Genomic DNA, 57091 nt, shown 5'->3' on the forward strand with positions numbered 1-57091 from the left:
AGTTCTCAAGATTGTTTTTCTATATCATATAAAAATGGATATTATGATTATACACGTCATGTTTCTGTCTGATCTGAGGATGAGAAGCCTATTGTTTTGCGTGTCTGTCTTTGCTGCTGGGAAAAGCACAGTCATACATGACACAGCGGTACTGTGTTCAAACAAAGGACGCTATAAGAACATCTCTGGTTCATACACACACTATATAGGTGATCAAAGACATACTGAGTGGAAGAGGACTCTTTTTACTTCATATTGTACTTTCAAGTATTGCCTATCTATGACACATTACCTGGGTCATGCAGACAGTTGGACATCTTCAATGCAGTGTACAGTATATAGTGTTTCTTGTACAATTAGCCTTTTCTACTAATTTTGTTTTCTATTTTATTTTTTTCCTGTACATAAAAGAACAATAAATTATTTTTAAAAACAAAAAAATGACTTATTTTTTTCCCAATTGCAATTGATATTTTCAAGACGACTACCAAAAATAACGTTTAAATCATGTATTAAGCACTATTGCGCTACATGGTGGTATCTTCATTTGAACACACGTTAATTTCAAGCTTCTTTTTTTGCATGGGGAAAAAAACAGTGGATATCAACCATGTTAATCCTGTTGTCATGCTATAATAACTGATTTAACGGTATGGTTAGGGGGTAACTCCAGTTAATGAATATCTAAAAATGTCATATAAAACTGCACTTTATTCAGTGGCTCTGAAATACTCTGCAACTAAGTCAAATGTGTAGCTAAATTTGAACAAAACATGGCAAGATAAAACTGTTTACTTCAACATAGGTCCCCAGAAAACTCATTCAGCAAAGACAATCATTGAACAAACATGGATTTAAGATGTTGCCATGTCAATTTCAGATCCCATTTTTCTAACTCAAGTTTAAGTTAAATGATATCAGCAATATGAATTACTCAATTTTTCATGAAAAAAAATTCGGACATTTAAGTGAAATTCGAGGCCCATATCAATGGATTCAATGAATATTTCCACCAAATATTGACCCAGATTAAATTAGCGCGTTGGAATTCACCATGTTTAATGGGATATGACTATTTGTAGCCCTTTGCTAGCTCCTTTTGAATAATGTTTATCATAGTTTGTTTGAACTTGACATGTGCTTTGGTGAACATGGAAACGAGTGCACTATCAAGACACTAGTGATTGTGTTTTGTTAGCAATGCACCATATAAAGAATTAACAATTGAGATGGGATTGAATCCCCCCGTCTTAGTGCTGGAATCAATCCCTATCGAGGAAGATCTGTTCTAACTCACGTTTGTGGTGACTACATTCACGGTAAGGGCTGCAAATGTCGGCTCAATGAGACATTTTCTTTAAATAGTGTTTTTTTTTTTAACACTTTTTTTCCCCATCATATTTCACATTAACATTTTAGTCATTTAGCAGACACTCTTATCCAGAGCGACTTACAGTGCATTCATCTTAAATTAGCTAGGTGGAACAACCACATCACAGGCATAGTAAATACACATTTCCTTAGAGTAGCTATCAGCAAAGTCTGAGCTGGGGAGGGGGGGTCAAGTGCAAGTGTTGGTTCAGGATTATTATTGGGGGGGTTTGAGTTGAAGGGGATTATTTGAGGTACTTTTTGAAGAGGTAGGGTTTCCGGTGCTTTCGGAAGATGGGCAGCGACTCTGCTGTCCTAGCTTCGGGGGAAGCTGGTTCCACCATTGGGGTGCCAGGACAGAGAAGAGCTGGGACTGGGCTGAGTGGGAGCCAAGAGACCAGGGGTGGCAGAGCATAGGGTTTGAGCATCGCCAGCCTGAAGGCAGTGAGGGGCAGTTCCTCTTGCTGCTCCGTAGACCAGCACCATAATCTTGTAGTGGATGTGAGCGTCGACTGGAAGGCCGTGGATTGTGCGGAGGAGCTGGGTGACTTTTTTTGTTTTATTTAACCTTTAACTAGGCAAGTCAGTTAAGAACAAATTCTTATTTACAATGATGGCTCGAGAGAACTTGCAAACACAGATCCAACCTAACAAAACTGAGTCACATGTTTCTTGAAAGTTTACCATAGTCTGAACTGCCCACACTATCTCAGCTACTTTCACCCTGATCTAGGTATGTGTAAAGTTCAATTTAACTTCCCTATATTGTGCACAGTTAGCTGTCCTCCCTCTCCTACGAGCTATCCCCTGTAACAATATACCTAGTCTCTGGGAATGATACCCATCTATCACCACGACCTTAATCTATAAGCCCCCACAGATCTCCACTGCAGTCATGTTCCATCCCACTTAACAGCCCTATGTAAACATTCCTTCTCAAACACAGGTTATGTGTACCTCGCCTCCTGCTACAGATACATTTGCACATATCATTCCATCTAACACATAACACACTTGTCACTACTCCCAATGCACTTCTACAGTTATAAACATGCTGAAACATTCTCAAATCAATTAGTCAATATACATCAGTCCCTCTGGGACAATGATCACTTATGTTCCACAATAAAAATAAAAATATATTGACTTGAAAAGGAAAGAGAAAAAAAGTAGATGTTTAATAACTTCACACCACCCAGATGCGACTAAAACTGGGGAAAGAACCGTCCATCTGTTACGTTCTATACCTATGTAATGCTGATCTCCATTTCATCCTTGGGTGTTAACGCAAAACACAGACTGAGCCTTGTATGCAATTAATTGTACCGTATCATCCAGCAATCTCGATGTATCGATGCGATTTAACAAAAATTCTGACACTGTAAAACAAAAGAGAACAATAAAAAACCTTCATGGTTGACCCAAGCGATCATCCAGTGAGTTCTCCAACAACCTCCCTGTCGGAGCATACGTAAAGATAAGGTTTCTAGAGCCACCCTAGGCCTAATACATTTGAGCAGTGCCCCCACCCCTAGCCCTTAGAAAACCATTGGAACTATTGTATCTCTCTTGCAAGTCTGTAAAACTGTGTATGCATGGGCTTGGTCTGATGAGTAGTAGGTAATGACATATGCAGTGACATCACTTGGGCTGGACTTCGTGCTTAATAAAATAACTTGGGACTTTTTCTATTTTGCAGAACTTACTTGGAAACATGCGTGCTATGTTCCTGTTGTCAACTTCAGTCTGCAATTGCATTTAATAAAGGTTTTTGAGTTATTTAAAACCTGTTAAAGATAGGGCTGACTACTGCCCCCTTTGGAGGAATTGCGTGCCCATAGTAAACAGAAATAAAATCTGTCAAAAATTGCTAATATATGCATATAATAATTATTATTGAATAGAAAACACTCTAAAGCTTCTAAAACCGTTCAAATTATGTCTATGTAAAGCAGAACTCTCAGGGCAGCCATTCTCCCAAACTCTCTCTTGGCAACAGAAAAGTTGGGACAACAGATCTGGGAACAGTTTCTATCTCTTCAGCGCGATGTTCCCTTTCAGTGGGGCCTGTCATTGTGAGAATCTCGCGCTCCCTCGAGTTTTGGCGGGCTGAAACCTCCGGATCACGCGAAAATACATGTACTTTCATGTGCGCGTCGGGTCCGGAGCTCTCTTTCTTCCAGGATTGACCAAACGATGTAGGTTTGTCTGTTCACGCTAAGGATTGTTTTGCATGTTTAGAACATGCTAAAGCTCGATTCTGCACTTAGTTTGACCAGTTTAGTCGACATATAATATGTAATTTTGAAGTTTTGATGCGCATCCACTAGAATTTTGGCTGCATTTCGACCGGAATTTGTCGTGTTTGATAACCTAAAGACACAGACTTGAAAACCAAACGCAGTTTTTGGTAAGTATAACTCCTTCCACGTCTTCTGATCGAAGAACATCAAAGGTAAGGGAATATTTATGTGTTAATTATGGGTTTCTGTGGACTCCGAGATAGAGGAGACATAATGCTAATTTCTGAGCGCCGTCTCATATTATAGCCTAGTGAACGAATTCTGTAACGTTAAAAATAAATGTAACACAGCGGTTGCATTAAGAAGTGTATCTTTCTAACTATATGTAGAACATGTATATTTAGTCAAAGTTTATGATGTGTATTGCTTGTTATCTGACGTTAGCTCCGGCAGATATCATTTCTCCGGACATTTGAGTAGCATTTTTTGAACATGGCGTCATTGTAAACAGAGATTTATGGATATAAATGGCATATTATTGAAAAAAACATAAATGTACTGTGTAACATGTCGTATTACTGTCATCTGATGAAGATTTTCAAAAGGTTAGTGAATTATTTTTCTTTTAATCCTGCGGTTGTTGATTGCATATTTTGTTCAACGTGGCTATTTAAATTAGCTGTGTCTTTGGTGGTGGTTTGACATAAATATGTGCTATGTTTTCGCCGTAAAACATTTTAGAAATCTGACTTGCTGGCTAGATGAACAAGGTGTTTATCTTTCATTTGAGCTATTGGACTTGTTAATGTGTGGAGGTTAAATATTTCTAAGAATATTTTTGCGTTCCATGCGCCACGTCCCAGTTAACGTCAGAAGGGATCGTTCCCAAATGGGAACCCTAACCCGTTAAAGATATTTTCAGAATGCTAATTTCGCCAATGATTAACAAGGAACGAACCCCAACACCTGGAACTCAAGCCTAACCTAGTCCTGACAGGCAGCGCAGGCATAATAATACAATGATGGTATGGTTATACAGGACTAGTGGAACCATTGTGGGCAGTCACAACCAATCTGAAATGTATGATGAATTTTTAAAATATATTTAAAACAAATACATTTTCTTGAGTTAATTAAATAATTTTATCAGACAAAACGATGATATTACTACCTCTAGAAATATTACTGCTTATACAAATTCGTACTCCTAAAAATGTGCCTTTTAGAAGTGAACAAGCAATTACCCAGTTAGTGTCTTCCTCATTATTGTCCACCTCCCCACAGAAGTGGCAGTTGGCTCAGGTCATCTAGCAAAACATAAATGGCAAGTAGTCTATACATCTTTACATGTATTTTTCTGAGCAAACAGGGAACAAGAGAATAGTATAGGTTTCTTGTAACAGAATTATTTAAATACATATGTTTTAGTGGCAATCTAGTCAGAAGTTGGATCAAGGAGAATTTTGGCATGCAAGAAAATAGCCTTGCTGAAATCCTCACCCCCTTTCTAATTTCCTTCATTTTGTGGTTAGAGTCAATAACTTTCTGTGGCACACAGAGTCAAACACTTTCTATAGAACAAACTTCACGTCAGGTTGAGATTTTCAGCACAGCACCGGCTCCTGTTTTCACTGATTCTAGTTCGACTGCAAATCGTGGTGAAACCTGTTAGGTTATAATTCTCCGAATAAAAAACTCAACGGACACCATAAAAGCTTAACCAAGTTTATTCTTCCCAGAGGGTCCAGACAGCTGCATTCAGACAAACATTTTCACACAAGCACTGATATTTAACCCTTCCTCCTAGGCGGAGTCTCCTCCTACACATCTGTACAAACATTGCATCTTTACTGCTAGGCAGGACACTTAAGTGATACGGGCCATAAACGTATTTTTCTCCCTTAACTTCTTGCGTCGAGCCATCCCGGATCTGGGATCGTGAATACAGCCTCAAGCTCATTACCATAACGCAACGTTAACTATTCATGAAAATCACAAATGAAATGAAATTAATATGCTAGCTCTCAAGCTTAGCCTTTTGTTAACAACACTGTCATCTCAGATTTTCAAAATATGCTTATCAACCATAGCAAAACAAGCATTTGTGTAACAGCTAGCGCAGCATTTAGCATTAGCAGGCAACATTTTCACAAAAACCAGAAAATCATTCAAATAAAATCATTACCTTTGAAGAACTTCAGATGTTTTCAATGAGTTAGATAGACTCAGTTTTTCAGTTAGATAGCAAATGCTCAGTTTTTCCTGAAAGATTATTTGTTTAGCCTTTTGGAGAAATTGCTCCGTTTGGTGCGTCACGTTTGGCATTTTCACAAACAGAAAATCCAAAAAAAAACAAATTCAGTCTTCAAAACGCCAAACTTTTTCCAAATTAACTAACCCTAATATCGACTGAAACATGGTAAACGTTGTTTAGAATCAATCCTCAAGGTGTTTTTCACATATCTCTTCATGATATATCGTTCGTTGAAAGCCTCCTCTCTCCTCTCAATCACTGGATGACTGCGTGCAGCTTGTAGATTACGCACCAAGTTAGAAACGCGGACAGAAAGGGCAGGCTCATTCCAATGATATGCGCATTCACAGCCATATAAGGAGACAATGGGAAACAGAGCTTCAAAAATTCTGCCCATTTCCTGGTTGAAGTTTCATCTTGGTTTCACCTGTAGCATGAGTTCTGTGGCACTCACAGATAATATCTTTGCAGTTTTGGAAACCTTAGTGTTTTCTTTCCAAAGCTGCCAATTATATGCATAGTCAAGCATCTTTTCGTGACAAAATATTGCGCTTAAAACGGGCACGTTTTTTTATCCATAAATTAAAAGAGCGCCCCCTATATCCAAGAAGTTAACATGACCTGACCTGATCTCGACCCCCCCCCCTTCATCACTAATCCATGGCTTTCTCCCCTTATCAATGCCTGCCACGTGCTTCCCTGCACACACTCTATATCAGGCATCCTATTGAAATATTATGTAAACGTTACACATTCCCCTCTCTCCCTCAGTGACATGAATAAGTATATTTCATATTCTCAGAACCCAACAGTAGTAACCCGTGTCTTCAGTTTAGCATCATCTCTGAGAAATAACAGTGTGTCTGATACACACAAGCTTGGTAGCAAGTTCTCAAAGTAGGAACAAATTCATGCAAAAACACACCAAACTTGAATTAACATTTCATTGCACTTTGCTAGTGAAAACAAGACAGACAGATTTTGATCTAATCAACTATATTTAAATGATAGGAGTGCACCCTTGTGCCCTCTGAACTATCCACTGTTTCCCTGTAAAAAATAAATTCATAGCACTTGCAGTACAATAAAATATAAACAATCCAAACATGACAATTTAATTCACACAGAAACAGTCATTCAACCCATTTAAAACATTATATATATATAAACTGTTTGAAGGTAACAAAATACACCCTAGGGAAATGTAAAATAAGTGACTTGTCCCTTTAAGCTTGGCCCTGGAAAGGTCAGAACCAGACATGTTAGAGATATAACCATCCATCTCAGGCACTGTAGCCTTTCCTGAAAATATAGATAGTGACGCTATAGACTGATGCTTTTGACAGAGCTGGCAGGAGGTAGAATAGAGACAAAACAGTTAGGTAGAGAGAGTAAAAAACAACACCCTAATTACCTCTATCCCCACAAAAGAAGGAAGAACTCCCGTGGACCATGCCCTTGTCAGTAAGTTAGTCCTACCTGTTACAATATACTGTATAAAAAAAGGTTGCTTGGCTTAAGTGGCTCTCCTGTTAGCAACTAGCCTATTGACAACGTGATGGTGGGGTTCTCTTGAATATGCCAGTGAACTGGGGACATGCATGTCCGTGTGTCTGTCTGCATGTATGTCTGCTATCTGTGTCTGTCTGTTTCAGTGTATTGGAGTGGAGGGGAAGCAGGCCCAACAACGGGCCCATTATCTCAGTATCTGTACATGTGATAGGTGGAGACCCAGGAAGAGGGGAACGCCCACTTGGGGAACCTCTGTAGCATGTCATCTAGCTGAACAGTCCTCTGGTCCTCTCCAAAGTAGTAGTGAGATGAGATGGCTACTGAGATCATCCCCTCTGGGCCCTCCTCGTTGGGAGGCTGGAGAGGGGAAATACAGAAACATCAAACACACAATCATAAATGGACAATATAAATAAACACACAAATATAAATGTACACTGTGCACACATTTGTGAAGTTTTTGAAAATACAGTACTAGTCAAAAGTTTGGACACCTACTCATTCCAGGGTTTTTCTTTATTTGTACTATTTTCTACATTGTAGAATAATAGTGAATACATCAATACTATGAATAGCACATATGGAAGGAATCATGCAGTAACCAAAAAAAGTGTTAAATCAAAATATATTTTAGATTTTTCTTCAAAGTAGCCACCCTTTCTTTGCCTTTGACAGCTTCGCACACTCTTGGCATTCTCCCATCCAGCTTCATGACGTAGTCACCTGGAATGAATTTCAATTTACGGGTGTCCCTTGTTAATTTGTGGAATTTCTTAACTTAATGCGTTTGAGCCAATCAGTGATCAGGCCTACCACTGTTTCGTCAGCAAACTTAATGACGGTGTTGCAGTCGTGGGTGAACAGGGAGTATAGAAGGGGACTAAGTACACACCCCTGAGGGGCCCCAGTGTTGAGGATCAGCGTGGCAGACATGCTGTTGCCTACCCTTACCACCTGGGGGCAGTCCGTCAGGAAGTCAAGGAGCAATGGACATTAGACCGGTGGAAATCTGTCCTTTGGTCTGAGGAGTCCAAATTTGAGATTTTTGGCTCCAACTGCTGTGTCTTTGTGAGACGCAGAGTAGGTGAACGGATGATCTCCGCATGTGTGTTTCCCACTGTGAAGCATGGAGGAGAAGGTGGTGTGGGCTGCTTTGCTGGTGACACTTGTGAATTATTTAGAATTCAAGGCACACTTAACCAGCATGGCTACCACAGGATTCTGCAGCGATACGCCATCCCATCTGGTTTGCACTTAGTGGGACTATCATCATCTGTGTAAGGGCTATTTGACCAAGAAGGAGAGTGATGGAGTGCTGCATCAGATGATCTGGCATCCACAATCACCTGACCTCTACCCAATTGAGATGGTTTGGGATGAGTTGGATCTCAGAGTGAACGAGTGAAGGAAAAGCAGCCAACAAGTGTTCAGCATATGTGGGAACGCCATCAAGACTGTTGGAAAAGCATTCCAGTTGAGAGAATGCGCAAAGCTGTCATCAAGGCAAAGGGTGGCTACTTTGAAGAATCTCAAATATAAAATATATTTAGATTTGTTTAACACTTTTTTTGGTTACTACATAATTCCATATTTGTTATTTCATAGTTTTGATGTCTTCACTATTATTCTACAATGTAGAATTTTTTATTTTTTTTTAACTTGAATAAGTAGGTTTATCAAAACTTTTGACTGGTACTGTACATTGTGCGTGGAAAAAAAGTATGAAATTGTATGAAATTAAGCGCTAACCCAGCAGGCAAAACTGGTCCAAATTATGTCATTTACAATCAGATAACACCCAGTTTTGATTGTCACCAGCTTTGCCTGCTTGGAACCATAAATCCCTAATATTCAATACCTGTATTTGGAACCAGAAGTTCCAGGCGGGGGCATCCAGGCCATGGGTGTAGAATATGAAATACTCTCTAGCCAGGTATAACTGGGGGGTGCCGTCCCCAAACCACCAGCTAGACAGAGAGGCTCCTCGGTGGGGCATGAGGTAGAGGGACATGTGGCTGGGACCTGGAGGACACACATACACACACACAGTTACACACACAACGCATAGGATCAGGAGTTAATCCTGAACACATGATGTAACTAACTATGGGTTCTAGTCACACGATGGTCGTGCCATTTTTACAAAATATTTGAAAAGAGCTGGGAGGGTCTTACAGAAGGTAGGAGGAGAGGATGTAGACACACGGTGCAGAGGATGAAAGGGACATCTCACCTTTGACTTCAAAAGTCAACCTAACTGTTCCCCATTTTGTCTCCTCTTTAGAAAGGAGCTGAAACTCTACAGGAGACTTGGGAAAGACCTCAGGGGCTGGGAGGTACCAGTTATTCCTGAAAACAAGAAGTGTATTTGATTTTTTTCAGATTTCTTTTTTTTTTTTTGCTGAACCAGTCAAAACTTGCCAGGAAGTGTTCAAAAATAAATATGGTATATGCATGATATAGTAACATTTTAAAAACAGTTTCTTTCTTTTTATGTATACAGTGCCAGTCAAAAGTTTGGACACACCGACTAGAATAATAGTGAAGACACCTAAACTATGAAATAACACATATGGAGTCATGCAGTAACCAAAAAAGTGTTTGAAGAACCTCAATCTATATTTAGATTTGTTAAAGTAGCCACCCTTTGCCTTGATGACAGCTTTGTACACTCTTGGCATTCTCTTAACTAGCTTCATGAGGTAGTCACATGGAATGCAATTTAATTAACTGGTGTGCCTTGTTAAAAATTAATTTGTGGAATTTCTTTCCTTCTTAATTTGTTTGAGCCAATCAGTTATGTTGTGACAAGGTAGGGGTGGTATACAGAAGATATCCCTATTTGGTAAAAGACCAAGTCCATATTATGGCAATAACAGCTCAAATAAGCAAAGAGAAATGACAGTCCATCAATACTTTCATTCAATCTGGAAAAGTTCAAGGACTTTGAAAGTTTCTTCAAATGCAGTTGCAAAAACCATGAAGCGCTATGATGAAAATGGCTCTCATGAGGACCGCCACAGGAAAGGAAGACCCAGAGTTACCTCTGCTGCCGAGGATTGCACCTCAGATTGTGAAGCATTTATTTGGGCTGCAGAGATCAAGTTCTAGACACATCTCAACATCAACTGTTCAGAGGAGACTGCATGAATCAGGCCTTCATGGTCTAATAGCTACAAAGAAACCACTACTCAAGGACACCAATAAGGAGAAGAGACTTGCTTGGGCCAAGAAACACGAGCAATGTACATTAGACCGGTGGAAATCTGTCCTTTGGTCTGATGAGTACAAATGTGTCTTTGTGAGATGCAGAGTAGGTGAATGGATGATCTCTGCATGTGTGGTTCCCACAGTGAAGCAAGGAGGTGTGATGTTGTGATAGTTTTGCTGGTGACACTGTCTGTGAATTATTTAGAATTCAAGGCACACTTAACCAGCATGGCTATACAGCATTCTGCAGCGATACACCATCCCATCAGCTTTGCTCTTAGTGAGACTATTGACTACTTTTGTTTTTCAACAAGGCTGTGTAAGGGCTATTTGACCAAGAGGGAGAGTGATGGAGTGCTGCATCAGATGACCTGGCCTCCACAATCACCTGACCTCAACCCAATTGAAATGGTTTGGGATGAGTAGGACTGCAGAGTGAAGGAAAAGCAGCCAACAAGTGCTCAGCATATGTGGGAACTCGTTCAAGACTGTTGGAAATGCATTCCTCACGAAGGTGGTTGAGAGAACGCCAAGAGTGTACAAAGTTGTCATTAACACAAAGGGTTTGGGTTTGAAGAATCTACAATTGATTTCGATATGTTTAACAATTGTTTGGTTTGGTTCCATGTGTGTTATTTCATAGTAAAAAATAAAGACAAACCCTTGAATTTGTAGGCCGTCATTGAAAATAAGAATTTGTTCTAAACTGACTTGCCTAGTTAAATATAGGTTAAATTTAAAAAATGATTAGGTGTGTCCAAACTGTTGACTGATACTGTGCGTTCTACGAGGTTTAGGTTTATTTGAACATCTTGGTACATATGCAGAAACATACATACAATGTCATAAAACAAGTCAAAGAAAGATATGATCCGCCTAACTACATGGACAGAGCACCATCAAGTCATAAGACATAAACAAAATCCATCACGAGCAACAGAACGTTAAACAACAGAGTCACGGAGATACAACACTGTGTGACTTACTTATCAGATCCGAACCAGGGGAAGCCACAGAAAGGCCTGTCCTCCTGACAATTGGTCTTGATGGTATCATTGATCTCTGGTATGATAGGCGTGATGTGCTGCATGCCAGTGTAGTCACAGCTGTTGATCCACAGACCTGAGTCTCTACTCTCCACCTGGCCGTCCAGACCGTGGACGATACGAGTGGTGTGCTTTTGGGGGGGTCCCCGCATCAGATAATAAAAGTTTATTCAATGTGTCAATGTGTTTATCTGTTTCTAACTAAATAAACCATTAATGAATTTCATTAAAATAATAGATTTGTTATTAACTGACTTGCCTGGATAAATAAAAGGTTAAATAAAAAGCTGTCAGAGGTGTGTGTGTGAGAGCAGAAAGAGCCTCAGATGGTCTCACCTGGATGGAGACCCGTTTGGGCCGTGGGCCGGAGGGGTCTGCTGTGTAGGGAAAGAACATACCGCAGGATACAAGCAACAGAAGCACAGTAAACACTGTTCCAAGACCTGCCAACAGCCACTTAGTAGACCTGGCCAGGTAGATAAAGTGGAGCTGGAAGAGAGAAGAAAACAGACAGAAAAGGAGAACGAGAGAGGCTTAAAAACACAGTGGTTTTACCTGTCATCACATTTTTGCTCCTAAGAGACACTTGAAACAAGACAGTTGAGTTTCTAATCTTTCGCTAAAGAGGTACAGTAACTGTACTGACAAAGAAGGAGGAGAAGAAGAGTGTGGTGAAGGTGACGATGGTGGCCAGGACCACATCAGGAGGGTATGTGTTGATCCTCCCCAGGGTGGGCGTGAAGATCTCAAACACCAACCAGATCAGGGACATGAAGTGGACATAGGGCAAAGCCAGACCCAGCTGGTAGAGCACAGAGTACTTCACCGAAGCACCTGGAGATATAGACAGGAGAGATACATTTACATGAACTAACCCAGCTGGTAGAGCACAGAGTTATCCACAGCTACACCTGGACCAAAGCAGGACTGGAGGGACATATTAACAGCCAGAATAATAACAATTCCTGCCTTTCCATTTAAAGAAACAATAATGGTTAGACACATCAATGCATCAGTGTTGTTGCTGAGCTGAAATGAACTGAAAAAGACTTTCTTATTAAACATCACACGTAATAATAACAACAATGGGACCATTGAACAGTATCCAGTAGGGTTGGGTTGATATATGATTAAAATAGAATATCGTGATATTTGACATTGACGATATATCTTGAAGTGGAAGAAAGACTATGCTCCATTTGAACTTTACAAATGAAAACTGCCTTTTTTTTATCAGTTAGGCTATATTGATATGTTGAAAATGAAGTCCAAATGAATTAACTCAGGCCTCGTTTTTTTGCCACACAAAGGGGAAAGAGAGGATGAGGATGTGACTATAATATTGGTAATCAGTACAACATCAAACAAAAAAAGGATTTGGTCAAACGATTATATTGGACATCGAGATATTTGGAGTAGCATACCGTAGAAGAGGTCAACGCAAAATATCACCCAACCCTAGTACCCAACCCTAGTACCCAACCCTAGTATCCAACCCTAGTATCCAACCCTAGTACCCAACCCTAGTATCCAACCCTAGTACCCAACCCTAGTACCCAACCCTAGTACCCAACCCTAGTACCCAACCCTAGTATCCAACCCTAGTACCCAACCCTAGTATCCAACCCTAGTACCCAACCCTAGTACCCAACCCTAGTATCCAACCCTAGTACCCAACCCTAGTATCCAACCCTAGTACCCAACCCTAGTATCCAACCCTAGTACCCAACCCTAGTATCCAACCCTAGTACCCAACCCTAGTATCCAACCCTAGTATCCAACCCTAGTACCCAACCCTAGTATCCAACCCTAGTACCCAACCCTAGTACCCAACCCTAGTATCCAACCCTAGTATCCAACCCTAGTATCCAACCCTAGTACCCAACCCTAGTATCCAACCCTAGTATCCAACCCTAGTACCCAACCCTAGTATCCAACCCTAGTACCCAACCCTAGTACCCAACCCTAGTACCCAACCCTAGTCCAACCCAACCCTAACCCTATCCAACCCTAGTATCCAACCCTAGTACCCAACCCTAGTACCCAACCCTAGTACCCAACCCTAGTACCCAACCCCCAACCCTAGTACCCAACCCTAGTACCCAACCCTAGTACCCAACCCTAGTATCCAACCCTAGTACCCAACCCTAGTACCCAACCCTAGTACCCAACCCTAGTATCCAACCCTAGTACCCAACCCTAGTACCCAACCCTAGTATCCAACCCTAGTATCCAACCCTAGTACCCAACCCTAGTATCCAACCCTAGTACCCAACCCTAGTATCCAACCCTAGTATCCAACACCTGTATCCATTTATTCTCCATGAAAAGGAACTTCCTCATGGGAGAGAAATTCAAAGAAAAGTTAGAAATCTGTAACACAGACCCAGGTGCAGTGTGGCACAATGTTTTGACCACTCTAGTCTCTTTACCTCGGAGTTTGAACTCCCTGGCCAGGAGCAGCTTGGTGGCCAGGGGGAAGGCCACCATGAGCATGGGGACGTAGGCAGAGCAAAGGCTGTGAGCTGTGAAGTAAACCAGCGCGCCACACCACAGCAGCAGGCTCACATCAAAGTAGAGCTCCCCCACCTCCAGGTGACGCACACCCTGCAGGAGGAACAGACAGACACACAGAGTGAGAGGGGTCAACAAGGGCATGGAAGAACCCTGGGTGACATTTACAGCAGGAGAAAACCCATAGAGAGGCAGGTCACTAAAGGGCAAACACATTATCACCACTTAACAGCTGCAATCAGATTATTACTCTCCCCCAAAAAAGGCCCGTCAATTTCAGTTCATATCAATACAATGTTCCTTGATTCTCAGGGGTAGCTGCACCTCTTAGCTACATAAAATCAACATAGCATTTGGTTTGATGCATGTTTTGAGCTGTGTTCTCCATGGAGCCCAACCGTGGCCTGGCAAAGTGACCATGTGAGAGATGGAGTGTGTCTGAACTTCAGTATAGATAGAGTGAGAGGGATGGGAGGGACTCTCTCTCTCACTCTTTCCACCTGTTCTCTCCACCTGTTCTCTCTCTCTCTTTCCACCTGTTCTCTCCACCTGTTCTCTCTCTCTCTTTCCACCTGTTCTCTCTTGCTCTTTCCCCATGCTTTCCCAATTCAATTTAAGGGCTTTATTGGAATGGGAAACATGCCAACATTGCCAAAGCAAGTGAAGTAGATAATAAACAAAAGTGAAATAAACAAAAATGAAAACTTTACACTCACAGAAGTTCCAAAAGAATAAAGACATTTCAAATGTCATTATGTCTATATACAAAGTATTGTACAAAAACATAAATATGGGTTGTATTTACAATCGTGTTTGTTCTTCACTGGTTGCCCTTTTCTTGTGGCAACAGGTCACAAATGTTGCTGCTGTGATGGCAAACTGTGGTAATACACCCAGTAGATATGGGAATTGGGTTTATTTTCAAATTCTTTGTGGATCTGTATCTCTAATAAGGTCCTCTTTCTCTCTCTAACTCATCAAAATATATTTTAGATTCTTCAAAGTAGCCACCATTTGCTTTGATGACAGCTTTGCACACTTGGCATTATCTCAACCAGCTTCACCTGGAATACTTTGCCAACAGTCTTGAAGGAGTTCCCACATATGCTTTTCCTTCACTCTGTGGTCCAACTCATCCCAAACCATCTCAATTGGGTTGAGGTCGGGTGATTGTGGAGGCCAGGTCATCAGATGCAGCACTCCATCACTCTCATTCTTGGTCAAATAGCCCTTACACAGCCTGGAGGGAACCACACAGGCAGAGATCATCCATTCACCTCTGCATCTTACAAAGACACAGCGGTTGAAACCAAAAATCACAAATTTGGACTCATCAGACCAAAGGACAGATTTCCACCGGTCTAATGTCCATTGCTCGTGTTTCTTGGCACAAGCAAGTCTCTTCTTATTGGTGTCCTTTATTAGTGGTTTCTTTGCAGCAATTCGACCATGAAGGCCTGATTCACACAGTCTCCTCTGAACAATTGATGTTCAGAGGACTTATCCTCTGCAGCAGAGGTAACACTGGGTCTTCCTTTCCTGTGGCCTTTCCCCCTGCTCGCGCTCTCTTTCCCCCTGCTCGCGCTCTCTTTCCCCCTGCTCGCGCTCTCTTTCCCCCTGCTCGCGCTCTCTTTCCCCCTGCTCGCGCTCTCTTTCCCCCTGCTCGCGCTCTCTTTCCCCCTGTTCGCGCTCTCTTTCCCCCTGTTCGCGCTCTCTTTCCCCCTGTTCGCGCTCTCTTTCCCCCTGTTCGCTCTCTTTCCCCCTGTTCGCGCTCTCTTTCCCCCTGTTCGCGCTCTCTTTCCCCCTGTTCGCGCTCTCTTTCCCTGCTCGCGCTCTCTTTCCCCCTGCTCGCGCTCTCTTTCCCCCTGTTCGCGCTCTCTTTCCCCCTGTTCGCGCTCTCTTTCCCCCTGTTCGCGCTCTCTTTCCCCCTGCTCGCGCTCTCTTTCCCCCTGTTCGCGCTCTCTTTCCCTCTGTTCGCGCTCTCTTTCCCTCTGTTCGCGCTCTCTTTCCCCCTGTTCGCGCTCTCTTTCCCCCTGTTCGCGCTCTCTTTCCCCCTGTTCGCGCTCTCTTTTCCCCCTGTTCGCGCTCTTTCCCCTGTTCGCGCTCTCTTTCCCCCTGTTCGCGCTCTCTTTCCCCCTGTTCGCGCTCTCTTTCCCCCTGCTCGCGCTCTCTTTCCCCCTGCTCGCGCTCTCTTTCCCCCTGTTCGCGCTCTTTCCCCCTGTTCGCGCTCTCTTTCCCCCTGTTCGCGCTCTCTTTCCCCCTGCTCGCGCTCTCTTTCCCCCTGTTCGCGCTCTCTTTCCCCCTGTTCGCGCTCTCTTTCCCCCTGTTCGCGCTCTCTTTCCCCCTGCTCGTGCTCTCTTTCCCCCTGTTCGCGCTCTCTTTCCCCCTGTTCGCGCTCTCTTTCCCTCTGTTCGCGCTCTCTTTCCCCCTGTTCGCGCTCTCTTTCCCCCTGTTCGCGCTCTCTTTCCCCCTGTTCGCTCTCTTTCCCCCTGTTCGCGCTCTCTTTCCTCCTGTTCGCGCTCTTTCCCCCTGTTCGCGCTCTCTTTCCCCCTGTTCGCGCTCTCTTTCCTCCAGCTCGCGCTCTCTTTCCCCCTGTTCGCGCTCTCTTTCCCCCTGTTCGCGCTCTCTTTCCCCCTGTTCGCGCTCTTTCCCCCTGTTCGCTCTCTTTCCCCCTGTTCGCGCTCTCTTTCCCCCTGTTCGCGCTCTCTTTCCCCCTGTTCGCGCTCTCTTTCCTCCTGTTCGCGCTCTCTTTCCCCCTGTTCGCGCTCTCTTTCCCCCTGCTCGCGCTCTCTTTCCCCCTGCTCGCGCTCCCTTTCCCCCTGCTCGCGCTCTCTTTCCCCCTGTTCGCGCTCTCTTTCCCCCTGTTCGCGCTCTCTTTCCCCCTGTTCGCTCTCTTTCCCCCTGTTCGCGCTCTCTTTCCCCCTGCTCGCGCTCTCTTTCCCCCTGCTCGCGCTCTCTTTCCCCCTGCTCGCGCTCTCTTTCCCCCTGTTCGCGCTCTCTTTCCCCCTGTTGCTCTCTTTCCCCCTGTTCGCGCTCTCTTTCCCCCTGTTCGCCTCTTTCCCCCTGCTCGCGCTCTCTTTCCCCCTGCTCGCGCTCTCTTTCCCCCTGTTCGCGCTCTCTTTCCCCCTGTTCGCGCTCTCTTTCCCCCTGTTCGCGCTCTCTTTCCCCCTGTTCGCGCTCTCTTTCCCCCTGTTCGCGCTCTCTTTCCCCCTGTTCGCGCTCTCTTTCCCCCTGTTCGCGCTCTCTTTCCTCCTGCTTACACTCTCTCCCAGCTCCACTTATAGATGTTTGAGCTGAGCACCAACAGAGGCCTAATTCACAGGCTGTTCAGAGTTCAAAACCACTTCATTATTACTAGCCACTGTGCATGTCTGCACACTCTAAATATCCTCCTGAGAATACCTTTCTCACACACACACACCAATACCCTCCTGAGAATACCTTTCACACACACACACACACACACCAATATCCTCCTGAGAATACCTTTCACACACACACACACACACACACACACACACACACACACACACACACACACCTCACCCCATAGAGGTTCTTGTAAAGTGTGTGGAAGAGGACCATCATCCCAGTGGCAGCAGAACCGTACATAAACATGCAGGTGTAGAAGTGGTTGTACCTAAAGAGAGGACAATGGAAAATACAATATTTATGCTAAATTGACTTGACGTCTTGTCTTGATATGTAATGTCAATATTCAACATTATTTAAAATAAATTAAAGAATTGTCCTCCAAAGTGGGTGGTAGGGACAAGCCAATATATACATACAGAACAAACATTGATTTGATAAGTTTACTTCCATATATATTTTCTTGTTATACTCAATATTATATCTCAATGTTTTGAAACAAAAACAGAATAAACTAGAAAAGGTACATTTCCTGAAGAGAATGTGTGTTTCAAGTGGTACTACCAGAACATGGATCGTCCCATCAGTGACACCACAAAGGCTACAAAGATCACGGTCAGCAGAGTGACCAACCAGCTGAGGATGACCGCCACCGTGGCACACGCCAACTCCTTCACGTAACAACATCCTGGTAGAGAGACAGGGGATATACAGACGTCATCAGCTTTAACCTACCTCAGAAGAAAATATCTAGCCTGTAAATGGAGTCTAGCATCCATAGGAGTTGGCTATTCCGCATTAGAAAAGAACCTGTGCTCAGGTTACATAACCAGACCAACCTAACCAATCTTAGAGCACATTAACATCCTTTACAAACATACAACACCCATTAGAGGGCAGAGTGTCATGTGCTTCGTGCCGCTGAACCTGGAACACGTCGGCGTGGGTTCGAATCAGAACCATTGACCTTCTGACTCGCACTCCTCCTACCTCTCCTTTCCACGGGTCCTATCCATTTAATAAAAGCACAAACAAATGAACAAATAAAATATCAAAATATGCTCTTGAGAACCCTTACCCATGTTGCTGGGATGGAAGCACTTCTTAAACAGGTAGAGGAAGGTTGCTATGGCAGTTATGTAGTTGATGATGGTGCCAACATGGGCCGGGTACGCCACCACCACCATGCCAAGCAGGTCAAAGAACACCGTGTTGCCATGACGATACTCGGACGAGTCTGCCAGCTCCTCAGACATGACCAGGTGCTTCAGTACTGCCAGGATGTTGTCACCTGGGGATACGATGAGGTCATACATCTAATACATTTGATTTATTTGTGTGAGGGCAAGCAGTTTAACAAATGAACAATGGATCAGAGGGTTTTGTCTGTTCAAATCCCATCTATATTATACTGCGCATGTGCCCTTTAGAAGGCAACAGCCCGAATGGCTGTAGGGATTCACTGGTATAATTAGTCGGGCAATTGCTTTCAATAAAAGCATTTGCTAAGCAAACACAATGCAATATATCAATCATTAAGCAAACAGCAACACAACGCAATATATCAATCATTAAGCAAACAGCAACACAGCGCAATATATCAATCATTAAGCAAACAGCAACACAGCGCAATATATCAATCATTAAGCAAACAGCAACACAGCGCAATATATCAATCATTAAGCAAACAGCAACACAGCGCAATATATCAATCATTAAGCAAACAGCAACACAGCGCAATATATCAATCATTAAGCAAACAGCAACACAGCGCAATATATCAATCATTAAGCAAACAGCAACACAGCGCAATATATCAATCATTAAGCAAACAGCAACACAACGCAATATATCAATCATTAAGCAAACAGCAACACAGCGCAATATATCAATCATTAAATGGACAGAGGGATCAGTGGGAGGATGAGATACATGAATGTGTTGCATTCTATGCAAAGACAACATCATCCTTAAACAAATAGGCCAACAATACAAAGGCAGAGATACACTATATATACAAAAGAATGTGGACACCCCTTCAAATTAGTGGATTTGGCTATTTCAGCCATACCCGTTGCTGACAGGTGTCTAAAATCAAGCACACAGCATTGCAATGTCCATAGACAAATAATGGCAGTAGCACCGTCATTGGATGCTACCTTTCCAACAAGTCAGTTCGTCAAATTGCTTTCCTGCTAGAGCTGCCCAAGTCAACTGTAAGTGCTGTTATTGTGAAGTGGAAACGTCTAGGAGCAACAGTGGCCCAGCCGTGAAGTAGTAGGCCACACAAGCTCACAGAACGGGACCTCCGATTGCTGGAGTGTGTAAAAATCATCTGTCCTTGGTTGCAACACTCACTACCGAGTTCCAAACTGCCTCGGAAGCAACGTCAGCACAAGAATTGTTGAGAGGAGCTTCATGAAATGGGTTTCCATGGCTGAGCAGCCACACACACAAGCCTAAGATCACCAAGCGCAATGCAAAACTTCAGCTGGAGTGGTGAAAAGCTTGGACTCTGGAGCAGTGGAAACACATTCTCTGGAGTGATGAATCATACTTCACCATCTGGAAGTCCGACGGACGAATCTAGGTTTGGCAGATGCCAGGAGAACGCAACTTGCCCAAATGCATAGTGTCAAGACTGTCCTGTGAGGACAATAATTCCAACATAAAAATATGGGGAACGGTCAGTAAAGAGCTATGGAAACAAATGTAATATTGCTTTTCATTTTGTGATGACATTAAAAACTGTATGGACGAAATACTGTAACTTGGAAAGTAGTTTCCATCCAATACGTTGCGCATATAATATGAAAAATTAAAGTATTTTGTTAAGATATGCATGTGATTTTAGGAGGTATAAGAGTATCTCACAGATTACTGCACCTGTTACATAGCCCATCTATAATTTAGCCCAAACAACTACCTCTTCCCCTACTGTATTTATTTAGTTATTTTGCTCCTTTGCACCCCATTATTTCTATTTCTACTTCGCACATTCTTCCACTGCAAATCTACCATTCCAGTGTTTTACTTGCTATATTGTATTTACTTCGCCACCATGGCCTTTTTTTTGCCTTTACCTTCCTTATCTCACCTCATTTGCTCACATCGTATATAGACTTATTTTTCTACTGTATTATTGACTGTATGTTTGTTTTACTCCATGTGTAACTCTGTGTTGTTGTATGTGTCGAACTGCTTTGCTTTATCTTGGCCAGGTCGCAATTGTAAATGAGAATTTGCTCTCAACTTGCGTACCTGGTTAAATAAAGGTGAAATAAAAATAAAATCTATCTCCTATAAACTGTGCATAAGTAAGTAGCCACGCCCCGAGTGAGGTTGGAGAGCATGTCAGACTGATGGAACCGTCCTTTTCAGCCAGAGTGAATAAAATGGCTTGGTCATGAAATTAACATTAGACCAGGAAACATGAGGCGGAGCTACACGTTTGAAATGGTTGGAATGCTGAACCTCAACACGAGGTGAAGAAATAAACTCACCTTCTTTTAGACGAGAGAGATGGTGAGCTGCAGCTCATGTCCATAGTGGTCTGAATCCCGAACCCTGAATAATCAACAAGAGGAGGAAGAGGCGACAAACTCCCCCCTCAGACAATCACTGGTACAGCTGATTAGCTGTCCTGAGTCAAATATCTCAAACTCTTCAAAGCATCCTACTACCCTTGTCAAATCACCGTAGTACGCTACTCTCATCACCCCACTGGAACCACTGGCTGACGTAATATGCAGCTTCAGGAGCGAATGGAACAGAGTGAACTCTGTAGTTCTGTTCAGGACTACACGACGGACAAAGACACCCACACGTAAATACATGAATGATTTCTTATTCCAAACGGGCAGCGATTCGTGTGAAAACTATATGATTAACGTTACTGTGAAAATAGTTCTGAAATGTCTCAAAGATAAGTGTGCCTTTTTCTCCCTCTCTCTCCCCCCCATCTATGTTGTAACAAGCCGTCATATTTTGTCAGTCCACTAGGGACCTTTGTCTTGTGTAAAGGGGGTACTCTGTGTTATTGAGTTAGCTAGTAAATAAATAATTAAACCAATTTGTGTAGTACTGAATCATGAGCAAGGTAATAGATATCATCGAGTTTAATTCAGGAGATGGTAACTCTTTAAACAACCTCTTCTGTGGTGCCCCAAATCCTAATGCGTTAATTGTTACATGATTCATTTAAATTGGGTAACAATTAAACATAGTTAGCGAGGCAATACAGAAATGGTTTGTCGAGAACGGTGTAGAAGAACTTGACTGGCCTGCAGAGCCCTGACCTCCACTCCATAGAACACCTTGGGATGAATAGGAATGTGAGCCAGGCTTAATTGCCCACCATAATTGCCCGACCTCACTAATGCTCTCATGGCTGAATGGAAGCAAGTCCCTGCAGCAATGCTCTAACATCTAGTGGAAAGCCTTCCCAGAAGAGTGGAGGCTGTTATAGCGGCAAAGGGGGGACCAACCTCATATTAATGCCCATGATTCTGGAATGAGATGTTCAATGAGCATGTGTCCACATGCTTTTGGGCATGTAGTGTATATCCCCTAATAAGCACAGCTGTGGGGACTCTGGGATAGGGTTTTTACGAACCTCCTTTCCAGCATAACATATTTTGCAATAAACCCATTTTATGTCATTTAACTGGGGTCCAATGGTAACTATGAACAATCTTATAATGTGTACATTTCCTAACTGTATCCATGGTACAATATTTTTTCCATACATCCTCCTCAATGTCACAATGAACTTTTCCACTTGCCAAATCAACCTTAAACTCTCCGTTTCCATATCGTGCATACGAGAACATTACAAAAAACACTGAAGCGGAGTGTGATATTCCTGGTAACACGAAATATTATTCTAACAAGTTTTACATTCTCTGGAGTTTAATACTCATAAGATACCCTATGCAGCTCCTTAACTGTAAATATTTCCAGAAATCTTATCTGGCAAATACAATTTCTCCAGGTCCTCATAGTACTGTAAGCCTTTCTCACATACAGTTGAAGTCAGAAGTTTACATACACTTAGGTTGGAGTCATTAAAACGTGTTCTTCAACCACTCCACAAATTTCTTGTTAACAAACTATAGCTTTGGCAAGTGAGTTTGGACATCTACTTTATGCATGACACAAGTCATTTTTCCAACAATTGTTCACAGACAGATTATTTCACTTATAATTCACTGTATCACAATTCCACTGGGTCAGAAGTTTACATACACTAAGTTGACTGTGCCTTTAAACAGCTTGGAAAATTCCGGAAAATTATGTTATGGCTTTAGAAGCTTCTGATAGGCTAATTGACATCAATTGAGTAATTTGAGGTGTACCTGTGGATGTATTCCAAGGCGTACCTTCAAACTCAGTGCCTCTTTGCTTGACATCATAGGAAAATCAAAAGAAATCTGCCAAGACCTCAGAAAAAACATTGTAAACCTCCACAAGTCTGGTTCATCCTTGGGAGCAATTTCCAAAGGCCTGAAGGTACCATGTTCATCTGCACAAACAATTGTACACAAGTATAAACACCATGAGACCACACAGCCGTCATACCGCTCAGGAAGGAGACGCGTTCTGTCTCCTAGAGATGAACGTACTTTGGTACGAAAAGTGCAATTCAATCCCAGAACAACAGCAAAGGACCTTGTGAAGATGCTGGAGGAAACAGGTACCAAAGTACCTATATCCACAGTAAAACGAGTCCTATATCGACATAAGCTGAAAGGCCGCTCAGCAAGGAAGAAGACACTGCTGCAAAACTGCCATAAAAAAGCCAGACTACGGTTTGCAACTGCACATGGGGACAAAGATCGTACTTTTTGGAGAAATGTCCTCTGGTCTGATGAAACAAAAATAGAACTGTTTGGCCATAATGACCATCGTTATGTTTGGAGGAAAACGGGGGAGGCTTGCAAGCCGAAGAACACCATAACAACCGTGAAGCACGGGATGGCAGCATCATGTTGTGGGGGTGCTTTGCTGCAGGAGGGACTGGTGCACTTCACAAAATAGATGCCATCATGAGGGTGGAAGATTATGTGGATATATTGAAGCAACATCTCAAGACATCATTCAGCAAGTTAAAGCTTGGTCACAAATTGGTCTTCCAAATGGATAATGACCCCAAGCATACTTACAAAGTTGTGGCAAAATGGCTTAAGGACAACAAAGTCAAGGTATTGGAGTGGCCATCACAAAGCCCTGACCTCAATCCCATAGAAAATGTGTGGGCAGAAGTGAAAAAGCGTGTGCGAGCAAGGAGGTCTACAAACCTGATTCAGTTACACCAGCTCTGTCAGGAGGAATGGGCCATAATTCACCCAACTTATTGTGGGAAGCTTGTGGAAGGCTACCCAAAACATTTGACCTAAGTTAAACAATTTAAAGGCAATGCTACCAAATACTAATTGAGTTTATGTAAACTTCTGACCCACTGGGAACATGATGAAAGAAATAAAAGCTGAAATAAATCAGGCGGTGTCAGAGGAAGGCCCTGAAAATTGTCGACGACTCCAGCCACCCTAGTCATAGACTGTTCTCTCTGCTACCACATGTCAAGCGGTACCAGCGCTCCAAGTCTAGGTCCAAGAGGCTTCTAAACAGCTTCTACCCCCAAGCCATAAGACTCCTGAACATTTAATCAAATGGCTACCCAGACTAATCACATTGCGCCACCACCCCTCCCTTCTCCACACCACTGCCACTCTGCTGTCATCTATGCATAGCCACTTTAATTAACTCAACCTACTATCTCAACGAACCGGTTCCCCCACACCGACTAATAAAATGTGATATGTTCCGGGTAGCCTCGTAGAATAACATCGATACGGTGACTGAGTTTATCAGGAAATGCATAGGAGATGTTTTACCCACTGTGACTATTAAAACCAAGATTGCATCATTCGTGCAAAACTGAAAGCACAAACTACCGCATTTAACCATGGCAATGTGCCTGGGAATATGGCCGAATACAAACAGTGTAGTTGGCGGCCTCTGAATATTTTTTCGTGATAAGGTCTCAATAGGTTTAAACCTCTCAATCTGAGTCCATTCCAAATGGGAATCAGAATTGCCCCAGTGTGACGTAGCCAATTTGGCTAAATCACATCATATGTTCCATAGTTCTACATTGGATAATGCTCGTCTCCCTCTATCCCTTGGAGCATATAACTTGTTCACATTTATTCTGGGGTTTTTCCCATCCCAAAGGTAATCCTTAATCATTTGATTGTATTGCTTAAATAGTAAGGAAGGCAGCATCATGGACACATCATTGAACTAAGGCGCCACACCTATTTTAACACCATTTCTTTTGCCCTATAAAGTAAGATTAGGCAACCTCCATTTATCAAGATTATCATTTATTTTTTGTAGTAGTGGCATCATTCATTTGCATGATATTCTGTAGTTCGTTGCTCAGTCTGCCCAGTTCATCCCTGTTGACAGAAATTAAATAATTGCAACAGGAGGATATATATCTTTTTAAAATTTAACTAGGCAAGTCAATTAAGAACAAATTCTTATTTTCAATGACGGCCTATATGGGTTAACTGCCTTGTTCAGGGGCAGAATGACAGATTTTGCCCCTTGTCAGCTCAGGGATTCGATCTTGCAACCTTTCTAGTCCAACGCTCTCACCACTAGGCTATGCTGCCGCCCCATATAACTTGGACACAGGCATAGCCTTTGACCTCTGCCAATTAATCCTATAACCAGATATCTGTGAGAATGTGTCAATTGTGTTAAAAACATAAGGGATTGCTTGTGCTCTCTGGCACCTCCCATCACTCCTTTGATTCCTGAATCAGTTCTGTTTGCTGCTGCCAAGTGCTAAAAAGGAGAGGTGAGAGAGGACTGCCCTGCTGGGTTCCCCTTGACAAATTCAAAAAGGAAGAGACCATACCATTTGTAAGGACTGCTGCTCTTGGATATAATACCTTAACCCACCTGATAAACCCAGGGCCAAAGCCAAACTTTAACGGTATATGCCAAAAAGCCCCACTCCACCCTATTGAATGCCTTCTCCCCATCAAGGGAAAGGGCTGCCACCTGAGGATCCTCTTTTTGACTCAACCACGAGGTGAAGCAAACGTCTTAGATTGTCTGTGGAAGTTCTACTTTTTTACAAATCCCACCTGATATGTGTGAATAATATGAGGTAGAACCTTCTCCAGCCTCATTGGCTAGTACTTTGGAGAGCACCTTACAAATCAACTCAGATTAAAATGATAGGCCGAAAACTCCCTAGGTCAGTGGGGTCTCTATCCTTCTTGAGAATTAATGAAATGAGTGTCTCAGTAAAAGTGTCAGGTAGCTGCTCAAGTTCCAGAGTTGCTGCGCACACCCGTGTTAATATATGGGCTAATACGTCAATAATATTCCTTTTATAATACTTGACCGGGAAGCCGTCTAATCCTGGTGACTTTCCAGACTTCGTTGAGATGATGGCTGTTATCTCAGATTCTAGTATAGGAGCATCCAAATCTTCTATTTGATTTGGGGACAGAAGCTCCATTTTTTATTTTTTTAAAGGCATTCAAATTAACAAAGTTACATTCAGACTTATAAAGCGTTGAATAACACACTGTCAATATATTTCGTACCAGTCAGTACCTTCCCACTTTCATTTTCGATATCTGGTATTACAAAACTGGAATCTTTAAAAAACAAAACATTTTCAGCCAATAATTTAACCTGCTTTTTCATATAAGTTGGTCCTCTGCCGAAACATTGCATACTCAGCCTTTTTGTTATAGATCTCATGTACTTCAGATCACAGACTTTTCTTGGATAACTTTTTCCAACTCTTACATTTTCCCTTTCTTTCTACTGGTTTGTGCTATTATTTTCCCCCTAACATAAACTTTATAGGCCTCCCACACTCATTTATCAGTGGAACCAATGTTTGTCTGAAAAAACCCACTTAAGATGAAATGTTTCATCTTGGAATAAGGATGTATTCATCCTCGATCTAACGCTTTTCTTAGACATATCAGCCTCCACTGCTATACATAATTCCACTGTTGGTGGTCAGTCAAAGTAATAACCCCTATTTTACAATCTATCACCTCTTTAGTCATACTCTTGGAAATTAGGAAGTAATCTATCCTGGAATGATATTTATGGTTATGTGAATAAAATGAATATTCCTTCTCTCTAGGATTGAGAGAAGGAAGTCTCCATATGTCTACCAGATCCCTCATTGACCTCAAATGGGATCAGTGTCCCCACCGCGGGACAGTTGAGCTAACATGCACTAATATGATTAGCATGACGTTGTAAGTAAAAAAAAAAAAACATTTCCCAGGACATAGACATGTCTTATATGGGCAGAAAGCTTACATTCTTGTTAATCTAACTGCAGTGTCCATTTTACACTAGCTATTACAGTGAAAAAATACCATGCTATTGTTTGAGAGTGCACAAAAAAATAATATATATATCACAGCCACTGGTTTGACATTCACCTCTGAAGGTAAATAATGTACTTACATTCAGTAATCTTGCTCTGATTGGTCATCCTGAGGGTCCCAGAGATAAACATGTAGCATAGGTAAAAAAATCTATTTTTATATTCAAATGTAGGAAATGGCTTCTACAGTTTGAACCCCTGCTCTCTTTTTTTTTAAAGATTTGGGTATGTCATCTTAGGCGAAAATTGGGGAAAAAAGGGTCAGATCCTTAAGAGGTTGGTGCTGCTCTGTCCCTTGGTACAGCTTTAGAATAAGTAGCTTTTTCAAAGATACCATCTTGAACCTGGTTAAAGTCTCCCGCCACCACTATTTCCACCAATGATTTCGCCCATAACCTTAACCTCATGGAAAAACCCAGGATCCTCCTTGTTTGGTGCAGAAATATTACACTTAACCTTATTACCATTTACCAGAGCCTCAACACAAATCATTCTTTCTTCCGCATCCTTATGTTGCTTTAACATGACAAAATTCAACTTATGTACCAAAATTGCCACACCATGTTTTTGCTTGAAAATAAGATATGAAATACCTGCCCAACCCAATCGCTTTTCAATTTAGCAGCCTCTGAATCAACCAATTGAGTTTATTGAATAAAAGCTATATCCACTTGTTGGAATTTGAGATAACATACACATTTCTTCCTCTTAATAGGATTCTGTGAACCGTTGATATTCCATAAAATGATATTTGTATATGTTTTAGACATTTATCAAACCTTATTGGGTGATAGAATTATATTGAAAATCAATCATTTTTGGTGCTGTCATATATTACAACCTCAACATTGGTTGCGCTAAAAATACTTGATTGAGCCATGAGCCATGAAAAAACAGTAACAGCCACCCCACACAACACAAAACACAGTAACAACCACCCCACACAACACAAAACACAGTAACAACCACCCCACACAACACAAAACACAGTAACAACCATCCAGTGCCTTTGGAAAGTATTCAGACCCCTTGACTTTTTCCACATTTTGTTACGTTACAGCCTTATTCTAAAACATATTAAATAAAACTATCCTCAGCAATCTACACACAATACCCCATAATGACAAACCAATAACAGGATTTTAGACATTTTTGCAAATGTATCCAATTAAAAAACTAATTTACATAAGTATTCAACCCCTTTGCCATGACACTCAGAATTAAGCTCAGGTGCATCCTGTTTCCATGAATCATTCTTGAGATGTTTCTAAAACTTGGGAGTCCAGTGTGGTAAATTCAATTGCTTGGACATGATTTGGTAAGGGACACACCTGTCTATATAAGGTCCCACAGTTGACAGTGCATGTCAGAGAAAAAACCAAGCCATGAGGTCGAAGGAATTGTCCGTAGAGCTCCAAGACAGGATTGTGTTGAGAATCTGGGGAACGGTACTAAAACATTTATGCAGAATTGAAAGTCCCCAAGAACATAGTGGCCTCAATCATCTTAAATGGAAGAAGTTTGGAGCTACCAAGACTTTTCCAAGAGCTGGCTGCCCGGCCAATCTTAGCAATTGGGGCTAAAGGGCCTTGGTCAGGGAGGTGTTCAAGAACCTGATGGTCACTGACAGAGCTCTAGAGTACCTCTGTGGAGATGGGAGAACCTTCCAGAAGGACAACCATCTCTGCAGAACTCCACCAATTAGGCCTTTATGGTAGAATACATGAAGGTCAGTCAATCCAGAAAGGAAACTACACTGCTAAAAAAAATAAAGGGAACACTTAAACAACACAATGTAACTCCAAGTCAATCACACTTGAAATCAAACTGTCCACTTAGGAAGCAACACTGATTGACAATACATTTCACATGCTGTTGTGCAAATAGAATAGACAACAGGTGGAAATTATAGGCAATTAGCAAGACACCCCCAATAAAGGAGTGGTTCTGCAGGGGGTGACCACAAACCACTTCTCAGTTCCTATGCTTCCTGGCTGATGTTTTGGTCACTTTTGAATGCTGGCGGTGCTTTCACTCTAGTGGTAGCATGAGACGGAGTCTACAACCCACACAAGTGGCTCAGGTAGTGCAGCTCATCCAGGATGGCACATCAATGCGAGCTGTGGCAAGAAGGTTTGCTGTGTCTGTCAGCATATTGTCCAGAGCATGGAGGCGCTACCAGGAGACAGGCCAGTACATCAGGAGATGTTAGGAGGGCAACAACCCAGCAGCAGGACCGCTACCTCCGCCTTTGTGCAAGGAGGAGCAGGAGGAGCACTGCCAGAGCCCTGCAAAATGACCTCCAGCAGGCCACAAATGTGCATGTGTCTGCTCAAACAGTCAGAAACAGACTCCATGAGGGTGGTATGAGGGCCCGACGTCCACAGGTGGGGGTTGGGCTTACAGCCCAACACCGTGCAGGACGTTTGGCATTTTCCAGAGAACACTAAGATTGGCAAATTCGCCACTAGCGCCCTGTGCTCTTCACAGATGAAAGCAGGCTCACACTGAGCACATGTGACAGACGTGACAGAGTCTGGAGACGCCGTGGAGAACGTTCTGCTGCCTGCAACATCCTCCAGCATGACCGGTTTGGCGGTGGGTAAGTCATGGTGTGGGGTGGCATTTCTTTGGGGGGCCGCACAGCCCTCCATGTGCTTTCCAGGGGTAGCCTGACTGCCATTAGGTACCGAGATGAGATCCTCAGACCCCTTGTGAGACCATATGCTGGTGCGGTTGGCCCTGGGTTCCTCCTAATGCAAGACAATGCTAGACCTCATGTGGCTGGAGTGTGTCAGCAGTTCCTGCAAGAGGAAGGCATTGATGCTATGGACTGGCCCGCCCGTTCCCCAGACCTGAATCCAATTGAGCACATCTGGGACATCATGTCTCGCTCCATCCACCAACGCCACGTTGCACCACAGACTGTCCAGGAGTTGGCGGATGCTTTAGTCCAGGTCTGGGAGGAGATCCCTCAGGAGACCATCCGCCACCTCATCAGGAGCATGCCCAGGCGTTGTAGGGAGGTCAATACAGGCACGTGGAGGCCACACACACTACTGAGCCTCATTTTGACTTGTTTTAAGGACATTACATCAAAGTTGGATCAGCCTGTGTGGTTTTCCACTTTAATTTTGAGTGTGACTCCAAATCCAGACCTCCATGGGTTGATACATTTGATTTCCATTGATCATTTGTGTGTGATTTTGTTGTCAGCACATTCAACTATGTAAAGAAAAAACTTGTGGCAGTGACGTTGAGTCTCCTTCTAAAGCTGTTCTGAAAACTGGCTGTAGTGTCTATTTTTTCATTTTCAATGTAAACTATAACCTGGGTGTCCTCTTCAGCCTTATCTACAATGCTTGCTGCCACCAAACACACCTTGATTCGGGCATGTTCAAAAACTTTTTCTGTGGGCTCTTTGTTTTTTTTTTATGTCAGAGGCAGAGGATGTTACTGTACATTTGTCATCAAACTCAATTATCTTTTCTTATCTCTTCCTTATTTGACTTTCCCACGTTTCAAATTCAGTAGGGAGACAACTAGCCTAGGCTATGTGACGTGATTACATAGGGACCTCTTCACTAGTTGACCACCACATCCAATACCTGTGTTAAGATCAGTTACTTACACCACTGGCCCTCCCCATAACCTCTATGTATAAATAAGAGAGCAGGACTGGAATCAGTGTGTTTCAGGAGAGAATGATTACACAGAAGGATGATCGCGCTTTTAAACGGTCTTTCTGGGGGGGGCGAGAGAAATAACGAGGCAACATTATTTAACACTCATCGCTTTTATTAGAATGTTTACAGTGCGAACAGTGAAACAATAAATCATCTAAATAGGTGCCGAAACAAACAGTCAAATCTGAGAGGTGCATGAGCCTGTTCCGGCAGGACCCGTCTCAAATTAAGCACTTGCAAACAGGTGTAGCCCACTATCCCTTGCTTAAACCCCACCAAAGCGGAGCTAAGCTGAGCCGTTCAAACACCACGGTACCGGTCTTCTTCGACTCCCTGCAGCTTCCGATTGATGACGGAGAAACTGCCCTCCACCCACACAATCTTTGTTCTTATTTGAGAAGCACCGCTATGTGGCCCAAAGTACTCACCCGCCCTCTGGATGGAGTCTGTCAGTATCCTGTCGGGTGTGTCGTACTTGGTGTGGTAGATGAAGCCGTTCTCAATGAAGGCTAAATCAATGCCTACAGACAGAGGGACATGAGTCACATTGGAGGAAAGACTCCAGGGAGAGTATAGGTGATGGAATTTACTAATTAGAGGCTGACCAATATATTTTGTTGGGGTCTGAAAACAATTTTGGGGAGGACAACTTACCGATCGATATACAGTTGAAGTCGGAAGTTTACATACACTTAGATTGGAGTCATTAAAACTCGTTTTTCAACCACTCCACAAATTTCTTGTTAACAAACTATAGCTTTGGCAAGTTGGTTAGGACATCTACTTTGTGCATGACACAAGTCATTTTTCCAACAATTGTTTACAGACAGATTATTTCACTGTATCACAATTCCAGCGGGTCAGAAGTTAACATATACTAATTTGACTGTGCCTTTAAACGGCTTGGAAAATTCCAGAAAATGATGTCATGGGTTTAGAAGCTTCTGATAGGCTAATTGACATCATTTGAGTCAATTGGAGGTGTACCTGTGGATGTATTTCAAGGCCTACCTTCAAACTCAGTGCCTCTTTGCTTGACATCATGGGAAAATCTAAAGAAATCAGCCAAGACCTCAGAAAAAGGATTGTAGACCTCCACAAGTCTGGTTCATCCTTGGGAGCAATTTCCAAACCCCTGAAGGTACCATGTTCATATGTACAAACAATAGTATGCAAGTATGATCACAGTGGGACTACGCAGCCGTCATACCGCTCAGGAAGGAGACGCATTCGGTCTCCTAGAGATGAACGCACTTTGGTGCGAAAAGTGCAAATCAATCCCAGAACAACAGCAAAGGACCTTGTGAAGATGCTGGAGGAAACAAAGGTATCTATATTGACAGTAAAACGAGTCCTATATCCACATAAAATCGACATTTGGGGTGGCAGGTAGTTTAGCAGTTAGAGCGTTGGACTTGTAACCAAAAGGTTGCAAGGTCGAATCCCCGAGCTAAAATCCCCAAGGTAAAAATCTGCCGTTCTGTCCCTGAACAAGGCAAGTAACCCACTATTTCTAGGCCGTCATTGAAAGTAAGAATTTGTTCTTAACTGACTTGCCTGGTAAAATAAAAAATACAAATAAAATAACCTGAAAGGCCACTCAGCAAGGAAGAAGCCACTGCTCTAAAACTGCCATAAAAAGCCAGACTACGGTTTGCATCTGCACATGGGGACAAAGTACTTTTTGGAGAAATGTCCTCTGGTCTGATGAAACAACAATAAAACTGTTTGGCCATTCCTCCAAACATCGTTATGTTTGGAGGAAAATGGAGGAGGTTTGCAAGCCGAAGAACACCATCCCAACCGTGAAGCACGGGGGTGGCAGCATCATGTTGTGGGGGTGCTTTGCTGCAGGAGGGACTGGTGCCCTTCACAAAATAGATGGCATCATGAGGGTGGAAGATTATGTGAATAAATTGAAGCAACATCTCAAGACATTAGTCAGGAAGTTAAAGCTTGGTCGCAAATGGGTCTTCCAAATGGGCAATGACCCCAAGCATACTTCCAAAGTTGTGGCAAAATGGCTTTTGGACAACAAATGTATTGGAGTGGCCATCACAAAGCCCTAACCTCAATCCCATAGAAAATTTGTGGGCAGATCTGAAAAAGCATGTGCGAGCAAGGAGGTCTACAAACCTGACTCAGTTACACCAGCTCTGTCAGGAGGAATGGGCCAAAACTCAACCAACTTATTTTGGGAAGCTTGTGGAAGGCTACTCAAAACGTTTGACCCAAGTTAAACAATTTAAAGGCAATGCTACCAAATACGAATTGAGTGTATGTAATCTTCTGACCCACTGGGAATGTGATGAAAGAAATAAAAGCTTAAATAAATCCCTCTACTATTATTCTGACAATTCCCATTCTTAAAATAAAGTGGCCCTTAACTAAAACAGGACATTTTTACTAGGATTAAATGTCAGGAATTGTGAAAAACCAAGTTAAATGTATTTGGCTAAGGCGTATGTAAACTTCAGACTTCAACTGTTTCTGCCAATATACTGTTTTACAGTGGGGAAATTAAAGTGTAATTTTCCCACACTGCTAATTCTCATAAATTGCCATTCAAAATATCAATTGTTCAAGAAATATGATTCAAATGTGGACTTCTTACATTACAACAATAATAACATCATGAGAATGGGTGCAAATGATCAGATGAGCATGAAATTCCCTTTTTTCATCCTATTTATGGATATCTGTTATAGGTGGAATATCATCCGATATTGATATAACGGTAAGGCAAATATCGGACGATAATAAAATCGGGAGAAAATATAAGAAATATTTACAGTGGGTATCGTAAGTATTCAACCCTGGGATTTTTTCAGATTTTGTTGCGTTACAAAGTGGGATTGAAAGATTTAATTGTCATCTATCTACATAAAATACTCCATAAGGTCAAAGGGAAAAGAAAATTCAAGAATAGTTTACAAATTTTTAAAAAAATTATAACTAAAGTATAGTTGTATTTACCCCCTTTGATTAGGCAAGCCTAAATTAGTTCAGAAAGTCAAACACTTTGCTTAACAAATCACATAACAGACTCCAGCCACCCTGGTCATAGCCTGTTCTCTCTGCTATCGCACGGAAAGCGGTACTGGAGTGCCAAGTCTCGGTCCAAAAGGCTTCTTAACAGCTTCTACCCCCAAGCCATAAGACTCCTGAACAGCTAATCAAATAGCTACCCCTCCTCCCATTTTTACGTTGCTGCTACTCTGTTTATCATCTATGCAGTCACTTTATCTCTACCTACATGTACATATCTCAAATACCTCGACTAAACTGTGCCCCCGCACATTGACTCTGTATCGGTACCCCCTGTATATCGCGTCGTTAGTGTTATTTTATTGTTGCTCTTTAATTATTTGTTCTTTTTCTTTTTTTACTTCAGTTTATTTTATGTAAAAACGTTTAACACTTATTTTTCTTCAAACTGCATTGTTGGTTAAGGGCCTGTAAGTAAACATTTCACTGTAAGGTCTACTACACATGTTGTATTCGGAGCATGTGACAAAGAACATTTGATTTGATAATAAGTTACATGGGCTCAGTGTGTGAAATAATAGGGGTTGACATGAGTTTTTTCAATGACTACTCCTTCTGCTGTCCCCCATTTATACAACATCTGTAAGGTCCCTCAGTTAAGTATTGCATTTCCAAAACAGATTCAACTACAAAGACCAGGGAGCTTTTCAAAAGCCTCATAGAAGAGCAGTGATTGGTAGATGAGAAACAATAACAAATCAGACACTGAATATATCTTTAAGCATGGCCGAGTTAATAATTATGCTGTGGATGATGAATTAAACCACCCAGACACAAAGATAGTCATCCTTCTGAACTGAGGAAACTGCTCAGGGATTTCACCATGAGGCCATTGGTGATTTTAAAACAGCTAGAGTTTAATGGCTGTGACTCCACAATAATGACCTAAATGGAAGAGTGAAAAGAATACAAATATACAGAATAAAAATATTCAAAAAACATGCATCCTGTAAATCAACAAGGCACTAATGTAATACTGCAAAAAAAACACACAAAAGGAATAGACCTTTTGGCCTAAATGAACATCCTTATGTCTGGGGCAAATCCAACAACACATCACTGAGTAACTGCCTCTTTATTTTCCAACATGGTGGTGCCTGCAACATGGTATGGGTATGCTTGACATCAGCAAAGACTGGGGAGTTTTTCAGGATAAAAAGAAACGTGATGAGCTAAGCACAGGCAAAATGCTAGAGAAGAATCTGCTTCAGTCTGCTTTACACCAGACACTGTAAGAGTATTAACCCTTCAGCAGAACAATAACCTATAACACAAGGCAAAATAAATCTACATTGGAGTTGCTTACCAAGAAGACAGTGAATGTCCCAGAGTGACCAAGCTACAGTTGGGAGTAAATCTGCTTGAAAATCTATGGCAAGACTTAAATGTCTGTCTAGCCATGATCCCCAACACCTTGAAACAACTTGAAGAATTTAAAATTGAAAAAATATATTTATAAAAAAGGCTAATAATGCACAATGCAGGTGTGCAAAGCTGTTAGATTTACCCAGGAGGACTCACAGCTGTAACCACTGCAAAAAAAAGTAGATTCATTCCACTTTGTACCAAAAAATCCTAGGCGGGTGGTTCAACACTAACTCATACAGTAATGTTGAACTACAATACAGCAAAGCTTCAAATAAAGTGAAGGCAGACTGCAGTCGACTGAAAACAAGACGGCAGAGTGGAAATCTAATGTCAGGAGAGTTGATAACTTTACTTGAAGATACTGAAGCTTTACCCTACCTGGAATGTTTCCAAAGTCCCTGTAGATGCGGAAATCTGTGTCGGATGGGATCAACCTGCGCTGGAAGATTTCCTGTCCCACCACAGAAGCAAAGGGATGTTTGGCAGCATGCTTATAGGCCTGGATCAACCAGGGGTTCTCGGGACCTGTGTGAATCAATGAAGGTGAGACGAGAGAAGACAGACTTGTAAAAGATGTGAAGATTTAACTTTTAAAATTGTATACAGAATTGACCCTTTAAAGCAGGGGAAGGCAACTAGACTCAGCCGCGGGCCGATTTTTGTCGGATCAAATGGTTGGGTGTCCAGAACACAATTATAATCACTTCTACACTGCAAAATGATCACAAATAAGTCCAAAAATAGATGATTGTATTTGTAAATAATAATGACATATCTTGATTACGTTGAGACGCGATCATATAAGTCTATTTATTGTACTTGTGGGAACACTTGGGAACAGATTTCTGAAATGAAACAAATGTTTAGCTTAATTCCTGGTGATTTTACCAAAAACTAAAATCCCTGCAGGCCACCTGTTGCGGACCCCTGCTTTAAAGGATACAAAAACAATAGCAAGGTAAGGTAAGTTATTCAAATGTACAACAGCAGGCCAGTTTTTTCTAAAACACCTTTCCTCAAATTGACATATGGGGATATTTGCCAGCTCTACTCCGTCCCGAGGGGCAAGAAGGCTTGTTCAGTTGCTGATTCAGAGACACGGACACCTATATAAATGTATAAATGTGTTCCAATTGGCCCAGTTCCTGAGTCGTGTTCATTAGGCACCAAACTGAAGAAAACTGACTGAATCACCTGAACTGGGTTAACTGAATTTGTCCCGACGTTCTTGATTTAGTTTTTTTATGTACTTATAATGATTTTTTATTTTTTTACTTTACCCCCTTTTTATACCCAATTTCGTGGTATCCAATTGGTAGTTACGATCTTGCCTCATCACTGCAACTCCTTTACGGACTTGGAAGAGGTGAAGGTCAAGAGCCATGCGTCCTCCGAAACATGACCCTGCCAAGCCGCACTGCTTCTTGACACACTGCTCAATGTGTCAGTGGAAGCATCGTCCAACTGACAACTGAGGTCAGCTTGCAGGCGCCCAGCTCGCCACAAGGAGTTGCTAGAGAACGACGAGACAAGGAAATCCTGGCGACCAAACCCTCCCGTGTGCCGTCACATGGGGCTCCCGGTCACGGCCGGCTTTGACACAGCCTGGGATTGAACCCGAGGTTGTAGTGACGCCTCAGCACTGCGATGGAGTGCTTTGGACCGCTGCGCCACTCGGGAGCCCCCTATTTGTGTACTTGTTTGACATTTTACTGCATTATTAGGAGCTACTAACATAAGCATTTCACTGTGCCCATTATAACATCTGCTAAACTGTGTATGCGACCAATAAACATTGATTTTAACTGAACCACCTGAATCCCTTTTTTGTTTGCAGTTGCAAAACATTTTGCTGCAGTGTGCCCTAATAAAGATGTGTCCACAAACCTGTCTGGAACACCAACTCTTTGCCTCCCACCCCCACAGCCTCCAGGTTGATGAAGGCTCGGACCTGCTTGGCCCAGGGATGCTGAGTGATGAAGCCATGACTCGCCTAACATAGATAGAGTATAAAATATTTCACATTCCATGTTACGTCATTGAATAGAATTATACAAGAACAAAAGGTGTCCTTGCACAAAAGAGGAATAGTATTTATGATTCTGGCTGAAACAAATCAAAATGTGATTGTGAAATTCCTCTTAGTTGACCTGACCAGTGTTCACTACTGTCCCCAGTTTCTCTCTCACCTGCTGCATGGTCTCCTCTGCCCCGTTGAAGAGGAACACTACCCCGTGTCGTAAGGGAGTGGAGAGATTGGCCAAGGAGTGGAGCACCTCCAACATCACCGCACAGCTCACCGCATCATCACTCGCACCTGTCACACGCACAGGTGACATGGGGTCATAAAAAAAAAATGCTGTCAGAATAGCTTTGCGTGTGCGTGCGTATATAGTCTCGTAGAATCACACAGGTGTGTTTGTGAATATTGGCGAGCGAGATTAGTGTGTGTTTGTGTGTGCGCGCCTGTGCCAGTGCTGCTGAAATTCCTACCTGGGGAGGGATGAATGCCTAATCACACAGTGGGAGCAACAGTGATCTCTTAATGCCGAACTGTTACTGCCTAAACATCAGACAAGCTACACAGTGGGAGCAACAGTAGCCTGAGTCTATTTAGAACCGTTCATCAGAAAAGCTATTCAGCACTGCACGCCCAATGCATAGCCTGCCCTGTAGGTAAAATGCACATCTCGTGCCAGATTCTGGTTCAGCGGTTGGTGCTGAATACAAATCACCCCCGGAAATGCAAGGTCTAGTCCCGGTCCGGCCGCTCACCCGTGTTGCCTTCTACTCTAAAGCTATTCCCATCTAATAAAAACTTTAAAAATACAAAATACACTACAAGTAAAACAGAAGGAGGGTGGAATTCCACACTTTGGCCCTTTGTCCCGCAACCAAAAAAATCATGTCCCGCATTTTAAATCAACAAATTCAAACACAGCTAATTTACAAAAAAGGCAAATTTGTCCTGGATTTCAGTCAGACATTCCAACCGGTCTCTTTTGCAGTCAAGTTTTGCTATTGACGAGATATACACACAGTTTGGCCAGTTTATTATGCACTGGGTTGGACTGCTCTTTGCCTCCAGGACGGCCCAGATTCCTCGGGGCATGGAAACATTACTCACTTGGAATCAAGGGACCTAACGTGTGCCAGGAAAACATACTCCACGCCATTACACCACCATCCGGTACTGTTGACACCATGCAGGATGGGGCCATGGCTGTTTACGCCAAATCCTGACTCTGCAACAGGAACTGGGATTCATCAGAACAGGCAATGTTTTTCCACTCCTCAAATTGTCCAGTATTGGTGATCGTGGGCCCACTGGAGCCGCTTATTCTTGTTTTTAGCTGATAAGAGTGGAACCTGGTGTGTTATTCTGCTGCAATAGCCCATCCGTGAAAAGGACCAACAACTTGTGCATTCTGAGATGCCTTAACAGTGGTACTCAACCGTTATTTTCCTGTTTGTGGACCGCCTGTTAGCTTCCACAATTCTTGCCATTCTACTTCGACCTCTCAATGAGCAGTTTTCGCCCACAGGACTGCCTCTGACAATGTTTTTTTGTTGGTCGCACCATTTTCGGTAAATCCTAGACATGGTTGTGAAAAGCTCAGGAGGCCGGCCCTTTCTCAGTTTTTGGAACTGGCGTGCCTGACACCAACGTTCATACCACGTTCAAAGTCGCTTAGGTCACTCATTTTGCCCATTCTAACGTTCAATCTAACAGTAACTGAATGCCTTGATGCCTGTCTGCCTGCTTTATATAGCAAGCCACGCCCACGTGACTCACTGTCTGTAGGAGCGAACCATTTCTGTGAACGGGGGGGTGTACCTAATGAACTGGCCACTGAGTGTATAGTACCAGTCAAAAGTTGACACCTACTGATTCAAGAGTTTCTCTTTATTTGTACTATTTTCTACATTGTAGAATAATAATGAAGACATCAAAACTATAAAATAAACACATCATTCAAATATATTTTATATTTGAGATTCTTCAAAGTAGCAACCCTTTGCCTTAATGACAGCATTGCATTTGCACGCCTTGATGTTTTCTACATTATGTTACGTTACAGCCTCATTCTAAATTGATTAAATGTATATTTTTCTCCCTCAATCTACACACAATAACGCATAATGACAAAGCAAAAACATTTTTTTCTAAATTTTTGCAAAAGTATTAAAAATAAAATATCACATTTACACAAGTATTCAGATCCTTTACTCAGTACTTTGTTGATGCACCTTTGGCAGCGATTACAGCCTCGAGTCTTCTTGGGTATGACGCTACAAGCTTGGCACACCTGTATTTGAGGAGTTTCTCCCATTCTTCAAAGCAGATCCTCTCAAACTATGTCAGGTTGGATGGGGAGCGTCGCTGCACAGCTATTTTCAGTTCTCTCCAGAGATGTTCAATCGGGTTCAAGTCCGGGCTCTGGCTGGGTCACTGAAGGACATTCAGAGACGTGTCCCGAAGCCACTCCTGTGTTGTCTTGGCTGTCTGCTTAGAGTCGTTGTCCTATTGGAAGGTGAACCGTCACTCCAGTCGGAGGTCCTGAGAGCTCTAGAGCAGGTTTTCATCAAGGATCTCTCTGTACTTTGCTCCATTCATCCTTCCCTTGATCATGACTAGTCTCCCAGTCCCTGCAGCTGAAAAACATCCCTACAGCATGATGGTGCCTGGTTTCCTCCAGACGTGACGCTTGGCATTCAGGTCAAAGAGTTCCAAGCGGTCTGTCATGTGCCTTTTACTGAGGAGTGGCTCCGCCTGGCTGCTCTACCATAAATGCCTGATTGATGGAATACAAGATACAGTGTAAATTTGGTCCGATTGCACTTCCTAAGGCTTCCACTAGATGTCAAGTCTTTAGAATGTTGTTTCAGGCTTCTACTGTGAAGGGGGAGCGAATAAAAGCTGTTTGAATCAGGGGTCTGAAGTCACAGAATTGTCCGGTTGGAATATTACTGAAGATTTATGATAAAAACATCCTAAAGATCGATTCTAAACATCGTTTGACATGTTTCTACGAACTGTAATAGAACATTTTTTGACTTTTCGTCTGGACTTAGTGCTCGCGCCTTGTGCATTTGGATTACTGGACTAAACATGAACAAAAAGGAGGTATTTGGACATAAATTATGGACTTTATCGAACAAAACAAACACTTATTGTGGAACTGGGATTCCTGAGAGTGCATTCCAATGAAGGTCAAAGGTAAGTGAAAATGTATAATGCTATTTCTGACTTTTGTTGACTCCACAACATGGCGGGTATCTGTTTGGTGGCTGAGCACTGTACTCAGATTATTGCATGGTGTGCTTTTGCCATAAAGCAGGAGAAGTATATCTTTAATTCTATGCATAACACTTGTATCTTTCATCAACGTTTATGATAAGTATTCCTGTAATTTGATGTGGCTCTCTGCAAAATCACAGGATGTTTTGGAGGCAAAACATTACTGAACATAACGCGCCAATGTAAACTGAGATTTTTGGATATAAATATGAACTTTATCAAACAAAACATATATGTATTGTGTAACATGAAGTCCTATGAGTGCCATCTGATGAAGATCATCAAAGGTTAGTGATGAATTTTATCTCTATTTCTGCTTTTTGTGACTCCTCTCTTTGGCTGGAAAATGGCTGTGATTTTTGTGACTCGGCACTGACCTAACATAATCACATGGTATGCTTCCGTCATAAAGCCTTTTTGAAATTGGACACTGTGGTGGGATTAACAACAAGTTTATCTTTAAAATGGTGTATAATACTTGTATGTTTGAGGAATTTTAATTATGGGATTTGTTGTTTGAATTTGGCCCACTGCATTTTCACTGGCTGTTGTCAAATCGATCCCGTTAACGGGATTTCAGCCATAAGAAGATAAAGGCCTGATTGGTGAAGTGCTGCAGAGATGGCTTTCCTTCTGGAAGGTTCTCCCATCTCCGCAGAGGAACTCTGGAGCTCTGTCAGAGTGACCATCAGGTTCTGGGTCACCTCCTTGAACAAGGCCCTTCTCCCCCGATTGCTCAGTTTGAGCCAAACGGCCAGCTCTGGGAAGAGTCTTGGTGTTCCAAACTTCTATGTTCTTGGGGACCTTCAATGCTGCAGAAATGTTTTAGTACTTTTTCCCAGATCGGTGTCTCGACACAATCTTGTTGTTTCAGAGCTCTACTGAAAATTACTTTTAACCTCATGGCTTGTTTTTTGCTCTGGCATGCACGGTCAACTGTGGGACCTTATATAGACAGGTATGTGCCTTTCCAAATCATGTCTAATCAATTTAATTTAACACAGGTGGACTCCAATCAAGTTGTGTAAACATTAAGGATGATCAATGACAAACAGGATGCACCTGAGCTCAATTGACACTTATAGAAAAGGGCCTGGATGTAAATAAGGTATGTTTTTTATTTTTAATACATTTGCTAATAATTCTAAAAACCTGTTTCACTTTGTCATGGGGTATTGTGTGTAGCTTGATGAGGAAAGCTTAGCCTAGTGGTTAGAGCATTGGACTAGTAACCGAAAGGTTGCAAGAACGGATCCCAGAGCTGACAAGGTACAAATCTGTCGTTCTGCCCCTGAACAAGGCAGTTAACCCACTGTTCCTAGACATTCATTGAAAATAACAATTTGTTCTTAACTGACTTGCCTGGTTAAATAAAAGGTAAAAATAAAATACACTTTTTTAAAATCAATTTTAGAATAAGGCTGTGGCGTAACAAAATGTGGAAAATGTCAAGGGGTCTGAATACTTTCCGAATGCACTGCATAGGTCGCAACAGTAGATCTTCACCTGACTGAAGCAAGGCAACAGGTGTAAAGGCATGGGGAGGTCAACTCAAGAGTGTTGGTGGTTACTATGTGTCAGTGTCTGGAGCAGTGACAAAAAACATGCAGATTTGTATGCTGACGAGAAGTACAAGTAGGGCCTACATCAAGATCATCTGATCTAAGCTGTCAAGTCAGCAGATAGAGCACATCAAGGCCATAGAACTGTTTGGCCATAATGACCATCATTATGTGTGGAGGAAAAGGGGGGAGGCTTGCAAGCCGAACAACACCATCCCAACCGTGAAGAACGGGGGTGGCAGCATCATGTTGCGGGGGTGCTTTGCTGCAGGAGGGTCTGGTGCACGTCACAAAATAGATGGCATCATGGGGTAAGAAAATTATGTGGATATTTTGAAGCAACATCTCAAGACATCAGTCAGGAAGATAAATCTTGGTCACAAATGGGTCTTCCAAATGGACAATGAAACCCAAGCATACTTACAAAGTTGTGTCAAAATGGCTTAAGGACAACAAAGTCAAGGTATTGGAGCGGCCATCACAAAACCCCGACCTCAATCCTATAGAAAATCTGTGGGCAAAACTGAAAAAGCGTGTGCGGGCAAGGAGGCCTACAAACCTGACTCAGTTACACCAGCTCTGTCCGGAGGAATGGGCCAAAATTCACCCACCTTATTGTGGGAAGCTTGTGGAATGCTACATGAAACATTTGGCCCAAGTTAAACAATTTAAAGGCAATGCTACCAAATACTAATTGTGTGTATGTAAACTTCTGACCCACTGGGAATATGATGAAAGAAATAAAAGCTGAAATAAATTATTCTCTCTCTATTATTCTTACATTTCACATTCTTAAAATAAAGTGGTGTTCCTAACTGACCTAAGACACAGACTTTTTACAAGGATTAAATGTCAGGAATTGTGAAAAACTGAGTTTAAATGTATTTGGCTAAGGTGTATGTAAACTTACAACTTCAACTATAGATGGATAGATGGATAGGTACAGTGGGGCAAAAAAGTATTTAGTCAGTCACCAATTGTGCAAGTTCTCCCACTTAAAAAGATGAGAGGCCTGTAATTTTCATCATAGGTACACTTCAACTATGACAGACAAAATGAGAAAAAAAATCCAGAAAATCACATTGTAGGATTTTTAATGAATTTATTTGCAAATGATGGTGGAAAATAAGTATTTGGTCACCTACAAACAAGCAAGATTTCTGGCTCTCACAGACCTGTGAAACTTCTTCTTTAAGAGGCTCCTCTGTCCTCCACTCCTTGCCTGTATTAATGGCACCTGTTTGAACTTGTTATCAGTATTAAAGACACCTGTCCACAACCTCAAACAGTCACACTCCAAACTCCACTATGGCCAAGACCAAAGAGCTGTCAAAGGACACCAGAAACAAAATTGTAGACCTGCACCAGGCTGGAAAGACTGAATCTGCAATAGGTAAGCAGCTTGGTTTGAATAAATCAACTGTGGGAGCAATTATTAGGAAATGGAAGACATACAAGACCACTGATAATCTCCCTCGATCTGGGGCTCCACGCAAGATCTCACCCCGTGGGGTCAAAATGATCACAAGAACGGTGAGCAAAAATCCCAGAACCACATGGGGGACCTAGTGAATGACCTGCAGAGAGCTGGGACCAAAGTAACAAAGCCTACCATCAGTAACACACTACGCCGCCAGGGACTCAAATCCTGCAGTGCCAGACGTGTCCCCCTGCTTAAGCCAGTACATGTCCAGGCCCGTCTGAATTTTGCTAGAGAGCATTTGCATGATCCAGAAGAAGATTGGGAGAATGTCATATGGTCAGATGAAACTAAAATAGAACTTTTTGGTCAAAACTCAACTCGTCGTGTTTGGAGGACAAAGAATGCTGAGTTGCATCCAAAGAACACCATACCTACTGTGAAGCATGGGGGTGGTAACATCATGCTTTGGGGCTGTTTTTCTGGGACCAGGACGACTGATCCGTGTAAAGGAAAGAATGAATGGGTTCATGTATCGTGAGATTTTGAGTGAAAACCTCCTTCCATCAGCAAGGTCATTGAAGATGAAACGTGGCTGGGTCTTTCAGCATGACAATGATCCCAAACACACCGCCCGGGCAACGAAGGAGTGGCTTCGTAAGAAGCATTTCAAGGCCCTGGAGTGGCCTAGCCAGTCTCCAGATCTCAACCCCATAGAAACTCTTTGGAGGGAGTTGAAAGTCCATGTTGCCCAGCAACAGCCCCAAAACATCACTGCTCTAGAGGAGATCTGCATGGAGGAATGGGCCAAAATACCAGCAACAGTGTGTGAAAACCTTGTGAAGACTTACAGAAAAATGTTGGACCTCTGTCATTGCCAACAAAGGGTATATAACAAAGTATTGAGATAAACCTTTGTTATTGACCAAATACTTATTTTCCACCATAATTTGCAAATAAATTCATTAAAAATCCTACAATGTGATTTTCTGGATTTTTTTTTCTCATTTTGTCTGTCATAGTTAAAGTGTACCTATGATGAAAATTACAGGCCTCTCATCTTTTTAAGTGGGAGAACTTGCACAATTGGTGGCTGACTAAATACTTTTTTGCCCCACTGTAGGTAGGTAGGTAGGTAGGTAGTAGAGTTGTGAGTAACATAACGAAAAAGGACATATGTTGTATTGTACTGTACCTGGACTGTTGGCCACAGTATCAAAGTGGCAATTGGCCAGCATGAGGTGCTGAGCCCCAGCCTTGGGCTCCAGACGGACAGCAATGTTGCTGACCTTACAGTAGGATGTGATCCCTCCCAGGAACTTGTAGGAGCCTGTGGGTCTCTGTACGTCCACAGTGACAGAGTTGGGTCCTGAGGCGCTAATGGTCTTGATGTGCTCTATCTGCTCCAGCAGGAAGTTTACCGTTAGGACCTCGTTCTCTCGGCTGCCCACGGGACGGGGACCGACGCTGGTGATGCGCTCCAGGTGCTTCCTGGTACCAGACAAGGCATACAGGGAGTCAGCAAATATGCTGAGGTATGGCCATATCCATGTACAAGGACCCATGAGCACCAACATGTGAAGTACATAGGAGCATGTCAAATTGGGTGTAAAATGAAAGCTAGGCAAAGGCTTTGATTTCTTTTCAAACAAATGGAAAGGGGGTCAATAAAATCATTATCATAAACGTGTTAAAAAGGTATTAGAAAAATATCAAAACACAATAATGTTTAAGTCCCCTGCCAACTCATAAACGCAACGTGTTGGTCCTATGTTTCATGAGCTGAAATAAAATATCAGAGAAATTATCCATATCACAAAAAGCTTATTTCTTTCAAATTTGGTGCACAAATTAGTTTGCATCCCTGTTAGTGAGCATTTTTCCTTTGCCAAGATAACGTCTTGATATGCCACACCTGTCAGGTGGATGGACTGATTAAACAGGTGCACCTTGCGCTGGGGACAATAAAAGGCCACTCTAAAATTTGCAGTTTTGTCACAACACACAACAGATGTCACAAGTTGATGAACCGTGGAATTGGCATGCTGACTGCAGGAATGTCCACCAGAGCAGTTGCCAGATCATTTAATGTTAATTTCTCTACCATAAGCCACCTCCAATATCGTTTTAGAGAATTTGGTAGTACGTCCAAACGACCTCATAACCGCAGAAAACCTTTAACCACGCCAGGCCAGGGCCTCCACATCCGGATTTTTCGGCATCGAACCCGACTTGATGGCCAATGGTACCATGGAGAAGTGTGCTCTTCACAAATTAATCCCAGTTTCAACTGTACCGGGCAGACGGCATGGCATTGTGTGGGCAAATGGTTTGCTGATGTCAACGTTGTTAACAGAGTGCCCCATGGTGGCAGTGGGGTTATGGTGTGGGCAGGCATAAGCTGCAGGCTTATAATTTCATTTTATCGATGGCAATTTGAATGCACAGAGACTGTGACGAGATCCTGAGGCCCATTGTTGTGCCATTCATCTGCCACCATCACCTCATGTTTCAGCATGCAGCATGATAATGCACAGCCCCATGTCACAAGGGTCTGTACACAATTCCTGGAAGCTGAATATTCCCAGTTCTTCCATGGCCTGACATGTCACCAATTGAGCATGTACCTCTGCAAGACCCAGAGTTACCTCTGCTGCAGAGGATAAGTTAATTTGAGTTACAAGCCTTAGAAAATGCTGCCCAAATAAATGTTTCACAGAGTTCAAGTAAGAGACACATCTCAACATCAACTGTTCAGACGAGGCTGCGTGAATCAGGCCTTCATTGTTGGATTGCTGCAAAGAAACCTCTACTAAAGGACACCAATAAGAAGAAGAGACTTGCTTGGGCCAAGAAACACGAGCAATGGACATTAGACCGATTAGACATTAAACTCGAAAGCCCAGGAAAATAAACAGGCACAGTAGGCAACAATACTGTAAAGTAGGCCTAATAATGCTCAAAAATAATGCTTAAATAAATCGACTGCTGGTCTTTACTGTATGCTGCACATTTTTACATTGTATTCCATTTCCAATGAGATTATTCAAGCCGTCGACTCACTGATGAATGAAGATTATGAGCGATCGGCAAAGGCCATCTGTAATCGGCTGGCATCATTGCACAAAATCAACATCGCTCTAATCACAGTTAGAAGACAGTTGAAGAAACTTGCGTGGATTTATGGAAAGGCTCAGTAAGAAATGTTATGTTTTTTTATTCTCTGAACATTAACCGTGTGTTTGCTTGTTTTGTACTGTTCTGTAGTTTTGACCCAATGATTCGTCTGACAAACAAAGAACTTTGCGTCCTGCAGGCCCAGGCATGGATCAAAGCTGGCGAGACATTCAATGACGGCATCTTCACAGACGAATCAACCGTGGCCCTTGAGCAATTTGCTCAAAATTGCTACAGATAAAAAGGAAGACGGTCTAGTAAGCCGAGTCCCAAGCATCTTGAAATGGTTACAAAAGTATCTCTAAAAGCTTTGATGTTCATCAGTCCACGGTAAGACAAATTGTGGACTGTTGCTACTCTCCCCAGGAGTGGCCGTCCTCCAAAGATGACTGCAAGAGCATAGTGCAGAATGCTCAATGAGGTTAAGAAGAATCTTAGAATGTCAGCTAAAGACTTACATACATTTCTGGGGACGATTCTACAAAACGTAAAACACCAAACAAGAATGGTGTTGTAACGAGATTCGTCTTCCTCTGAAGAGGGAAGGATCGGACCAATATGCAGCGTGGTACGTGTAAATGTTGATATTTATTAACACTGAACACAAAATAACAAGGAGAACGAATGAAAACTAAACAGATCTGTCTGGTGAAGAGACAGAAAACAATCACCCACAGCTAAAATGGGGAAAACAGGCTACCTAAGTATGATTCTCAATCAGAGACAACGAACGACACCTGTCTCTGATTGAGAACCATACCAGGCCAAACACATAAATACTACATAGAAAAACGAACATAGATGACCCACCCCAACTCACGCCCTGACCAAACTAACACAAAGACATAATAAAGGAACTAAGGTCAGAACGTGACAGGTGTTCATGGGAGGACACAACGGAAGAAGCCATTGCTGTCCAAAAAAAACATTGCTGCATGTCTGAGGTTCGTAAAAGAGGACCTGGATGTTCAACAGCGCTACTGGCAAAATATGGACAGTTGAGTTGTTTGGAAGGAACACACACCACTATGTGTGGAGAAAAAAAAGGCACAGAACACCAACATCAAAACCTCATCCCCACTGTAAAGTATGGTGGAGAGAGCATCATGGTTTGGGTATGATTTGCTCAGGGCCTGGAAAGGTTGCTATTGTCGACAGAAAAATGTATTCCCAAGTTTACCAAGACATTTTGCAGGAGAATGTAAGGCTATCTGTCCGCCAATTGAAGCCCAACAGAAGTTGAGTACAACAGGACAACGACAAAAAACAAGTAAATCAACAATGGCTTCAACAGAAGAAAATATGCCTTCTGGAGTGGCCCAGTCAGAGTCCTGACCTCAACCCGATTGAGATGCTGTGGCATGACCTCAAAAGAGCAGTTCACACCAGACATCCCATGAATATTGCTGAACTGATAAAGTTTTGTAACGAGGAATTGTCCAAAATTCCTCCTGACCGTTGTGTAGGTCTGATCCGCAACTACAGAAAACGTTTGGTTGAGGTTATTGCTGCCAAAGGAGGGTCAACCAGCTTTTAAATCCAAGGGTTCACATACTTTTTACACCCTGCACTGTGAATGTTTACAGTCTGTTCAATAAAAACCTAAACATAATGCAGAATTCACAGCCTGCTGAAAAACAAAATGCCTCCAGTTGTCAAAACACAGAATATCTATGGGGCTTTTATATAATAATAATAATGCCGGGTTAATAATAAATCAATTTAACCCCTTTCCACTTGTTAAAGATTCCAATTATATAAAGTGTTTTTAGCCACAATCGGCCCCAACCCCAATGAATATATTCGGGCACAGTCGATAGCGCCCTGGACTTCGGGATAGAAAGTTGAGGACTAGAAACTTGCTCCCTGCTTGTATCATTACATTGGTGTCAGAAGTGACCGGACCTTGCATCCACAAAGTACGGGTGCTTGGCCAGTGAGCGCGTTCCTATAAAACGTTGAGTAGCAAGCAAGCATGCTTTTGGTGCACAGTCGATAGCACGCTGGACTTCGGGCTAGAAGATCGAGGGTTCCAAACCTGCTCTATGCTTGTTTATTACATTATTCATCTAATATATATATATTTTAAATTCCATAACATTAACCATGTGTGTTCTCTTGTTTTGTATCTCTTTGATGTATTAATCAAAACCAGTCCCCATGCCGGTCTCAGAGCAGCGCGAAACCGTGATGAAACAGTCGATCACATGTCATTCAGTGATATTTATTCCCATAGTAATTCGTTGAAATTGCCTCCAGCTGTCCATCACTACTGTAAATAAAAACACAGCATCTTGTTTACATTCTTTACTGTAACCACAATGTCACAAATCATTTGTATCTACCTTTCCAATTACTTTTAGAGTTTGGGATTTACAAATTTGCGCTTTTCATGTCATTTTTCGGTAAACTCATTTTTGGATTTAAGTATCACTTTTGCCTTCCGAATTCATAAGGGGCATTTTTCGTTTGGGCAAATCTACTCTGTGAGAATATATAATAAATAAATCGCTTTGTAAATAAGGGTGCATTAGGAAAGTAAAATGGCATCCGAAACAGACGGTGGGAACATTTTTCCTTTTAGAGACTAATAAGTGGCGTCCAGGTCATTTTCGTTTCTCTTAGAATAACAACCTTAGTGTAACAACAGTTTTAGTAAGTAATATGCTACAGTCCAGTTACAGCTTCTTCTGACCAAGTAACAAAACAAAAAGTGTATTTTTTTCCCAGGTGTGTGTGCAGGACAGAGGAATAGCTATTCTTACACTATTGTTCTAAATTCAATCACCTTCTTCATCCTCATCATTCAGTTCATTGAAATTAAATGTTGAAGTCGTGCACAGTTATCAGTTTATCATTTGGTTTATATTGCCCATTCATTGTCAGTTAGTGACACCGTAGCCCATTTGGGACCCAAAAGCATAATGAGTGCTCTAACTCCTCCCCCTTGCGCTGGTCTGGAGCAATGAAGCGGTGTACAGAACCACACACATTACCTATAAATCCCGCGGCATAAACTCGCAACTTTTAAAGGAGGAACCACTGTAGTTACAATTAGGTAAGTCTGCCCTGGCCTTGATTTTAAGGTCCATAAAAAAGATTGTATGGTAAAGCCTTGCTTTCAACGTCCACAGACGTCTGGACCAGCGTTTATTTGGCCCAAACATTGACGTCCATGATTTGTTCACAAATCTGAATCAATCAAAGACGTTTATGTTTCACAAGTTTGGACAGTACAAATCAGCAAAGAAAAGTAGAGTATAGTTCAGAAGAGTACAGTAAAGATCAGTAAACTATAGTTCAACACAGTACAGTAAAGGAAAGTAAGAGTATAGTTTAGGACAGTACAGTCCTGTACAGTAGAATAGAGTTCAGTAGAGTAGAGCACACCAGAGTTGAGTACACTATAATGTACTGTACAAAACTTCACTGTTCTGTACTCTACTGAGGTCTACTTTGATGTCCAAACTTCTGAAACAGACGTCAAGTTGACACTTGATGTCAGGGATGTAGACCCCCACTTCCAACCACTACCTATCCTGGTCCCAGATTTGTTTGCGCTGTCTTGACAACTCCTATGGTCATTTGTCATGCTTTATCACCATGAGTTGGTAAGACAGCACAAACAGATCTGGAACCAGGCTACCCCTTTCCTTTCTCCACTCAGGACACGGAACTGCCGTAGCGCGCTTCGCCCCCGAGCACCACGAGTTCGCGCCCAGTGCTGGGCAGTCGCTGTATAAACATTTCACTTCACCCACTATAACATCTGCTAATCTGTGTACATGACCAATACACTTTGATTTGGAAGTCCCAAAAGGGCTATATGGGTGTGGCTAAGCAAACTGTACTATCCAAATAACTTCAGATTCCTTTTCCTTTGTCTGACAGGTTTGTCCTCAGATTAAGTAGCCGTCACATTATTTGACACCTTCATAAGGCTAATGTATGTAGACTCCCACCTCATAACTTCCTTTCCTCCACTAAAGAGTCACTAATATAGTTTGGCTAATAGAGTCCTTTCCTGTATGTTAGCCTCAGGGTTGCCCTCAGACTATATAGTCAATACAGCCTATATGTGTCACGTGAACATTCATCAAGTGTATGTGTCTACTTTTGTCTCTCTATGTAATAGCGTCATGAAGCAGGATTTCATCAAATAAGCAGCTGCTCTTTGATTAACTGAACAGCAGACATCAATCAACTGTTTATAATGGGAATGAAAATAAGTATGTTAGATAATGTGCTAAGCTGCAAGCCTTCAAGTGTCTATGCTGCAACAGTCTATGTACCAGAGGGCTAGGGGTCAGTCTGTCCTATCTGATGTCATTCTCCTGTCTTATCTGGTGTCCTGTGTAATCTTAAGTATGCTCCCTCTAATTCTCACATTTCGTTCTCTCCCCTTCCGGAGGACCTGAGCCCTAGGACCACGCCTCAGGACTACCTAACCTGACGACTCCTGGCTGTTCCTGTCCCCAGTCCACCTAGTCGTGTTGCTGATCAAGTTTCTGCTGTTTTGCCTGTGGTTATGGAACCCTCACCTGTTCACCGGACATGCAGCCTTGTCCTGGACCATCTGTTTTCTGGACCTCTCTATCTATTTATATTATTTTTAATAAATCCATGAACATCTTGAATAATGATCTGGCTTTAATGGCCATGTACTCTTATCTCCCCCTGGCACAGCCAGAAGAGGACTGGCTACCCCTCTGAGCCTGATTCCTCTCTAGTTTCTTCCTAGGTTCCTGCCTTTCTAGGGAGTTTTTCCTAGCCACCATGCGTCCATATCTTCATTGCTTGCTCTTTGGGGTTTAGGCTAGGTTCTGCATAAGCAATTTGTGACACCTGCATAAGCAATTTGTGACACCTGCATAAACCATTTGTGACACCTGCATAAGCAATTTGTGACATCTGCATAAACCATTTGTGGCATCTGCTCATGCAAAAACGGCTTTATAAATACATTTGATTTGATTCAGTTTAGCCTATGTACAGGAACATTGGTCTCTCTGTCGGCTGATATCGCCTTCACTACTGACAGGTTCAAACTGTCAAGAAACAACGGAGAAGCATTGTTTTCCATTTACTCCTCCAATTTTCAACCGACCTTAGCAACACCCTAGTGACACCTGGGGTGTAATTAGTCGAAACAGTTTCGTTTTCCAACGAAAACGAGAGTTTCTATTGGACACATTTAGGTAGGTCCCTCCCTATTTAGTTCCGTTTCAGAAACGTTTAGCAAAAGAATGTGGGTTAATTTGCAGGACAACAACTACCGGTGGATTGTACTGTTGGTAGCTAGGTGGGACTCGCTAAGGTAAACAACTAGAGGAAAGGTTAGTTTGCGCAACGGGGACTTTAAAGGTAACCTGGAATTGATATCGTGAAATAAGTTATATAATGCAACCTGTTGAGATTCGAGAATACATATCAGCAAACATATCAAGATTTACCTTGCCCTGACAGCATTGAACTCGCCAGTAGCTTTTCCAAAGACAAGTTGCTGTAATGAGAAATGAACAAGTCCCCACAGCACCAGAATAAATACAGTCACCAGTGCGACTCCGACGCCTTCGTGTAGCATGTAAAAGCTCACTTTGGGTTTCTTTTTCACGACACTGCATCCGTTGGTTCCGCATTGATCCTCAGGGTCATAATTCCTTTCGGAAACATTGTTTTGCAAGCAGGCTTTTATTCTCCTAATATTGGTGCCACTCTGCATCGTTGCCACTGGTACACCTTCAAGCGTCGCTTCGGTGAACACCTGATGGATGACGACAGGGGGAAACTTCTTTCACTACAAGGAAGTAGACGATGGTATACATAAAATCGAAGGTGCATCAGTTCCCAGTCAATTATCATGATAAGTTCTCTGGTCTTATCAATTCAATACCTATTGGGTATATTGGTTATGGGGAGAATACTTGTAAATAAAGGCCATACCTGTGCACACAGTCCCAGTGATATCTTCCCTTCTCAATTGTCAGTCACTTACAGCCTCCTGATTTCCACCAATCAGCGTGCCCGAATACATATTTGGACTCTGACCCCTCCCACTCCAGGTCAGAATGCGGGACTCGTTTAATCTGGCCCAAACGAAAGATGATTGCATTTGTTTTGGAACCGGGCTGCTTCCCAGGCACGAACCAATTTCCCCGTTCAAAACCAACGGTGAAGTCGGTTCAAGACAAAAGTGACATCATTAAGCACGTGGAGTAATGAGTAGTGTTATGTGTTTCCACGTGCAAAAGTGATTGCTTTTGATTAAACCACATTATCTGCCTTCCCAATGAAATCTAGTTTGAAATACTCAAACATGTTTTAAGGAAAAGAGATATGGTTTGTTTCTGGACGATGCACCTTGTTGACAACCTGACCAAGCGGCGCAGATTACTGTTCGATTTGAGAAAGCGGCTCTTCTCTCACCGCTTTTCCCGTTTACGTCATTGGCCATAGACCGGTCATCGCAGCTCAGGATAATCTAATCCGCCTAGCGGCTATCGTTGTCGGCGATGAAGGCGCAAATTTGACTGCCGACCAAATTTTCAGTCAAATCAAATATAAAACGCAACAATATCAAAGATTTTACTGAGTTACAGTTCATATAACGAAATCAGTCAATTTAAATAAATAAATTAAACCTTAATCCAGGGGTGCAACTTTCACTGGGGACATGTCTCCCCCCCCACACACACACATTCTGAAATTGTATTTTTGTCCCCTCCGTTTTGTAATTGGAATGTGATACAAAACGAGGCAACGGTATGCTTTAGGACCATGTGGATGCCTCCAAGTGGTTGGGTAGGCTGTTTGGAGTGTTTATAAAAAATATGTCCCCCCACACTTTTAAAACCAAAGTTGCCACTCCTGCCCTAATCTATGGATTTCACATGACTGGGAATACAGATATGCATCTGTTGGTCTCAGATACCTTTAAAAAAAATGGGCCTCACAATGGGCTTCAGGATCTAATCACAGTATCTCTGTGCATTCAAATTGCCATCAATAAAATGCAATTGTGTTCATTGTCCATAGAGTATGCCTGCCCATACCATAACCCCACTGCCACCATGGGGCACTCTGTTCACAACGTTGGCATCAGTAATACAAGACGCCATACATATATTATGCGGTTGTGAGGCCGGTTGGAAGTATTGCCAAATTATCAAGAACTACATTGGTAGTTAACATGAATGAACATGAATTTATCTGGCAACAGCTCTGATGGACATTCCTGCAGTCAGCATGCCAATTGCATGCTCCCTCGAAACTTGAGACGTGGCGTTGTGTGACAAAACTGCACATTTTAGAGTGGCCTTTTATTATCCCCAGCACAAGGTGCACCTGTGTAATGATCATGCTGTTTAATCATCTTCTTGAAATGCCACAACTGTCAATTGAATGGATTATATTGGTAAAGAAGAAATGCTCACTAACAGGTCCGTAAACAATTTTGTGCACAACATTTGAGAGAAATACGTTTTTTTGTGTGTATGGAACATTTCTGGGATATTTTATTTCAGCTCATGAAACATGGGACCAACACTTTACATGTTGCGTTTATATTTTTTATTCAGTGTAGAAGTGTTATGCTTGCATCCGCAATAAACCACAAAGATTATTTATGTGATGTGTGCAACTGTGTGGTGGTGACCAAGAGCTAATAAATCTCTGGATATAGACACATCTGCCTTGTTCTTGCCGGATAGCCTATCGAGTCAGAACCTTAACAATCAGCATTAAAGCCAAGGAATGTTATATTGTTTTTCCGTCTGTGTGGTGAGGTAACTGGATCCGGTGGAACACGTCGATATGAGCGCTTGTTTCAAAGAGCGCTCCGTACACCACACCCCAGTGGGCAGAGCTAGGCATGTTGGACTGGGATACGTTTTAATATGGTGAAATTACTCTCATTGTACAATGGTTCCGCCGTGGTTCTGTGTAGCCTAGTTATACTAATAAATATGAGACCAGTGTTTTGCAGTTAATTTCGTCTTTGACTTTATATGTCAAATATCTTTGAGTCGTAAACAGGGAAACAACGAGTCCCAGACAGTTCGCATAATAATATACCAGAGGAGGGCATCGTTTACTAGGCTAGTTAAATTATTAGGAGCATCTGGTTAACACCAATGTTTGGAATACACGGAGTTCGTTGACAAAACAGACCATGGGACACCTTTTCACACAGAGATTTTTTTTTGTCAAAGGTCCACAGTGGGTCTTTGTAAACTCTGCAATTATATTGGAGATAGATTTATAGCAGTGAATGTAATCTATTAAATTTACTGTTACAGTATTTATAAATAGCCAGGGAAAGTAATTGTTCTCACTTTATGGTAGAACATTCATATTTTTCTGCTTGACTGTGGTGCTTTTACCTGAACTGAGAGGATTTTCTTGTGAACACAACCAAACTACTTATTTTGCTCAAATGGAGAGAGAATTAAATAGTGTTTTCTTTGAAAAGATGGGCCTGGCTGAGAATTTAACATTCAGTTGTTTTCCTGAGTGTAGCGCTGTTTACTGCAAGTTTCGGGAATATCTTGTAACCATACTTTTTTTTACTCAACTAGAGAATGAAATAAATTGTGTTTCTTTAAAAAGATGGGCCTGGCTGACATGGACTGTTTCCTCACCTTGTTCTCCTTGTGGTTATCCATCGTCGCTGGTTTATTTACCAGGTAACAAGAAGTGAAAACGGAACAAGGACTGAAGCAATAGACTCCTTATTTTACTCCGATTGAATTAAAATGGTGTTTCTTTGAAAAGATGGGCCTAGCTGACATGAAAAATACATTAAGGGGAAAGGATCCACAGAGGCTGATTATCTTTCTGCACATCTCTTTATTTACAATGCTTGTTGCATTGTACATTTCTTCTCATCACAGGGATTTAACAATGCTTACACCTATCCAATACTTGGATATCCATGAGCGGGATGGACAATTGGTATGCAGCCATTGATTTCAGGTAGCTTCATCAACAGATGGAATGTGTCCCAAATTGCACCATATTCCCTATACAGTGCATTCAGAAAATATTCAGACCCCTTGACTTTTTCCTCATCTTGTTACGTTACAGCCTTATTCTAAAATTGATGAAACCGTTTCCCCCTTCAATTTACACACAATATCCCATAATGACAAAGCAAAAACAGTTTAGACATTTTAGCAAATTTGTTCAAAATAAAAACTTAAATATCACATTTACATAAGTATTCAGACCCTTGACTCAGTACTTTGTTGAAGCACCTTTGGCAGCGATTACAGCCTTGAGGCTTCTTGGCTATGGCGCTACAATCTTGGCACACCTGTATTTGGAGAGTTTCTCCCACTCTTCTCTGTAGATCCTCTCAAGATCTGTCAGGTTGTATGGGAGCGTCGCTGCACAGCTATTTTCAGATCTCTCCAGAAATGTTCGATCGGGTTCAAGTCCGGGCTCTGGCTGGGCCACTCAAGGCCAATCAGAGACTTGTCCCCAAGCCACTCCTGTGTTGTCTTGGCTGTGTGCTTGTGGTCGTTGTCCATAAATTCCAGAAGTTATTTTCGGCCATAAGAGACAGTAGCAGCAAGATTATGTACAAAATAAGTAAAAAAATAAGTTACAAACAACGCAAAGAAACAAACAAAAAAAACAATTGGTTGGGAATGAGTAAAAGGTCAGCCTTCTCCAGCACCATCATGATGCTGCCACTACCATGCTTCACTGTAGGGATGGTGTCAAGTTTCCTCCAGATGTGACGCTTGGCATTCAAGAATCTTGTTTCTCATGATCTGAGAGTCCTGGCAATCCATCTGGCCCTGCGGCCTCGTGAATGTTGACCTGTTTAAAGGTCTTACTCACATCGGCTGCGGAGAGTGTGATCACACAATCATCCGGAACAGCTGATGCTCTCATGCATGTCCCAGTGTTACTTGCCTCGAAGCGAGCATAGAAGTTATTTAGCTCATCTGGTAGGCTCGTGTCACTGGGCAGCTCTCGACTGTGCTTACCTTTGTAGTCTAATAGTTTGCAGGCCCTGCCACATCCAACGAGCGTCAGAGCGGGTGTAGTACGATTTGATCTTAGTTGCGTATTGACGCTTTGCCTGTTTGATGATTCATCAGAGGGCATAGCGGGATTCCTATAAGCTTCCGGGTTAGAGTCCCGCTCCTTGAAAGCGGCAGCTCTACCCTTTAGCTCAGTACGAATGTTGCCTGTAATCCATGGCTTCTGGTTGGAGTATGTACGTACAGTCCCTGAGGGGATGACGTCCCCGATGCACCCATTGATAAAGCCAGTGACTGATGTGGTGTACTCCACAATGTCATTGGAAGAATCCCGGGAACATATTCCAGTCTGCACCAGCAAAACAGTCCTGCAGTTTAGCATCTGCTTCATCTGACCACTTTTTTATAGACCGAGTCACTGGTGCTTCCTGATTTCATTTTTGCTTTTAAGCAAGAATCAGGCGGATATAATTGTGGTCAGATTTGCCAAATGGAGGACGAGGGAGAGCTTTGTACTCGTCTCGATGTGTAGTGAAGGTGGTTTACATAAATACATAAGCCCCCATCCCGTGTCT

At 42.3% G+C, this 57091-nt stretch overlaps 1 protein-coding gene across 2 annotated transcripts; it reads right to left on the reverse strand.

Moving 5' to 3' along the window:
- Window positions 1-6798: 6798 nt before the first annotated feature.
- On the reverse strand, window positions 6799-52560 carry LOC112219599 (endoplasmic reticulum metallopeptidase 1). Of its 2 annotated transcripts, none has more exons than XM_024380964.2 (17): window positions 52468-52560; window positions 51978-52321; window positions 44543-44838; window positions 37253-37380; window positions 36951-37056; window positions 35442-35588; window positions 31076-31168; window positions 18601-18813; window positions 18087-18210; window positions 17697-17790; window positions 14069-14243; window positions 12283-12470; window positions 11973-12125; window positions 11577-11767; window positions 9614-9729; window positions 9239-9402; window positions 6799-7737 (listed from the first exon to the last, which is right to left on the reverse strand). In XM_024380964.2, exons 2-17 carry the CDS (start codon window positions 52244-52246, stop codon window positions 7570-7572), a joined length of 2625 nt encoding a protein of 874 aa, XP_024236732.1. In that variant the 5' UTR covers window positions 52247-52321; window positions 52468-52560; the 3' UTR covers window positions 6799-7569. The 2 variants fall into 2 exon arrangements, with proteins under 2 accessions (XP_024236732.1, XP_024236733.1); XM_024380965.2 differs by having other exon boundaries at window positions 51978-52288; window positions 52468-52549.
- Window positions 52561-57091: the final 4531 nt, after the last annotated feature.

This window comes from Oncorhynchus tshawytscha, linkage group LG20, assembly GCF_018296145.1.
Source record: "Oncorhynchus tshawytscha isolate Ot180627B linkage group LG20, Otsh_v2.0, whole genome shotgun sequence".
Lineage (NCBI taxonomy): Eukaryota > Metazoa > Chordata > Actinopteri > Salmoniformes > Salmonidae > Oncorhynchus > Oncorhynchus tshawytscha.

What these genes read in the sequence shown, in the direction of transcription:
- LOC112219599 (XM_024380964.2), bottom strand. Translation starts at nt 52,246, where the DNA reads ATGCAGAGTGGCACCAATATTAGGAGAATAAAAGCCTGCTTGCAAAAC. An exon ending in GGACTTTGGAAACATTCCAG is followed by an intron (nt 31,169 to 35,441) that starts GTAGGGTAAAGC and finishes CTCTGTCTGTAG; the next exon opens with GCATTGATTTAGCCTTCATT. An exon ending in TCTTCTTCTCCTCCTTCTTT is followed by an intron (nt 12,126 to 12,282) that starts GTCAGTACAGTT and finishes TCTCTCTTCCAG; the next exon opens with CTCCACTTTATCTACCTGGC.